The sequence below is a fragment of the Beta vulgaris genome, chromosome 8 (assembly GCF_026745355.1).
Source record: "Beta vulgaris subsp. vulgaris cultivar EL10 chromosome 8, EL10.2, whole genome shotgun sequence".
Classification (NCBI taxonomy): Eukaryota; Viridiplantae; Streptophyta; class Magnoliopsida; order Caryophyllales; family Amaranthaceae; genus Beta; species Beta vulgaris.
Window position 1 is genome coordinate 7,151,698 of NC_079209.1, and position 60,948 is coordinate 7,212,645.

The window sequence follows — 60,948 nt, forward strand, 5'->3', positions numbered from 1 at the left end:
CACAAATAAGCAAAAAGCTAACAGGAAAATATACACGCCTAATAAGATATCTATCTTTTATTATTTTGAAGGAATCACGTTTAATAAGATGGTTATCTTCTCGTCAAAAAAAAAAAAAAAAAAAATAGTTATCTAATGCCCGTAAAAATACAACTCGACTTCCGATTCCTGATAGAAGCAGGAGATGCTTAAAACTCCTATATATAATCCTAGTTTGCGGTACTGGGATCATAATTTGATTAACAACCAAAATTTCTTTTCAATTTCTTGAATCATTTCCTTTAGGTTTTCATAAGTTAATCATAGGTATGGGTGATCATAGGAGAACATACGTTCATATTCCAACAGAAGTAATCACAGATATCCTCGTAAGACTTCCCGTCAAATCTCTTCTACGCTTCAAGTGTGTTTCGAAATTGTGGCGATACATAATCAATTGCCAAGATTTTATTGAACACCATAAAAATCAAATTCTCAAATCAAACTCTAGTGGCACGGTCATCGTCCTCGGCCACTCCTCACTCCATACTTTCAATTTCCACGATCCTCAACTCCGTGCAACCAAACTTCATTCCCCCGTGCCAGAAGATCGTCTAGACGAATATCAACTATTAGGTTCGTGCAACGGCTTAATATGCTTAAAATCTTCATATTATATTGCTCTATACAATCCTGCCACTCGCGCATATAGAATTTTACCTAATCAAAATAGGAAATTATGTCTTAGATATACTGCTCCATGCTATAAGTTCGCGTATGATTGCATTGCCAAAGATTACAAGATACTGAGTTTTATCACATATTACGGGTTCTTAGATAACGAAGTAAGAAAGGAAACACAACTTTATAGCATGAAGAAGAATGCATGGGAGATCATTGAGAACCCACCTTGGAATTTTCACTACAGTCATTCCCGGAGTGTTACGAATAAAAATTCATTGCATTGGATAGACCAAAAATTTCTCGGGAGTCCGATTTTAATAAGAAGTTTTGATCTTTTTACTCGAAAATACGATGAGATAGAACTTCCTAGTGAAATCAACCCAAGTTACTCGAGATTGGCAGTTTTTCAAGGAGAATTGCATTTAGTAACAGATGATGTCTTCATATGGAAGATGAAGAATGATTGTATTATGGAGAAAATTTGGTCTTCAGTGAAGAATAATGATTTTGATCCTGAAATTTTACCTTCATCTTTTCATGTTATGCTTTGTCCTACACCATTCTTTAGCGAGGGAGAAATTCAAGCTACTAATCTAAAGAAAGAAGTAGAGAAGATATTCTGTTTTGATTTAGAGTCTAAAGAAAAATTCGAGGTCGAAATTGAAGGTTTGCCTAATGAACCTAAGGGATTTCATGCAGAATCATGGGCAGAATCTCTTGTACCTCTAGATTGAATAATTGAAGGCAATGCTGGATCAAACGAGAAAGTCAAAATGGAAAGTGAGTTGTTATAGTTCGTTGAGAAATGTTGCGGAGATTTAAGAACGACATGTGTAACACTCAAGTTTGGGATAATTTTAGAACTTGTTAAGTTAGATGATTTGATTTCCTTTGAGCATCAAATAGAATGTAAGTTGCATTTACGTTTATAGTACTTATTATCTCAAATAATTCTTTGTTACCCAACCTATGCTGAATTTTTATTTTTTTAGTTGACAAAAAAATGAACTGTTTAACCATTAACATACTGAAGTAACAATTTAACGAAAAATATTGTCAAAAAATACCATACTTTCAACACTTTTTTGAAATAAATACCTAGATTATATGAAATTTGATATAAATACTAATGTTGACTAATTTTTTTTTGAATCACAATCACTATCACTTAACGAAATCTTGCAAAAAAGGGTTAATTTTGCTCCATTTGTGGCACATAAAATTACCGTTTTGCCTTTCCTCCACCACCACCGCCTCTACCACATGCAACAACCACGTGGGATTTTGGTGGTAATGGTGGCGGAGGAGATGATTCGGAAAAAAATAGCAAAAGGTTGGTATTTATATAAAATTTAACCTAGTTATTTATTTCAAAAAAGTGCGCAAAATGTGGTATATATTAACAAAATTTTCTAACTATTTTATTATACTAGTTTCAGCAACTTACATGTGGTAATCCAATCTTATGCATTTGATCATCCGAAAGGATGCTTTAGGGTGACCCAATTCTTGAGATCCTCTCTAGTTATTTATTTATGATGTAAAAAAATAAATAAATGCAATCTTATGCATAAGGTTTCGAACATGTACGGCTTATTGTACAAATTGTCACCCAACCATAAAACTTCTGTTTGTAACAAAAATCGACTTCAAGTCCGATACCTTTGCCTTAAATCTTGATCTCAATCATTAATGGTAAAAACTGTTAATGATAAAATTTGACTCATTTCAAACTCTATCATGTGGTTATCACATTATGAATAACCGTAGTATTAGCGGTACTTATCTTTTTACTAACTATGAGCATATTCTCTATTTCTATCTTTTGTACAGTTGACTTACTCTTGTATTATCTTTAGTTATTTTTCTAATCTACTGCTACAGTGTTACTTGTGTACTATCAATGTTACGGCAAATATCCCGTCAAAAAAAAAAAAAAAAAAAAAAAAAAAAATGTTACGGCAAATATTAATGTGAAATATAACTTTTTCCATCTCTTAAAGACTTGCTAAATAATACAAGGGAATCTTATACTTTGTATCTCGATTGTTTTCAGCGCTGTAGCTTTCCCTCAAAAAATTGGTGCTCACCATAATTGAGAGAAGGAATCATGAATTTGGATTGAGCTTTTATTTATAGCATCCTATAGAGAAAAATAAACTAGTGAATTAAAAAATGGAAAATCAGAAAGAGAGATTGGGTTAAAGGGAGTCAGAGAGATCAGAGAGGGGCAGCTTTAGAGAAACAAGAGAAGTGGAAGTGGTAGTGGTAGTGTTAGTGGGAGCTTAATATATATATATATATATATATATATATATATGAGAATCTTTATAGTAGACTTGGTTGTACCATGCTCATGGTACACCCTGGGACATTTTTTGTAATTTATTGCAATTTAAGGTGTACACCCAACCCAAACTTTTCAGCCCATGTCATAATGTTTCAAATGGATATATAATTTTTCTGATTTCACTCTCCTCTTTTTCTTTACGTTTCTCTCTCCTCTATCACTATGTCTCGTTCTTCTTCATTTTTCCTCTCTGATAATTTTTAACCGCCATTTTTGCTTGGTTCCAGCTTCTTGCAAGCTCCTTTTGATGCTCATTTTCAAGCTCTTTGTTCATTTTAATTCAATTTCTTTAGTTGTTATATCTGAGCAAAGAATAATATTTTTGTGCACATATGAGCAAAATAAAATATGCTCATTTTAATATAATGAGCAAACATTTTAAAAAGATAATGATCAAATCATCAAATAACAGTGTACATTTTGACAAATAAACATATAAACTTGTTCATTTTGTGCGAATGAACAATAATTTTGGAGAATCAATTTTGCAACAAGTAACTGACACATATTTATTCAAAACTCTTATTGCTCATTTACATTATTTTTTGAACCATTGTAATATTCATTTATCAAGTTTCAAAAACAGAATAAGAACTAGCTCATTTTGTGCTAATAAACAGTAATTTTGGATAATGAATTTTGCAACTAGTAACTGACATCTATTGTCATTAACTCAACACTTGAGCAAAATTCTTCATGTCATTTACAGTATTTTGAATCACTGTAGATTAATTTAATAATTCCTAAACATAACAAGTAAATTCCAAAAAGAATAAAAAAAAAATTTACCTGAATTAGTTTCTGATTGCATGCCAATAGTAAGTATTTCACTGAATGAAGAAATTTGCAATTCTGTTGTTGATTCGCATGTTTGAATTGATTCCGCCATTAACAATGTTGTTAAAATCGAGATTCTAGTTTGAATCGAAAACAACTTTTAGAATCGAATCGTAAAATCGAATCGTAGAATCGTAAGATTCTACAAAAATATAATCAAGATATTGCACTCAATCTTTCATTGAATATGCTAAAATTAATAAAGTTAAAAAGATAGTATATATAATGGCATAACTAATAATTATCTCTTATTTCTTTGTTGTCATGATTTAAACTTGCGAGGTTTTCGCTAGTAACAGAAATGTATAGAATCGTCTAGAATCGCGAATCGAATCGTCTACCATATTTTGAATCGTAAAATCGCAAGATTTTAAGATTTGAATCGTGATTTTAATAACTTTGGCCATTAATGATTCGCACAAATGAGTTGAATCCGCCATTGTTGATTTGCAAAAATGAGCGAAATTAGCTTCTGAATCATCGCTAATACAAGTTATTGCTTTTAATAAAAAAAAATTTACAACTCTAATTCAGATGTTTGAGTTGAATCTGCCATGAATGATCTGCAAGGTTGTGTTGGTTCCTCCATTTTTTTTTTAAAGCTTTGGAAGGAAGAGGGAGAAATAACAATTAATACCCCAAAATTACCAGCTTGCCCCTTAACTTGCAATTAACTACGAAAATTCCCCTGGGTGTACCATGAGCATGGTACACCCGGGTGTACCATGAGTGGACTCATATATATATATATATATATATATATATATATATATGTATATATATATATATATATTATATATATATATAATATATATATATATATATATATATATGACGCAGTAGAAAACTATGGAGATTAGCAAGCACTAATCTCAAATTAAGAACGATCAGATTCACAAGCGATGAATCTGTAAAAACTCCGGAATCCACCAAAAAGAGTATAAACTGTGTGATATTATTAAAATTCAAAAACTGCCTCCAAACATTGACCTAATAATGTTTAAATACGTTAAACAAAATCCTAAAACGAAATTAAGGAAATAATTAAATTCGAAAATAATTAAAAAGCTGATTTCGGGCCTTAAATGGACCTGGATGGCCTAAAAAGCCTATACATCACAGCATAGCGGTGAGTTTGACTCGTTGGGCCGTTCTGCTTTCGAAAAGGTATCACAATAGTCAATCGAACTCCGTCGGCCCATTTTCCGCAAAACAGTTCAGGCTTTTTGTCGCAAATCCTTTTCGAACTTCTCCGCCAATCTGCCTACGTCAATATATATATATAATATAATATAATATAAAGCAGAGTATGAAAGCCGATTCATGAAATCACGACATTTTAGATGTCCTCATTGAACGTCGTTTGTCGCGTTCATTAAGTGTCATGTTATATTTTTTTTATATACAAATAGAGTTCTGAATTGATTAAAATACATATAGAGTTGAGTTCACAATGAAAAACTTAAATATAATAAATTGATTATAACTTTTATTATATAGTTCACAAAATTATAATTTTTGTACCATTGTAAAAAGTTTAAAAATTAATTTAAAATAAGATTCATATATACTATATTTAAAATTTTATATTAAAGTAACATATAAGAGAAAAGTTTGACTATACTAACGTATTAAAGTAACCTACTACAATTGAAATTAGTGATTCAATTAGAATAAGGATTAAATTATTAAAGTAACCTACTAGAATTGGAATTAGAAATTTTATCAGAATTAGGATTGTTATAAGAGATTCAATTAAAATTAGGGTTGTTCTAGAAAATCTATTCAGGTTAGAATTAGAATATTCAAAGTTATATATACTAGATTGTCCGCAGTCAATTTTGCACATTGAGTTTTTTTTCCTATATTTTATTTTCACTTAAGCTAATTACGTTAACAACATAATATAAATTTTCGAATTTTGACATCTTCATTGGACGTCATTTGTCGCGTTCATTAAGTGTCATGTCATATTTTTTTTTAATATATATATAGAGTTCTAAATTGATTAAATACAAATATATTGTAATATCCCGTCTTTAAGTATTAATAAACTTCGTAATCACCAAGTTAAATATAAATTAAATCTTCTTAAACTAACAAAACAAGAGTTAAAGGTAATAAAAAGTGTATTAACTTATTTCAAGTTTCTTATACTAAACCTAATTATAGACAATCGAACAACAAACTATATACTTGAACAATAAAATAAAAAACTAAATAAAACCAATATTTACAAAAGTACCCCTGGAGCTCTAGCCTACATCTTCTTCCTTCCTCCATTTTTCTTCTTTGGCAAATCCTTTAGAAGCATTCACACATGAAATCAAACACTTTAACTCTATATTACAATGCTCATGTCAGAATTCCTTTTCATTAGTCAATAAAGCTTGTTACAATATCTCACAAAATCTGGAAGAAGCTCCAAACTTTGAATTCTCAATCTTCCTTCATTAATGTAACTTGACCAAAGTTCATATGTTTTGATTTATAAATTGAACAGCAAAGCAATGGTAACCTCCAACAAGTTCTATAAATACCGATCGATTTCCAGGATTTGCCAACACCAAACAAAACCAAAAATCAGAATTTTTGGAGATAATATTAGCCAAAAATAAACCCACTTCTTTGCTTCCTCCTCTATTTTTGGGCGAGCTCCACCACACCACCACCACCTACTGCGTCTTCGTGTACCACGACACAGTCACGCAGCAGCCCGCCACCTAGCCACCGGACACTTCCGCCGACCACCAACGACCCACCCTCACGCACTCCTCTTATTCTTTCCCTACACCCACTTGCACTCCCTTCTCTCTCCTCGACCCACCTGCATGAACCTCTACCTCAAACGAACCACCCTGACATTTTCAAGCTTGCCGCTGCAGCCTCCATATCCGGCGACGTGCGTTTTGTCGCGTTTCCTCTTTCCTTGTCGCAAGGTATATAGAACTGTTAAAATATTGAAGGCCTTCCTCATTTCATCTATCTTTAGCATTTGATAACTATTAATTACTATGTTATTGTTAGAATAATAAGAACAATCTTTAATTATTTAGCATATAACTATACTATTGTTGTAATCACACTACTATATAAGCATTGTAATCATTCAAGAGAAATAACAACATTGTTAAGAATAATATTCGATACATATTTATATTTATATATCTTATATTATTTATGCACTATTAGCACTATATCCTAACAATGGTATCAAGAGCTAGAACGATCAAGAAGGCTCTAGCATGATTTCCGCAAAGTTAGAAATACTTCATAAAATACAATATTATCTACAAAAAAAAAAAAAAAAGAATAGCATTGACAAGCACAATAAACCAACAACAAGTTCCACTTTTCAACAGTAGCAATTACGAATATTGGAGCATTCGAATGAAGACTGTTTTACGTGCTTTTGGAGTATGGGAAGTTATTGAGTCAGGTATACCAACAACTACACCAAATGAAGGAGAATCTGCTGTAGGAGGAGTTGATTGCCAAAAAAAGGATGCGGAAGCATTAGCCAAAATTCACTTAGCTACTACAGACTCGGTATTTCCTCAAATAATGAATGCTACCTCAGCAAAAACAAGCATGGGATACCTTGAAAAGTGAATTTCAAGGAACCGGAAAAATGAAGGCTGTCAAATTACAATCTCTTCAACTTGAGTTTGATAATTTGAAGATGAAAAAATATGAATGTATAAAAGTCTGCAAGAGTGATAGAAATTGTGAATCAGTTAAAAGCCATGGGTGAAGATATAACTGATCAACTAGTTGTGCAGAAAATGTTATTAACTTTATCAAAAAAATTTAAATTAGTTGCACAAATAATTGAAGAGTCAAAAGATATTACAAAATTATCTCTTGTGGATTTTCTTGGTTCTCTACAAATACATGAACAGAGAATGAATATTAGGGATGATGAAACATCGTCAGAAGGTCTAGAGGGAGCTTTCAAGGCATAAACCCTCATCGTCGAAACCTCATAATAATTCAAGAGGAAATTTATTCAAGCACAAGAATTCATACAACAATAGAGAGAGAAATCAAAAAGGTAAATTTCCTCCTTGCAAAATTTGTAAAAATACAAATCATGAAGAAAAGAATTGTTGGCACAAGGAAAAACTGCAATGCAATTATTGCGAGAAATTTGGTCATACTGAAAATGTATGAAGATTTAAGAAACAACAAGCAAGCGTTTCAGAGACAATTGATGAAGAAGGTTATCTATTTTATGCTAATTAAAATAATAGTAACAAAAAGGATGATTAGCTTATAGATAGTGGATGCACAAATCATATGACAAAGCAATCTGCTATTTTCACCAACATTGACACATCTGTTAAAATCCCTATCAAAATGGGTAACGGATCAATGGTGAAGTCTGAAGGCAAAGGCACAATTGCTGTTTAGACAAAACTGGGGACAAGGTTTATTAAAGATGTTCTTTATGTCCCTAGCTTAAATCAAAATTTACTTAGTGTTCCTAAAATGATTCAAAATGGATATTTTGTCCATTTTAAGGATGAATCATGTGCAATATTGGACCCACAAAAAAATCAACTTGCTAATGTTAAAATGCAACAGAAATGTTTTCCTTTAAATTGGCAATATGAAGGGAAAGAAAAGGTAATGCAAGCTCAAGGAGATGAAGCTACATGGCTATGGCACAAACGCTTTGGTAATTGTAATTTTCAGAATCTAAAACTTCTTTCACAGAGAAATATGGTGAAGGGTATACCAGTTATGTCAAATATAATTGGTGTTTGCAGTGGTTGTCAATTGGGAAAATGACAAGACAACCATTTCCAAAAGGACTTGCACGAAGAGCGACAAAGAAATTACAGCTCGTACATACAGATGTATGTGGTCCAATGAGAACTCCTTCTCTTGATGATAACAGGTATTTCATCTTATTCATTGATGATTATTCTCGAATGACATGGGTACACTTCATGAAAGATCGTTCTGAGGTCTTTAAAACATTTAATAAATTCAAGAATTATGTTGAAAAAGAAAGTTCTTCACAAATCATGAAACGGCACAGAGTATACCTCATCAGAATTCAACAAATTTTGTGATGCGGAAGGTATACGTCATCAACTTACTGTTTCATACACACCACAACAAAATGGTGTGACTGAAAGAAAGAAAAGAACCGTAATGGAGATGGCAAGATCAATGCTCAAGGATAAGGCAATGCCTAACAAGTTTTGGGCAGAAGCAGTCTATACATCCGTGTATCTTCAACATCGACTCTCAACAAAAGCAATAGAAGGTCGAACACCAATTGAAGCATGACTGGATATAAACCATTTGTAAGTCATTTAAGGGTATTTGGATGCATATGTTATGCTCATATACCTGATCAAAAGCGTCACAAACTTGAGGATAAAGCTGAAAAGGGAATTTTCCTTGGCTATAGCTCTCAATCTAAAGAATACAGAGTATATAACCCATATACTCATAAAATTCAAGTTACAGGGATGTAGTGTTTGACGAAGGTGCGTCATGGAATTGGGAGCAAAATGACCTTGATAAAAGATATGTGACAACACCATCAGTACCACTAATATCTATTCCTGTTAATCAGACAGGTCAACGCTCGCAGGAGGAGATCGACAATAATGAATCTGATTCTCATGGATTTGAGTTTGGTAGCTCTACAGAATCACCTCCAAGAAGGACTCGAAGAATCTCTGACATATATGACACTACTGAAAGAATCCCAGATCTTGAACTTGAACAATGTGAATTTTGTTGTCTTACTACTCATGAACCAGTAAACTATGAGCAAGCTTCTCAATATGAAGAATGGAGAGCTGCTATGAAAGAAGAAATTCGCATGATTGAGAAAAATCAAACATGGGAATTGCAAGATACGCCACTAAACAAAGATGTCATTGGTGTAAAATGGATATTCAAGACAAAATTCAATCCAAATGGCTCAATTCAAAAGCACAAAGCCAGACAGGTATTAAAAGGATATTCACAACAATTCGACATTGATTATAATGAGACATTTGCTCCGGTGTCAAGATAAGATACAGTAAGAGTAATTCTTGCTCTAGCTGCACAGCGAAAATGGAAAATTTATCAACTTGATGTCAAGTCTGCTATTATTTTAAATGGATTTCTCGAGGAAGAGATCTATATTGAACAACCTCTAGGGTTTGTAGTGAAAGGAAAGGAAGATAAAGTACTGAACCTAAAGAAAGCTCTATATGGGCTCAAACAAGCTCCACGTGCTTGGTATAGTCGAATTGATGGTTACTTTATTCAACAAGGATTCAAGAGGAGTCCTAATGAAGCAACATTATACCTAAAAATGGATGGGACTAATGTCATAATCTTATCACTTTATGTGGATGATCTAATCATTACTGGGAACAATCCAACAATGATAGAAGCATTTAAGCAAGACATGATGAAGCAATTTGAAATGACTGATCTTGGTCTAATGAATTATTTTCTTGGTATGGAGATTGAACAAACCAAAGAAGGGATTTTCAGTCAAAAGAAATATGCACAAAACATCTTGAAAAAGTTTAAGATGGAAAATTGCAAACTGGTTTCCACTCCGTTAGCTTAGAATGAAAAGTTAAGCAAGGAAGATGATCTCGAAGATGCTGATGTTAAACAATACAAAAGCATAATTGGGAGTTTATTATATCTTACAACTACAAGACCATATATGATGTATGTTGTAAGCATGTTAGCAAGGTTTATGCAGAAACCAAGCCAAATACACTTACAAGCAATCAAGAGAGTTCTTTGCTATCTAAAAGGAACCTCATATTATGGAATATGGTACAAGCCCATTAAAAATTCTGAATTAATTGGATATTCAGACAGCGATTGGGCAGGATCCATAGATGTTATGAGAAGTACATCGGGATATATATTTTCACTGGGAAATGGAGTATTTTCTTGGCTAAGTCAAAAGCAAGATACCGTGGCTCAATCAACAGCGGAAGCAGAGTATATTGTCGTATTTGCTGCTGCAAATCAAACTATTTCGCTACGAAGAATTTTAGCAGAAATGGGACAAGAGCAAAAACAAGTAACGAAGATATATTATGATAGTAAATCTGCTATTGCTATTGCTAAGAATCCAGTACTACATCGAAAGACTAAATATATAGAAATAAAATATCAGTTTGTACGTGAAGTTAAAAGTGCAGGAAAGATCAGCTTAATTCATTGTGCCTTAGAAGAACAAATTGCTGACGTATTTACAAAAGCTCTTTCGAAAACAAGTTTCGAGTACTTGAGAGAAAAGCTTGGCGTTCAAAGGAAGTTCTTCAAGGAGGAGTTTTAAAATATTGAAGGCCTTCCTCATTTCATCTATCTTTAGCATTTGACAACTATTAATTACTATGTTATTGTTAGAATAATAAGAACAACCTTTAATTATTTAGCATATAACTATACTATTGTTGTAATCACACTACTATATAAGCATTGTAATCATTCAAGAGAAATAACAACATTATTAAGAATAATATTCAATACATATTTATATTTATATATCTTATATTATTTATGCACTATTAGCACTATATCCTAACAAGAACTTTGTTCTGTTACCTTTATTTGTCTCTTTCTTGTTGTCTATGTGGAACTAGTATTTGCTTTATATTTAAATGTTAATTAGTGGGCTCAATTATTATTTGAACCTGATTATTGATATTTAGACCCAAGTTTTAGAATATGAGAAACATACTAAGAAGTAATCTAGATAAGCTAATGCATCCTAAGGTCTAACTCTTATATCAGAAACCCATGTACAAACTTGTTAAAAGTAATCAACCTATATATATTACTATTCTAATTCTTCAACTCTAACGTTAGTCATAAAAACTTGATCTAATTTATAGTCATGTGAACAAGATAAATTAATTATTATAAAATTTAACTTACATAAGAAAACTCGTAACTTATATATATCCACTAAATCATGAGTAAGCATACTTTGGTAATATTCACAATAAGTTCTAATGTGAGTTAGATGTAAAAATAAAATAAAATAAAATGATTATTTTAAATGAGGGAGGTTATGATAATAATATGTCTTCATGTATTTTCTTAATAAGTAATGTAAGTAAAGACATTAAAAAAAATATAAGAGACATGTCTAAGGGTTAAGATAATTATTAATATTATTTAATTATTGGTTAGATAAAGGGAAAAGGCATATTACAAGTCTCCTCCGACTATCAAAGTTACTAAGCAGGAATTGAGGTAACATAACCTGCTAACACCCGCATTCCCTTTCTAAAATATATGTTTTATTTTGATCTTTATATAATGTTTATGTTAAATGTATGCTTTTATGGATTGCGGGATATGAAATTCTTTTGTAAACCTGATGTTTCAAGACGTTGCGTAATTTATGATGATTTGCTAAAGATTAAAGAATAAGATTTCCATGATGATTGTATAGTATAATGTATAGATAAAAAGAAGTGTAACATGATAAACAAAAGTGGAAGATGGTTCCTGGCAGTACGATGTTATGTTGGTCATGCACGTACCGTTCTATTCTATGACGAAAACGCCACCTTCTGGTTAGGGGCAAATGTCTCTGGTGGCACCACACTATGCATGGCTTTATGCAATCTTCTGGTTAAGGACGATGTCACTGGTGACTATTGCCCTATGATTATGATGATGACGATATCTGATGATGATGGGAGACGTCCCTATATGTTATACTCGCCAAGTTACCAATAAGATAATTATGATGACGATTATGATAAGAGGATAAGAATGAATTCATGTTTACATAAAATGTTTATGAAATCTTTTTACTTTATTCTCTCTCCTCCCTATTTTGCAACTAAAATGAATTGAAATGAATTTACGATGTTAGAGTAGTATGTTACTGGGCTTCGACTCATGACGTTTTGCTTTTCTGTTTTAGGTAATGATGGGGATGACGGAATGGCGTAGCAGTGAGGAATAACTACTCCGTACTTAAATTATGCAGATCACTCTTATTATTATGTATTCTAAGCTTAAGAACATTAGTATATGAACCTTAACTATGCTTCACTTAGTTATTTATGCATTTCTATGTTATGTTCTTTGACGAACTTATGTTGCCTTGTATTTTCCAAAAAGGAAAGTACGGCAGTAACGCACCGACTAAGTTAAGTCTTCCGCTGCTAATTAAGAGTTAATTTATGAATTAATATTTTTTTTTCTTCTTTTTGCCTTTTTAACTCGAGTTCGAGAATCGGGATCCCTTGATCCGCAAGTTTCAGAAACTTGTGGATGCTAAAAAGGAAAAGATGAAGACTGAAAGTCTGGAATGCTAACGTCTCGCGTTTTAAACAGCACTACTATGACCCCTATTTCCTTTCCGTAATCGAACCTTCCACAGAAAGCAGCTCACCATTGAACCTTGCTGAGCTAGTGTAGCTCAGTATCTTCCCTGGACAGTCAATAATTGTTCCTTCAGTTCCCCCCTTAGGGGGAATGAATATGCCTCCTTTCGTATATCTCCCATACCCAGCATTTCTTATGGTTTGGGCGATTATCATTCCACTCCTGCCGCACCTTTCATTCATGTTACGAGCAGAATTCCTCGGCTGACAGAAGGACGGGAACCTTCTTCCTAAGAATGAGATCGACGCTCACTTAGAGCGCGTCATATTCTACAGGATTAAACCTATAGGACTTAAAGAATTATGGGGATCCGTGTCGAAAAGCAAGACCCTTTTCGATTGTAAATTGGGTTAATGTTACAAGGCTTACAGGAAGACCTCCTAACCCTTCTTAATCTCTAAGGCGGTTTTGTCAACGAACGCGTCGGATTTACTAACAGAAGGACTTCTTCCACTTATTGATCTCATACAAACTACTCGCTTTCCCCTTAAAAGGAAGGTTACCAGCAAGAATACATTCCTCATTATATCTTATGCTTTTACCTTTTTTTATTCCAATTTTGCCAAAAAAAATGGGGTTAATTTTGGACCTTATTTTAATGGTCTTGATCTTCTTCTAAGCATAAGCAAAGGTAACTCACCCTTTCCTCTTTTCTGATTGATGGAGTTTTAATTACATTTAGCTTTAATTATGGATTTTCTTTCTTTTGAGCTTCTATCTTTATGGTGTACTATATACATTGTTTTGATGTCCATTTTATACTTGTTTCAAGAGTTTATATTAGTCCTCTTAGTATTGAAGTTTGTGATTTTTCGGCGATTAGTTAAAGTTGGTGTTGCTCCTTATACCCAAACCATAATTGGTGCCATCAAGGTCAATTTTGCCTTAAAGTTAGCATATATACATAGTGTAAAAGTCAAAATATTGACACACAATATTATGAAACAATTAAACTGTATGTCACCACTATAACATTTCTACAAATATCAAGTATCTTGTTACCATCAACTTTACAGTTTTTACTGATAGATATTTTCTTGATATATACTTTCAAAAATAACATCAACTTTCTACTTATAGACAACTTAATGTATATGTGTTATTTGTGTTTTAGGAGACGAAATAGTTTACATATATTGCAATTAATATGTCACATAAGATGTTAGACAAACAAATTTAAATGGTCAAAATTGTGCATTGATAAGTTTAGAAGTTAAGTAATTGAAATTCTTAAAGGACAAAGGAAATATAAATCGATAGGATATTTTGGAATTGGTAAGATGAATTTTCCTACCGAACCAAAACCTCTCACAGATCAACCCGGTAGGGTTACCAGGCTTAACACTATGAGAGTAAGGGGGATGGTAAGGGGAATCCCTACCCTCAGAGTGTCCCTAGTGGGAATTGAACCTCTCACCTCAAGGTTGAAAGGCACAATTCCAACCACTAGGCCAAGCTTAGCTTGGTAATATATATCTATAAGATGGTAAAGCATAAATTTGGATTGAATAATGAAATACTATTTTACCTTTATTTCTTTCTTATGGATAGATATAATTTTCAATCAGCAAAAACTATAAAATGATAATATTTTGAAACTATATCTTGAAAAATTCGACAATATTTTACATGATTATATTTTTTTTCAAATCTAATAAAGTGAGTTAAAAGGTATATAAGATGGTAAGCATAATAGAAAAGACAAAAAAAGACCCCTTATTTAAATGAGAATAAAGTGAGCGGAGTCAGAGTAGTAAAGTCTACTTTATATCTCTCTCCATTACTCATTCTTTACTTTATATCATACTCTCAACTCTAGAACACTAAAACCCTAACTGAATCGAATTCTCCCCCTTTTCAGTAATTATAAATGCTAGAGTTTACAATTGTATTACGTTTATCAACAAATTCATCGTATGATGAGATTATTAGTCATCATCAATTACTGTCATCATCGTCAAGATCATCGTAATGTTGATTATGTTTTCTGATTCTGCTTTATATGCCCGGGCCCTCATTCCAAAAGAAATTACTCTTGCATTTATCTAAGGAAGAATGGAAGCTAAGGGTAAAGTAGTGCATTATATTTGATAATTGACTTTAGTGGCCATATTAGCCAGAATGAGAATGGTTCAACCTGCTTGAGAAAGAGTTATATATATATATATATATATATATATATATATATATATATATATATATATATATATATATATTATATATATATATATATATATATATTATATATATATATATATATATATATATATATATATATATATATATATATATATATAGAGTGTGTTTCTCTTGAATATATCTCCAAAAGTGGCATTCTTTCTATTTATAATCGAACAGCCCAAATACACTAGTGAAAAGGATTCCTCCATTTGTATAATTTAGCAAAAGCAGCTAATATAGAAGACGAGATATTTTTAAGTACATTATTGAAAAGTTGATTTGTGAAAGTTGACTAGTTTGACCTAACATCGAACAATACTTATCTAGGATATCTTTTAATAGCTTGGCAACTCTCGAAGTGGCTTTCACAAAAACCATGGTACCATTTGTGAAAGTAAGAAAAGGAATTTTAACTCTAGAGTGGCCTAATTTTATCACTATGGATTTGCTACTAGTAGTGTTGGCTTGATAATGATGGCTAGGTAAAACTTCAGCACAAAGAATAAAAAATATAGGAAGACAAAGAATCCCCTCAATGAATTTCCCGAGAAGGTGTAAAAAATTCACCTAAAATACCGTTAATAACCAATGCTAAGAAAGAAACAATAGTGATGCACTGTTTAAACCAACTAATCCATTAATAGCAGAATTCTAGTTTTTTGGAAGTAGTGAAGATGAAACTCCACTCTAATCGATCATAGGCTTTGTCCATATTTCTATTATATAAATCAAGGGAGGAGGTGTGGTGTTCTCTTTTGAAGTGACTAAAATACCCTCTAACAATTTAAAACAATATTTTTTTTTTATAAAAAATTTAAAAATGAGAATCAATGAAACTTGTCTCTATTATATAAGTCAAGGGATGAGGTGTGGTGTCCTCTTTTGAAGTGACTAAAATACCCTCTAATAATTTAAAACAATATTTTTCTTTTTGTAAAAAATTAAAAAATGAGAATCAATGAAACTTGCCATATGAGTATGTCAAAAATGAAATATGCAATACCATTAATAGCTTGAAAAACTAGATTGAAACAATCAATTCATGAAATCAATTAGAATCTTCAACCCAAAAAAAGTTAGCAATATATCGTGATAATATAATATTTCAAATTTACAAAGTTCAAACTATATGGTTTACTAACATTTATAATTGTTAAAAACTATACTAAAGTCGCTGAAAAGAAAATTATTAAATTATTCACCAAATTTTACAGTGACGGTATTGAACAGTTAAAAATCATTCACCTTTAATTTAAAAAGATAATAACATCTACAAAAGAACCTCAATAATTTACATCACTATCAAAATAACTTTAGATAAAAAAAAGACATGTCCATTTATATATAACTATATAAGATTGTCGACGCACGCATCGAGTGCATATGCATCTAGTCTAATTTTAAAGCAAGTTGCTCTTCCATACCTTTCTTATTTTTAATTTCAAGGAATGAAAAACCTCACAAGCTAATAACACAATATTTTAGATAAGTCTTTGAGAAACAAAAGCTCTCCCCAGCGGATGGATAACTTTCCCAATAATAACTTTAAGACGATGACCTATAATTCTAGAAATGATTTGGTATATAGTAGAACAAAATAGGCAGAAAATGATTATGATTAGACGGAGCTTCAATTTATGGAACTAAGGGAGATAAATGTATGATTTATTTCTTGGAAAAATTGATTTAAACGTCCTAATTATAGGCATCTTGACAAAAACAGTCCCAACTTCAATTTAATATTGACTGGTCCTAATTTTGAGGGGTGTTTACAAAAGCGGTCCAGGTTAACCAGTAACCGATTTAAAATGTTAAATTCTTTTTAGCTTTTTTTTTTTTTTTTTTTTGCTATTTTAATTATTTATCTCCTCTTTCTCTCTCTTCTCTCCTTCCTCCCCTTCCCCCTCCTCCTCTTCCTTCTCCCCTGCCATCCACCCCTCCCTTGCCACCTCCCCTCCCCCTCCCCTACGGCCCCCTGCCACATATGACATACCTTAATTCCCACCCCACAGCCCCCTTTCCCTCCTCTATATATCTCCCAATATTCTACTACATAGCACCTGAAAAGGAACAAATCAATATAAAAGCGACCCCGCTTATTCCTGCCGCATTGAAAAGCCTATGTCTGATGATCACTACCCATGATTCCATGAACAAGTGGCTCCTAAAATGTTCATCAAACCACAAGACATGAACAAGAATGAATACTTGGCCTTCAACCAGAAAATTCTCAGTATTGAGTTTCTCCAAATCAACATATGCAAAATGCAAATAATCTACCATGCTTTTTAACTTTAGCATGAAGATAAAGATGTGCCTACTCCACATTACCTTCTGCCTAAGAAAACCAAGTCTCTTTTAGGAGAAACCCCATCACTATATCTGAAATCTCACTGGAGAGAAATTGTGACAACACACTACCAAAACCCAAATCTCCACTTAAATCAAAATTAGCACCCTTATTTCTCCAATTGCTTCCCATTTTGCTACTGCAGTATCTCTAACATGAAACATCAATTATAAAGCTAATTCAGGTTAAATGTTATTGCTACATCCATTTAGATTACTTAAATTCTATTTTATAAGCAAATAGTAATCAATGATTTATCCCTCCATGCAACTCCATAAGATAAAAATTATTATATAATATCACAGTCAGTCCAGCACTCAATCATACCCAATCAAGAAAAAGAAAAAGGGGTCTTATATATTCGGCACCTTTCTACACTAGCCAAATATCATTTCTGGAATAGCACAAGCTAGACGTATTTATATACACCTCATCTAATCTATATATTATAACAAACCATTGCATGAGGTGGTGGCGGGACAGGGGAGGTAGTTTTGGGGGCGGAGGAGGTGGTGGAAGGGAAAATATGGGGTTTCGGGGGTGGAGGGTGGTGGGGGGAAAGGGGTAGTGGGGTGGAAGTGAAGGGGGTGAGGCGTCAATGGAGGGGGAGGGACAATGGAGGAAAGAGAAGAAAAAAGATAGAAAAAAATAGCAAGTTAACTGCTACAGCAAGTAAGAAACCTGATGAGACTATTATTTTAAAACACCTCTTAAAGTTTGGACTGACTAATATTAAATTGAAGTTGTGACTGTTTTTGTCAGGGTGCACATATTTGGGACTATTTAAATCAAATTTTCCTTATTTCTTTTTAAAAAATTTCGAATGGAAAAAAGCTTTTAATCGCTCGGAAAATCGAATTACCAACCGAAGTCCAATACTTTTGATAAAAAAAAAAAGTGGGAATCAATCAGCCCAAGTGGTTTATCAGGAGCTAAATCGAAAGCTACATTTCTAATTTTTTTCCATCGTTATTTCAAAACAGAGGAAAGAGTTAACTTCTACTCATATTATAGTTTCAAGTAAAGAAAAATCCAAATAATAATCTAAACAAAGGAAATCGCTTAATAAATGCATTGGAGATACATTCTTTAATTACTTTTGGGTGGTTATTGAATTATCTTGAGCGTCTTTTATAGTAGTAATAATTAAATTGCGATTTCTTCTAATCGAGGCACATGCATGATAATAGTTTAGTGTTTGCATCACCAAGTTTAATATGATATCATTTGACTTCAATCTTCCAATAGTTTTCTTAGAAATTAAGAAGCTTAGCTTGTTTAGCTACTGTGGTCACGTAATCGTGTCTCCTCATTTAAAAAGCCCAATGATGAAACATACCACATTCTTAATTAGTCCAATCTAAAGGAGGAGCAATCCGAAAAAAGCCAAAACTATTTTAAAAGTATGAAAGTCTATTTTCCTATTTTAAAACCCTAATAATTAATTATATTTTGAGTTCATAAATAATAATTTGATCCCAATACTTTGAAAAAACCCAATTGATTATTCTTTGATGTTTAATTACTTTTTATTTAAAATAAATAAATATTTTCAAATATATTTTTATAATTGAAATAGAATTTAATCACGTAAAATTGATTTTCGGATTTAAAGGATAAAAGAAAATCAAAGCGCGTTTTATAAAAAGGTTGCCAAAGTGTGTTGGAAGCAAGGCGGTGCGCTTGACACACTAAGTGCGCCCAACACATAGGTTGAGGCTCGTCGGGCGCATTAATCTGTGTCTGACACATGGCTTTGTGCGTCACAAAGAGACTTGCGCATGGTGCACACCATGCGTGACGCGCAGTTTACTTTTCCATCTTTTTCCAATGTTTTACTACAAATATGTTGTTCTCGTAGGCATTAAAATACACTTATTACAACTTCAAACTTTACGAATATACTCGAACACTTACAAAACCTCTAACAAAAAACTTATACTTTGATAGTTTCAAATACAAACAAACACATTCAAACACACACATCCATACATTCATATTAATATTCAAGCTTCACGATTGCTCCCCCCGAAAGTTGTCATTCTCTCAGACCTAAGCCGTAAAGGTATACTCATGAGGGTCCTTGAATAAATCTATTATATTTTTGAATTGAAGTTACTAACTATTTCTTTAATGATGTAGATCTTTAATATAAAAACTGTTCTTTTTGTACATTTTCGACCTTTTATTTCTCTTCTTTATTTATTTCTCATACATATGAATGCTTATTATATGATTACCCTGTTATGATTTCATCACTTGCATGTTATTTTGTTAATCAAGGCCTTAAAAAAATTGTTCTAATAGTAATCAAATAATTTGAACAACCTGTTACGTTCCATGTAATTTGATTACCTAATAACATATCACTAAAAAATAGTCTTTTATATATTTCATGAACCAACCTAGACTAATCTATTTTTAGGGTGTATACAAAATATTCTCTGGTTATTCTTTTGCATACAAATTGACATGAAACGATATTAAGTAGAGCCAATAATGGGAAAATGTGGTTATTGACTGTATTCATACCCTCACCCCCGAACTCAATCTATGGTTCATCGACCATCTATAAAGGCATGATTGGGAAATCTACATTTGATAGTCTCTAATTTGCCCCTACGATTTCCCGATATCCAATTAGGTTTATAATTCTTCCTTTAAAGACTTGTTGGCGACTTCTTTCAATTCAAACAATATTCAGTAAAACCTTTACAATGAGGTAGTCAAATACACGCTCGTCCCCCATACGTGAAATAAAAACATGTCTACAACTAGGAATTTACTTTGAGAGGCTATAAGTTCAGGACAAGCATCCTTAATTAGTAAATTAGCTTGGATAACTTTGAGTTTGTCCTCTACCCTTCAAAGTTATCTAAAAATATTCTCAGGCCAATTCGAGTTTTTGACCAAAATTTTGCTGTCTTTACACTTTCTAGTGAGACAACACAAATAGGAGCCTTGAAACTTAGTACACCACGTTTTTTTTATTAAAATATCAAACTCTTTTCTAGTAGTCCACAATTTGTCAAATCTAGGGGGGCTTTTCCTTCACTTAATCAAATTTGAAGAGAGAGAAATTTTGCAATGATCATAGGTTGTAAAATTTTGATATTGGATTTTGGTATTTGGGTATAAGTTTAACCCATCTAAACTTGCAACTCCCTTATATAATCGTTATAGAATATTATTTGGGCTGTGTTTTTTTCCTGCATGTGAAAGGCTAACCAAGATGAGGAAGTTCAATACAATCAAGGAAGTTTAGAGATTATTCATGAAAGTAACCTAAAGAATCTAAACTCTGTACCTCCAAATTTATCTAAGTGAGAAATAAGTTCATTAAAATCACCCAATATAATGAATGGACTAGAAAGTGTTCATAATCAATTAATTTTTTCCAAAATTCAAGCTTATAAATGTGATTAGGAGGATCACATATAAAGATAAAAAAAAAACTACAATTCATTGGAATAATAAGCTCACTTTACAAACCATAAATCTACCAGCTTTTTTTATAATAGGTAAACTAAAAGGTTTATAGCATTGTCTTTCCACATCAACCAAATTCCACCTGCAAAACCAAAAGTCGGGAGTAATTCAAAATGTTGAAATCTACAATGCCTAATACAACTCTCCGAACGAGGAGATTAATTGCACCTTGGTTTCACAAAGCATCATACACATGAGCTTATTGTAATTACATAAATCCTTCACTTCCTCTATTACAAGATGCCTCTTGCAACCCCTAATATTCCAAAAACTGGTATTTCTAAAATAGTGTGTTGTGCATGCGCATATTAAGTTTTGATGATGAAAAATAATATCATATGTTCTACGGTTTTTTCACCAAGTACCCCCGAGTTTTCAGAAAATTCACCTGGTACCCCCCAAGTTTTCAAAATACACGGGGTACCCCTAAGTTACAAACTAATACACTCAAATACCCTTAATGACTAACGGCGTTAACCGCCGTTAGTCTTAATCCTAATTAACCGTTAATTTAACCCTAAACCCTAAAATCTAACTCCTAATTAAACCTTAATAGCTTCTAACCCTAACCCTAACCCTAACCCCCTTCCCCCACCCTCCCCCCACCCATGGCAGCCCCCACCTTAGCGGGCCCCCTCCCACAGCCGCTGCCCCCCTTCCCCAACCCCGTCGCCACCCCCTCCCCCAACCCCGTCGAATTTCGCACCCCACCCCCACCCCCCCCACCCCCATCCCACTCCCGATGAATTCTGCAGCTCCTCCCCCCACCCCTGACGAATTCCGCAGCCCCTCCCCACCCCCGACGAATTTCGCACCCCCTCCCCAACCCGATGAATTCCGCAACCCCCCCCCCCCCCCCCCATGAATTTCGAACCCCTCTCCTAACCCCTGTCAAATCCCGCCTAATCAGCTCTCCAGTTCGAAGATGAAGGTTGTTGATTATGGGCTCGTGAACGCTTTGGCCTGTTGAATTTCGAGTTCGTGACGGAGGATGGGGGAGGGGGAGGGGTGAGATTTCGAGGGATGCGGTGGTTGCGGGAGTGGGGGAGGGAGGGTGGGGGTTGCGGTGGTTGTGGGGAGTGAGGGAGGGAGGGTGGGGGGTGGTGGGGGTGGGGGGTTGCGGTGGGGGTTGTGGCTGCAGGGGTAGGGTGGGTGGATGGGAGGGGGTGGTGGTAGTGGGGTTAGGGTTAGGGTTTGAGGGTTAGGGTTAGGTTAATTAGGCCTAATTAGGGTTTAGTTAGGTTGATTAGGCCTAATTAGGGTTTAATGGGGTTAATGACTAACGGCAGTTAACGTCATTAGTCATTAAGGTCATTTAAGGGTACCCCGTGTATTAGTTTGAAACTTAGGGGTACCCTGTGAATTTTGAAAACTTGGAGGGTACCAGGTGAATTTTTTGAAAACTCGAGGGTACTTGGTGAAAAAACCGTATGTTCTATTATGAAAGTGTGTAGCAGATGGTTGAAAAAGGAATGAATAAATGAAGACTTTGAAGAAATGAAGAATCAAGATTAAAGTCCAAGTTTATATTCCTAAGTTTAGTTACTTTATGCAAAGAGTAATGTACTTGAACTAGGTGATATATTATGTGCCGAAAAAATAGTAATATAAAGTTAGGATAATTAATATTTTCTTAGAGTTAAGGAAATATATAATTATGTTAATTTTATATAACTATATAAAAGGAAAAAGATATTTGAAAAGCAAGTTTATTAAAAATAATAAAGTTTTAATAAAAATGTTTTATAAAATAATTTTTCATTAAAACGTAATTTTGAAATAATCGAGTATAAAATTGTTTTTGATAAAAAAAAAATAAGGTTTTCGATAATAGTTTTTAGAAAAAAGAATTTTCGAAATAAAACAAAGAGTATGAGATAAAAAGAAAGTCCATTGGTTATCAAAGATATAGTCTCATATAGATAAGCATTGATTTAAGGAAAATTCATTTTTTTAGAATTGAAGATAAAGATGAAAAGGGATAAAGTTTGTTTTTCTAAAAAGGAAAGTTTTATCCCTTAAATTAAGGAGTAGATGATAAATATTTTTTGAAGGATTTTCGATCAATCCTTATCCCTTAAATTAAGGAGTAAAAGATAAATATATTTTGAAGGATTTTCGTCCACACCATGTACTATAAAAGCATTTATAATTCATTCTCATAACTCACATTTTCAGAGAAAATAATCGGATCGATATTAAGAGCTGAAAACAGTTTTCTAAGGCACAAAGTATAGCACTGTTTGAGTCAGTTTAAGTAACTATATTCAACGATTGTAATTGTCCTCGAAATTGCTTGAATAAGAAGCACATAGTTGAGGATCATTTTCTTTCTGGAATCTTACAACTATAGAGAGTGTCAACACTTAGAGTTAAGTGTTGGGGGGTTACTACTAGGGTTAGTAGTGAGAGAATTCCTATTGTATCAAGAGGTTGATATTTTAGGATTTAAAGAAATAAAAGAGTTTTTGTTTCTTGTACGTGGACGTAGATCTCAGAGGTGATATTGAATCACGTTATATCTTGAGTTTGAATATTGATTTAATATAGTATTAGTTTTAATTTTCGCAAAAACTCAAAACCGGAATTTACGAGCGTTTCACACAGTGTCTAGCACTGTGCCATAACCTAAGTTTTGCGAAAATCAATTAGATTTCGTCACTCAATTCAAACCCCCCCCCCCCTCTTGAGTGTCACCTTGTGTTCCAACATAGTGGACAAGTGGGAGACAATACCCTTAGCACCAATAAATTAAAAGTCTTAGCAGGAAAATTCTTCTTGCGAGAGAGAGAGAATTCAGACCAAAAGAATGAGATCTAGCAACATGCTCGGCCTAGCCTACGCACATTTTTGCTTGCTCAACTATGGCGAGAAGCTTGTCTTGCCTATTACTCCCTCCGTTTCAGAAGACTCTTGACACTTATTAGGACACATAGTTTTAGATGTTAAGTTGTCGTTTGGTTATTCATTGGTAATTTATTAAAAGGTAGATGTGATAGGAGTTAAAGGTAGTAAAAAAAACTAGTATTACTTTATTTGATGGAGAGAGTGTGTGGGCCAATAATGATTAGAGTTGGTAAGCAATAGGAGTAATATTTGATTTGGAGGATAGAGAGTGTGGATTAATGGTTAAAAAGTAGAAGGATTAAAATAATAATGGGTCATATCGAAAAACAAAAGTATAAAGAGTATTATAGGACCGATAGAAAAAGAAAAGTATATTTTAGGATGAAGGGAGTAACATTTTTTAGAAATTTAGTAAGCTACTTTTTCTTAGGATCGGATTTCCTAACGTCCTCACCTTAAATTCTCTTTGAGGAGGATATAACAATGAGTAATTATCAATTACATGCATGATCATCACAACCACATAATGAACATCCATTAGAGAAATTTTCATACCATATAAAGTAACCATAGGATACACCACCAACATGTAATATCTCAACATACTCAAGCAATTGTTTAATTAGTTATACATCAACTCTAATACAAACACGCGCAGAACGGATTTTATATCTTAACAATAATGACCTAAATCCATTCTTATGAGAGAACCTACATTATTAGCAGTAAGCATGTTAGCAACAAAATCAAAGTTTATAAGTTCAACAAGGAATCTAGGTATCTTTACTCAAATATCCACGCATTTCATCTCCTCAACATAGGGATAAAAAATGAACTCCCCAAGGATATAAATAACAATAAATAGCTCCCTCTGACCATGCCAAGGTCTTTCAGATTAGACCAAGAACAAATCACCTAGGTTGGAAAACCTCATTAAAACCCAGTTGTTACCCATTTTAAGATAATCAACATCACCCTTACAGAACTTCCAGTTTTCTTTAGTCCCAGAAATAATGGTTCTCATATCAATAAGATCAGCCAACATCTTATCTACAAGACATGACTTAGACAAATATTTTATATCTTTTTTGACATGAGGTAACTCATCTAAAACAATAGTTTCAAGAATGGAAGGTGGACCAGGAGTGTCATTCACAGAAAATTTACAGGATCATTTGAAGAAACATTGTGAACATGCAATAATAGGGAGGACTTGCTCTTTTTTTAAGAGACGATGAACTAATATTGGGACCACATTTCCTCACATAACCCTCAAGAATAACATCTTGAAGAACTTAGGGTTTCTGAGGGAATGAAGTTCAGGGTGGTTTTGGGCTAAAATTTCTCTCTTGCTTGTTCCATTTTTATTTAGATGTTATACTTTCCTAGAACAGCATGTTTCAAAATAGATGTTACACTTTTTTTTTCTTTTCCAAAATGGAAAGTTTTATGCTGCAAAATTACTAACTTACCCTTATTTATAAAAATTAACCAAAATTAAACCAACTTAATTTAACCTTATTATATACTAATCTAAATTAATTAAACCTCATCTCCCTCTTCCACCACTCCTTTCCCACCCATCTCAGCCGCCCAACTCCTTCCCCCACCAACACAGCATCCCCGCCCACGCAAAACCCCCCACCACCCCGACCCACGAAAACCCCCTCCCACCACCCTAGCCTGCAGCCCCCTCCCCCACCCCTTCATATCCCAACGACGCTGCAAAACCACCACAACCTCCGACAATGACGCAACAAAACCACACAAAACCACACAAAACCACGACGCCGCAAATCCATGCCATCTTCTTCGTGTTGCAGAACCGAAAGAACTGTGAAATGTTGGTCGGAGGTTGAAGATTCAAAAACGTCACCACTTAAATGCAGATTCGAAGGTAGTTGCAGATCCAAAAAAGTCGGTCGAAGGTTTGAGATTCGAAGGTGTTAGCGACATCGGTCAGGGAGCTGCGGGATTCGAAGGGGTGGGGGAGAGGGGGATGCGGACTGAGGGTGGTGGGAGAGGGGTTTGCATTGGTGGTGGTGGTGGTGGTGGTGGGAGTTCACGTGGGCGAGGGTGGGGGAAGGAGGCTATTGCGGTGGTGGGGAGGGGCTGCGGTGGTGGGGAGGGGGCTGTAGGGTGGGGGAAGGGGTTGGGCTGCTGGGGTGGTGGGGGAGGGGTGGTCCTACTTCCTTTAATCTCCATTCTTACCTTGCTTAATCTTCAATTAAAATTTTACTTAGGTAAGTGTGTTTTTCAAAAGTGTAACATCTAAATAAAAACGGAGGAAGTATATATACTAATATATTAGCAGGCGTTCCTAAACAAGGAACGGTGCCACGTGGCGCTCTCCCTAAGCGCTTTCTACTCCATGTAATCCACATACAGTAAAAAAAAAAAATTACATAGCATGAGATTTGATCCCGTGACTTCAAGTTATATACTAACGTCTTAACTAAAATTAATTTCAGAGCTTATTTTTTTTAATCAAGTCCTTAATAGAGGAGGGATCACACCTTCTTATTTAAATGAGAATAAAGTGAGCTGAGTCATAGTAGTGTAAAGTCTACTTTGTACGCGCGGAAAAATGATCATACTATCATCCCTCTCTCCTTTACTCATTCTTTACATTATACCACACTCCCTAAATTTTCTAGCACTTAAACCCTAATTGATCAAAATCTCTGTAATCAAGGGCTACGGTTCTCAATTTTGCCACTTTTTATCAACAAATTCATCGAATGATTATTAATGATCGTCAATTATATTATCATAATCGTAATTTAGGTTCTGTTTTCTGATTCGGCTTTCAATGTCATCGGTAGGTACAACTCCGACGACGCCGCATTATCACTTTGATAATTTACCTTTGAAGCGCAAACTGGAAGATTTCGATTCCACTTTAACTCGAATTCGCAAGAATTCGAGTTCCAATTGCAAGGGAAAATCGGTAATTGATCATGAATTTGAATCACCGACTTTTGAAAATAGTGGAAATCATTTCCTACGAGGTGAATCAAGCAATTCAAATTATGAGTCTACGATTTTTCCGCTGCAATTCTTTGTTAGGATGATATCTGGTGGAAAAACCCTAGTTTTACGCGCGAATTTGGATGATACAGTGGAGATGGTTCACCAGAAAATTCACAAGATTACAGGAATTCCAGTGATGGAGCAAGGGCTGATATATAGAGGGAAACAGTTGCAGTGGGAGCAGACATTGAAGCAGTGTGGAATTCAGAATGATGCAGGGCTTCAATTGGTGGGGAGAATGCGTAGCACCAGTGATCCTCGAGCTTGGACGGTAATTACCGAATTAGTTTCGAGTATTTGTAGGATTTGTAGGAAAGAATTACCCTTTGTTGATCCTCGTATTGTTAAGATTAAGTTGGAACAGTTTATGGAACTACCACTTGATAAAGGAACTGACACTCCTTTTATATCCAATAATAACAAAAAAGTGATGAAGAGTAAAGAGGAAAGAATACCTAACAGTAGTGATGATGAAGAAGATGAGGATCATAAGAAGAATAAGAGTGATTATTGTAAGATTTTTATGGATGCTTGTGCTCCTCATAGTTTAGTCATGCTTTATGTGTCGAAGGAGAAGCGAAATCAGGAGTGTGCGGATGAATGTATCAGGTGTTTTCTGAATTTCGTGAATGATTTTAATGGGAATTGTAGTGAGAGGGCTTATTGTGCTACGACCGTATTGGAATTCTGTAAATTGCTTAGGATGATGGTGCCAGAAGATGACTTGTTGTATATACATTGCAGGAGCAGTCTTGGGTCAATGCTGGCAAACGTCGAAGTGGGGCATAAGCATTACAGAGTGTGCGGTCGTGATGGGTCTGAAAGGGAGATCGTGGTTGCTATTGGAGACGTGTTTCTTTTTTTGAAGGAAGTAGAGCAGAGGATATTTAAGGACTTGGTGTTGACTGTTGAATCTGATAGCAGCATTGGGCCTTTGAAACGAGATGTGTGTGATTTCTCTGCTTTTTTGCAGCCTGTGTTGTGCTTCATTGGGAGGGAACTTACTGCAGCAGCAAATTCACGAAAGGCTAAAGGAAGAACTAGGCCTTTGGCTCAGGAGGTTGATCTTCTCTTTTCACTATTCACTGAGTTGATTTGTTGGATTGATGAATGTCTTAAGAAACTGGAGCGATGCCTGGCCGTAAAGAAGGAAAATGATGTGATTAATCAAAGTGGTTGGGCTCAGTGTCTTGCTATTCTAAAAGAATTGCATAGCATTTCTCTTCTTTATCCAGGTTCAGAAGATCGGTTTTGGACCATAATGAGACAGAATAAGACAGCTGTCAGCGGCCTTATTGTTAGATATGCTAAGCGTGCGGATGACAATAGTTGGCTGCTGAAGCATAAGGATATCCTGGATTTTGAATCAAGGAGGCACTTAGCAATGTTGCTGTTCCCGGAGGTGAGAGAAGATTATGAGGAATTACACGAGATGTTAATTGACAGGTCCAGTTTGCTGGCCGAATCCTTTGAGTATATATCTAATGCACCGATATCTTCACTGCATGCTGGTCTCTTTATGGAATTCAAAAATGAAGAAGCTACGGGTCCGGGCGTTTTGAGGGAGTGGTTTTGCTTAGTATGCCAAGCAATTTTTGATCCAAAAAATGCCCTTTTTGTTGCTTGCCCTTTGGACCGTCGAAGGTTCTTCCCTAGTCCAGGCAAGTAGTTCATAGTCTTGTGTGCCTTCAACTTCAATGCTATGATCCCTTTTTAACATGTAAGTAATGACAACCCATTGAATTTGATACGGTTGACATTCCACTATCAGGATATTTTTTGTGGTATCATCAATGGAATTCGTAATGGAACTTCAATAATCAAATTTTTGGGAGATTTACATTCCATTGTTTGATATCATGTGAACCCATACTATTATTGGAGTAGCTAGTTAGACATCGTTGAAACCAGAGGAAATATTGAGTTGTTCATCATTCCAGACACAAAATATATTATGCAGTCAGAGCTGGGTGATATCCCTTCTCCGCTGTGTGCCTGCGTGTCTTTAGCTATAGGCATAAGTATCACCATGCAGCAAAAACAGAGAACTTGCTTTTTGCTAAAAAATATTGAGAAGTCAAGCTTGTCTTTCATATTAACCTGTTTATTCATCTTACTGTTTATGCAAAGTATATATGTCTTGCTTTAAGGTGTGCAAAGGAACGCATCATATGTTTACATCATTATGTGAAGTCCTGCAAGCCTTTTTTTCACACTTCTTTGTTTTCTTGGGAAATTTCTGGAATCTATATGATCTGTTTCTTAGCTTTCCTCTTAATTTGCTATGCAGCATCTAAGATACATCCCCTACATCTTCGGTACTTCCAATTTTCGGGTAGGGTGATTGCTTTGGCCATGATGCATAAGATTCAAGTTGGTGTTGTTCTGGATCGTGTCTTTTTCTTGCAGTTGGCTGGAAGAAAAGTTTCCATGGAAGATATACGGGAGGCAGATCCATGTATATATAATAGCTGCAAACAAATATTGGAGATGGATGCTGAATTTGTGGATTCTGATGGTTTAGGATTGACTTTTAGTACTGAAGTCGAAGAGCTAGGAACAAGGAAGGTTGTGGAACTATGTCCTGGAGGGACAGGCATTGTGTTGAACAGTAAGAACAGGCAGAAATATGTCGACCTGATTGTTCAGCATCATTTTGTCACATCTGTTGCTGAACAAGTGTCCTGTTTTGCTCAAGGTTTTGCTGACATTCTTGCTGAAGGAAAACTTCGAGAAACCTTTTTTGAAAGTTTAGAGCTGGAAGACCTCGATTCGATGTTGCTTGGAAGTGGAAGTGATGTATGTGTCGAAGATTGGAAGTTACATACTGACTATCATGGCTATAAAAAGTCCGATCCTCAGATGGTTTGGTTTTGGGAGGTATGTGGAAGCAGTATGTTTGTCATGTTGTGTTGTTTTTCCTCTTTTCATGTAGAAGTGGTCAATTATTTATGCGTTTGTGTGAATTTAAGAAGCAACCAGGTCTTTAGCTTTTTATACTATTTTCTCCTTGAAACTCTGCTGTTTATTTCCTTCCTTCGTTTTCTTTTCTTTTTTCCATCGTTTCTTGGACTGAGTAGTGGTGTGATAGTGGAGTTTGGTTATGCTGATATCCTAGTTATGTATGCTACGAAGGGCCAAGATCACAATTCAAAGCAGGGCAGTCTTTCCTTTTCATGTTGTTGACAATTTGGTTAGCCTTAGAGCTTTTTTTCAGGGAAGTAAATTCCCCCTGTTATAGGTTCTGGAATTAAAGCCACATCCCAAAATTCCTTTTTCACTCTCCTCACTCTTGTCCTTCTTCCTCTTCCTATTCCAACCACGGGAGGACGTAGTGGCGCCATCGTTGAGCATAAGTGGCAGCAAAAATGGGGAAGGAGAGAAATAAGAGATGAATGAACATATAGAACTTCCTTACCCTCAAAATGCCCTCTGTGGACACAACCATAAGTATAGTTTCTGCCAGATTGACCAGAGCCAAACCGTTGGGAGAGAGAGAAAAGAGGAGTTACTCGAAGATGGATCATAATCTTGGAGAAAGTTGGCCACCTGTGCTGTCATCAGTGTTGAACAAGGTACAATCATGTTAAGAGTTGGATACTTGGATCTTTCTCTGGCTTAAAGAGAGGAAGTCTATGGCCATATTTTTAAAAAAGGGTTTTTCTACATTATACCCTTGTTTTCTTCAGAATCTACGTTGTACCCAAGCCTTTTCAAAATTCGACACTATGACCTTCAATTAACAAATAAATTTAACACACCATGCCCTGCGGCTAAGTAAACGTTATCAATTTCATTTACCTTCTATAATATAGTGAAATTAATTTAACTTGTACATAATTTAACTCCTAGAAGAAATATAAGTCAGATTACTTTTACTAAATTACAGAAAGTAAACGAAATTACTGATGCATAGTTAATGGCTAGGGCATTGTAAAAGGTAAGTTCAAGGGTATAAAAGGTAAGTTTAAGGGTACTTTGTGGAATTTTGAAAAGGTTGGGGTACAACATAGAAACTTAAGAAACACAAGAGTATGATATAGAAAACATCACTGGTCTGGGAAATTGTAAGCACTGGTGTTAATATTCAAGAATCAAAAGCCTTATGTTGGGATTGTAAGCAGGGAAAAGTGATGAAGAGGGGACAGTGTCAATGCGTTGAAAGTGGTGGAAGGGTATCAGTGTCTTTGGTAGTGGTGGTGGTGGGACAGTACAGGGAACTGTCAAGAGGATAGAATGATTAATTACCAGAAGGGCGGACTTGGGGGAGTTTGAGAAATGTGTTTTCTCATTTTTAGGAGAACAAAGTACTTCGACTGAATCATTAATTTTAGTTCATTTGTCTCCTGGATCTCCCCTTATTCCAGACACCTCCTTGGTAGAGTTGCCTCCCTCCGGATATAAGTTTTTGTAAATGTATTGTTATGCTATATGGTTTTAAAACTAGTTGTTAATCTCAACTTGTCCAAGTGAGGCTGCCTACATCTGGACAATATACGCCTGTGGTGCTTCCAGACGAATCTTTCTGCGTTCTTATATTCCTTTCACATTAGAGATCTTCATCCATGACAAATTTTGGAGGTTTCTTTTCTGGCATATACCCAGGAAAATGGATAATGCTTGTGTGAGTTAACGTGAAGACATTGAATTTTTGGTGATTTGTGGTACAAATATCAAGGTTGCTAGGAAATAAGTTGTGATGTATACTATACAATATCCTTTAGATTATTTGCACTGCAAATATGAAGGGAGCATGGTAATACTTCCTCTGTTTTTTTTCAATTGCAACATTTGCCTTTATGGTGAGTCTATTAAAATAATCAAATGTTGCAACTAGAAAAAAACGGAGATAGTATTTCAATATCTAGTTTAAGTCTTATAAATTTCTTGATATTATGTGTCATTGCTGGCTGTTTTCTTTGTGCATTACATGCAATGTTGATGTATGATTGATTTTATTTACCACTACTAGATGAAGTTTAATCAGGTGTTTTACTTTTTTCAGCAAGTTCTAGAACTAGGATCTACTAAAACTAGGTCTTGTATTCTATAAGTTTGAGAAATAGGTCCCACTGAGTAATATTGATATTCTAGCTATGAAATTTTTGACCCTGGAGTTTGATAGGGAATTTTTTTCATGTGTTCAGTATGCTCAAAATCACTAGTTTTATTGAGATGTAGTATATCAATATTTAGTAGCGTACTACAGAATTGGGATAATTGCTGACAAATTTTAGTGAAACCCTTTTTTAATTGGTTTTTAGAATCTGAAAGAGATTAAACAACCTAGGGCCTCTTTAACCACCCCACCCACATATTTGCCCTTGTCCGGTAACCTATGCTTAATCCTTGTTCTTTTTCACCTACGATGCACTTATCTGAATTTAATTGAACTTATCTGAACATATTGAAACTGATTTTAGTTTGTGTATTGAACTTGGGTACCTGCCTAACCTTATCTGACTAAAGTTCACCTAAAATTAGTTTCTTAATAGTGAGAAGAACAAAGCTGAAATCTAACGTAATGAATTGCAAAGAAACTTTACATTTGCTGTCTACTAAAGAAACTGTGACCTCTGTAAAACTTTGCAGGTGGTTGGACAATTAAACGCTGAGCAAAAAAAGACACTTCTTTTCTTTTGGACATCAGTGAAGTATCTTCCTGTGGAAGGTTTTCGCGGTTTGGCATCTCGTTTGCAAATCGACAAATGCTTGGAGTCTCAAGATCACTTACCCTCATCCCATACATGCTTTTACCGTATTTGTATCCCAGAGTATCCATCAAAGGCTGTCATGCGAGAACGTCTCCTTGTGGTCACTCAAGAACATGTAAGCTGCAGCTTTGGTACTTGGTGATTTTGATGTTATAAGCTAGCTGTGGACATTGGTATATGCACATAAAAAAAGAAGGCTTTAATTTAGAGTTTGTACAGATTTATTAGTTAGTTTCTGACTTGCAAGTTCGTTCCATAGAAATGGTGCTTTTGCCTTTGGCAAAGTTCGGAAGTAATTATGTCCATTCACCAGGAAAGAATGTATTGTAAAGAGTTCACTTAGTCGAAAATTGCTGCTCCAAAATTTCTTATCTGCGTCTTTTAAGCAAAATTTTCTGTCTCAGACAGTCTAATTCTCAAACCATCTATTACTATTAGTTACAAAAAAGCAAATATATATGCAGTTTAGCAAAATACGTAAAAAGTTATCATATATCAGAAGAATAGGTAACTTTTTTTAAGTATTTTACTTGATATAGTTCGATTGCTAATCACCCAATTGGATGGTGGACTAGTGTCTACCATTAGAATGGTAGATACTAGACATAAGCCAAAACGTAGCCAAAAACATAAACATGTGAAACTAATGTACATCAATTGTTCTTCAATGGATATGTGAAATTAATGTACATCAACTATTTTCCAATGAACATCGATCTCAACGATTCTTCTTTGTTGATCTTTATCTTTATGTTTTTTAGTTTGTTTATTGCAAATATTTCTTTGTTCATTATGTTTTCTTTGTCTGTTCATTAGGTTGAGTGGTTGTTCATCAGATATTTCTTCTTATGTTCATATTTTTTTCTTGTTGTTCATTGCTGATTCAGATGTTCATTAAGTCTCGTGTGTTGTTCTTCTCTTCTACTTTCATCTTCATGTTGCTTAGTCTGTTCATTGAGAATGTTGTTTTGTTCATTGTATTGTAATGTGAAACAACATCGTATAAAATGGTGTGCACCATCGAGTCTACCATCTAATTTGCGGTAATCATGTTGTGCTTCTATAGTTGCTTTCTTCTCTACAACAATTTCGTATTTTGTGGAACAATGGTTTGAAATTATGGGCTTGAAAATCAGGAACAGATTGCAAATTAAAGTTTTTTTCAATTCATGTTATTGTGATTGATTGTGTAGGAGAATCCGTCACTTACTTGGCTTCCCAGTTTCTTAGTGTCCGTTTTGTACCACTATCAATTTTGGTTTTTGAATTTATGATTGTAAAGTCAAATGATGTATATTGTATGATGAACTTAGAGTAGTTATATTTGTGATAGTTTTTCAATATTTTTGGTTTTAGTTTTCTTATATAGACTATCTATGAAACTTTATTGCGACACGTAGTGGACTCTTAGCTCAAAACGTCTTGGGTGGACCAACTTCACAATGATTTATTGATCATCCAAATTGACTTTATCACACAAACGAAGCTCTCACTTCTTATTTAACTTTCTTTTGGCTACTCCATCATCTTCATGTGGCCTGAAATCTTGTTCATTATCTGTCAGTTTTAAGTTTTCAGTATTATATTAAGATAAAAGTTTTTGAAAATCTGAAGCAATTATTTAGAGTTTTGTTGCTTTTGGCCGGTTTTTCAAACTTAACTAGTTATTAGGTCCGGGCTATGCTCCGGGTAAGGAAAATTTTCATTATTAATATTATACTTGGAGATAATAACGCTAAATATCACTTGGTCTAGTGGTTAAGAGTTTAGTATATAAACTTCAAGACACTAGATCGAACCTTATATTATGCAATCTTTAATTTTTTTTTTTATTGTATGCGAACTACATGGAGTGCCTTTAGGAAGAGCGCCACGTGACACTGTTCCTTGTTTAGGAACGCCTTTTAATATACTAGTATAGATTTGATCTGCATAGCTGTAAAAATAAGATTAATAATAGTTTATTATACAACTTATATCACACACTTCTTAAAAATTTGGAAATCAACAAATGAAAACGAGTAGTGATACCAAAAAAGATTTACATAAGTTATGAGGAAGCATTTAAAATTTCCAAGCTAGTGATGCACAAAAACATGGTATGAACTTTTACAGAGAAAATTCATACTAGTAATCTCAAAAATATAATAGAATTATTATTCCATAACCAAATCCAAGTACAGTATCAAACTCTCAAATACCTCCTCTCTGTGCTGTAGCAAGACATCCATAAACATGGGCATATCTTAACCAAATAGCTTTGATATATAAATTCATCCATAACCAAACCCAAAGCTTTTTTTTTCCCTCAATAATAATAATAATAGAATACTAGTGGAAATGATAATCATAGTGAATTAAAAAGAACAAAAAAACATTTTGATCAAGTTCAAGCATCAGACTTCTCAACTGGAACCTCAGTGCTAGTTTCCTCAGCTGCAACTGCTGGTTCTTCAGTTGGCTTCACTTCCTCCACCTTACTAGCCTCCTCAGCTGGTGCTGCAGCAGCTTCTGTTGGGGCCGCTTCGCTGGTCTCTTCGACTACAGCCTTCTTCTCTTCTATGGCTGGTGGGGCAGCCTCCTCTTCCTTCTTCTCCACCACTGGCTCTGCCTCAACCTGAGGCGCGGCTTCCTTTTCTGGCGCGGCTTCTACTGCTGGAGCCTCAGTTTCTACTGGGGCTTCAACAGCTACTTCAGTGGCTTCTGCAGCTACTTCTGCAGGTGTTTCCTCAGCTGCTGGAGCCTCAGTTACAGCTGCTGGAGCTTCAGCTTCCACTGTTTCGGTGGCTGGCGCCTCAGCCTTGATCACCTCAATTGGTGCCTGAGTCTCAGGCAATGGTGTGCTTTGTGCTACCTGCAGGATAGCATATTACCAAATCTTAATTGTTAGCACTTTGCTACATATATATAAGACCTTTTAAAACTTGTATATATATATATATATATATCCCAAAAGACCATGTTATTAAATGATCAAGCATATGGATTATTGATCTTATAAAATGTTGAACTGTCACATTAATAGTAACTATAATTTTGTAAATAATATGTCTGTAGCAGGTGTACAACATAATTATGTACTCTATATATTGGTAAATATACAATCGAAACATGATATGAACAAAAGAAAACATTGATCTAACTATATGTTTTCAGTAACATGTTCCCTACCCCTCTCATAAGAGCATGTTGTGTCCAATTATATGTTATCTTATAATTATAAATATGATGAAAGGGAAAAAAAAAATGTGTGAAATATATGTTCTAACTATATGTGTTTCAATGATCTTGAAGATCAAGGCAGATCGTCATGGAATTTCTTACATCAGATCAAATTGATTGTACGGATCATCATCACACACACACTTTGGTGTTGATCTGTATTGTAGTATATCCAAGTATATGAGAAAACAAACATAAAGAACCTATGAACTTTTTTCTTTTTTGACAATAAGAAACTATGAACTTAACCTAAGATCAAATCTTTTAACATGAAATTTATAAAACCTACCTAATAAGTTCTAATCATCAAACTATATATAAATATGTACAGATCCATAAAAATACTCCTTCTATCTCAAAAATACAAGCATGTTAACTTAGCATAGGGACGACCAAAAAAAATACTGAATATATTATTTTAGCTCTGAAACAGAGGGAGTAACAAAGATAAACCGCAAAACAAAGGATTAAAATCTATCTTTGTGAAGCACAAAAGTTTTAGGAGATGTACCTCAGTGGCCATTTGTGGAAATAAATATGGAATGAACTAAAATTGGTGAATAGAAGAAATAATTGAGAGCTTAGTGAGAAAAATATGCTATAGAAGAGTGAGTTGATGAGATGATCAAATGACTTAGAGCACTATATATAGTAGTGTTATTAGCAATTTAATTGAATAGATTAATAGGATTAGGGAGAAGTTAAGGCAATAGAAGTGGACCCACTACTAGCAAAAGAAAAGAATCTTAGCAAATTGACACCTCAAATCACTGACATATACAAATGGGCACTAGCTTGTCTAGTTGTAAATGTATTTTTTCCCTCCCATTTACTCCCTCCGTTTCATATTAATCTACACACTTTGACATTTTACACTATTCATAAATTGTACTTTGATCCTCGTTTGTGATTTATATGTGAATAAAAACATACTAATGTGGGATCTTGTTAGATTCGTCTTAGTATGTATTTTATTAATATGTACTTTTTATAATTTTTACAAATACAAAAATAAAGATATATGTCCTCAAAGTTTTATATTGACATGCGTGAAAAGTGTAAGTGTGTAGATTAAAATGAAACGGGGGGAGTAATTTACAAAATTATATATCTTATATTATAATTTAGATAATTATATCTTCTTTTTTTTTTTTCTTTATCTATATGTTATAGGCTTTATTTTAATTATTAGGTGTTAAATGAAATCTATCCTTTTTTGTTTTTAAGAGTAGGGTTGGCCTTGCTGTACTATATTTAAGCATACAAATGTGAGCTATCATGCTTTCATGTTCTTCTATTTCTACTTATCGTTTTCGGTTTAGTCTTTTTCCTTGGCCTACCCGAAGTATATTGCCCAAATTTCAGCTCCTTACGCAAAATAGTAGTTGAAATGATAGATGTTTATTAATGCATGTTATATATACTTTTTGGACATGATTATTTTCATGGACATAGAGAATACCATACCATTGATCTATTCTTTGTAATATATATATAACTAAGATAAGCAATGGAATGCATCAATATTTCATATTCTTTGTAAGGTAAAACCAGATGACTTCAATATAATATGCTTACTAATATATATATCATCAACATATATCAAAGAAGTTATTAAATTTTATGAACTAAAAAAAATTCAAAATATTAAAGATATTGATGCCATTATTATTTGATACGAGAAGCAACAACTTATTAGGACAGCAGGCCAATAAAATTATTGAATTCCAAGTGAAAAGCCTGAGGATTTTTTTTTATCGGAAAAAGAAAACTAGGAACGGCTATGAACAAAGGACCTATAAAAGCATCCTTACGGATTATTGGGAGAAAGAATGGGGCTAGAGAAAGAAAGCCAATATATAGCAAAACGATGAAGACTCGTATCCTTGGTGCGTCATGAATTCTACTCCTTGGTTAGCCTCTCTAAAACAATAATTGATGGACATCTTTAAATTTTAACCTGCATCCCAAGTAAACAAGTCAATTTCCCAACGGATTTTCCAAATATTTTTGAGGAATTGGTACTACCGAATAAATGCCTGCAGGGTTTAATGTTTTTTAGACTCGTTGTATGTTTTCTCTACTTGAAAAAATAAGTTCGAGATCCAATAAGTTCAGATCAAGTCCAATACAACACTCAAAATAAATTCCAATAAGGATCATTCATATCCAATAAGTTCAGTTTTTTCAGATGAGGAGGACTCTTATATTATCTTAAAAAAATGTCTTACTATTTAATATTTTCAATGCTATAAAAATTATACAAATCTTCGCTTAAATTCATTATAATTATAAAAATAGGTATATATATATGCAGTATTCTAATCATAAGTTTATTTGGTAGCAGTAATTTTTTCTTTTTATGATTCAAGCTAATTAAGTAATTCATCCGGCCTATTTTGATTGACGAGCAAAATTAAACGCAGGACTGATAGAATAATTATTGAAGAGTTGTTACCGGTAGTCTGGTACTATACAGATACTATACATGCATGTATGTCTGTTCCATGCACATGTTAGACAGAATCTTTCATGTTTGCTTGACACAATCAGTGAATTCAGCTTAGCACCAAAAAAAGAGCGATCAGTACTGATTGGGGTAAAATAACAGATGCTGGTAACGTACGGAATCACAGTTCCCTGACCTTATTAGGTGACCAAATATTCTACATTACATTAATTCTGATTTAGAGGATACTAATCAATTCAATACCCACATATCACATATATGTCACATATACGAATCCCCCTCTCCTTTTTTTTACTTTATACTACTTTTGTGGTTCATATGGATCAAAAACAAACATATGACATATATGTATTATATTCATCAGCCCGTCTCTAGAGACTGACTGGTCACACATTTAAATCACAAAGCGATGTATGTATATATGTAATTAGTAATCTTATATATGCCTTATGAATAATTACATTTGTTAGTGACTCCAAATATGTAACATCAATCTTGCAATGTGATCAATTTAGTAATGCTTATTAATAACTCTATATTGCACTTGTCAATATTCTCATTAATAATAATTGTCAATAACCCACGTTATATCATCAACTATTGTGTAGTTTGTTCATTGCATCGTATTTATATATACTTCCTAAGAAATAAAAATTTATGGGTAATGCAAATTTTTGGGAAGTTATACTTCCCAACTTCAACCAAACGAGCCTAAGTTTGTTGTCTTATGTGCTGCTAAGCTTTGTAACAGACCTATAAGACCCAAGATTATTAATCCTTAAGCTAATTATCTTTCTTAATAAAATAAAAATTAAGAGAAAGCTCAATTGCTGTACTGAAAAAGGAAGCAAATTAACAGCTTGGGTATGTCGGCCGTTGCCCAAGGTAGGACCCAAAAGTGAATCACTAATCAGTATACTACTAAATTTAATAATCAAGATGAAGCCCCAAATACCTACGTTAATTATCCTAATATTAGTAAAAATTGGAAATTATGGTTAAAGATAGGTTTGAAAATTGTATTACCGAGTGGCCATCATACCTCCTTATAAACTGAAAAAAAAGGGGCAAAAAAGTTTCTTTAGGATATTACTACATGCACTTGTTAAATTTTGTTATGATAAAAAATAATAAACAATATATCATAAATAAAAGCTGCCAAAACTATATTTATAATGAAGCACAATCAAAAGTAATTTATACAAATATATTAAAATGCGTGCATAAGCAAGAAAATGTGACACGTGGCCCACGTAATCCATGTACAATAAAAAAAAGTTAGAAATTACATAGTATAAGATTTGATGTCGAGATTTCAAGTACATATACTAAAGCCTTAACCACTCGACTAAATTGTATTTATTGTTATTATCATAAAGTATTACATTAATAAATGAATTTTTTTCTAACCCATGACATAACCCGGACCTAATAACTAGTTCTATAATTTAAATATAGACTATAATCTCTAATTTAACAATGATTTTCCTTTAAGTCGACTCCTATATCTTGTATCCTTAGTTTGGTATAACTTTGATCACAACTCATCATCAATATTATGACCGAATATCTTTCACATTGTTTGTCTTCACAATATAGGAGTACAAATGATGAGATCTCCCCATGTTTAACCCTATACATGCGAAATTGCGCGCATTACTCTTACAAGAGATAAGCGACACCGATTTCTATATAAAAAAAGACGCAATAATTTACTGTAAGAACTAAGAATAGAGGAAATCCACTTATGTCCCAAAAACAAAAGAATAGGTTAAATATTTGCGATTGAAATTAAGCTATATGAAGACCAAAAAATCTACAACAACAAATGTTTGCAAAATTAGGATCAAATCACGGAAATTGACCACCTCGATATCAAAGATGTTTTCATGGAATTTGAATTGAGAGAGTGAAGGGCCTAGCTAGTTACTCCACTCATTAATAATTTAGAAAAAACTAATGTCTTATCTTTCATAGATTATTAGTCTGACAATTGCGAATCGGATGCTAGAAAATAGAGAGCCGAAAGGATAAGGGGATTTCTACTCCCAAATAATGTACTTAGTAAGAGATTAAGGTTATATTTGGGAATATAAGTTGAAATAGAATTAAAACTGATAATGTAGTTGAAAGGAGGTGAACGGCTAAGATAGATGAAAATTTCAGCACCTTAAATTGAGATGCTATATTTGGTAGCAACTCAATTTCAGTCAATTTTTGAACTGGAATTCTATTTAAACTCTTACCCCAAACACGATTATTTATCTTAGGTGACTTAAAGTTTTGACACCTAATTATTTAAGGTGAAACAGAGCCTAAGATTCAAACTCAAATCCTTAAATATCTAAAATAAGTGTATTGTCAAGGAATCTATATTAACTAGTATTTTGGCCCGGACAATGCCTCGGGTTAGTTACAATTATAACACATATATTTTTATTTTAAAATTTCATCGTATTTGATTCTATTAGCTTTTCGTGATATCCTATCTAGTACGAGATTGGAAAGTGGTCGTTATGGCATAATAAGTTGTTCAAAAAAAAAACTTCTAGATAAAATAATAATTTCAATGAAATTAGTGAATTATATTACTTAATAAAAGGGTTAAAGATAAAGAAAAGTTTATCTACATGTTTTTATAATTATATATATAAGAATTCATGGTTGAATTCTCAAAAATCATTTCATAGGTCATGTATTTGAATCCTAGTAACTACATATTGTTAATCTTTTAATCGAGATTAGAAACGTCTGTCTTAGAAGCTTGAGAATAGTGCCACACGGCGCCGTTCATTTGATAGGAACGTCTTTCAATATCTTTACTAGTTTTTAGGTCCGGGTTGTACCCCGGGTCATTATAATATTCTTTTATTAGCATTTTACTTTATAAATAGATTACCAATTATTACTTGGTTTGGTGGTTAAGACTCTAGTGTATAAGTTTGAGGTTAAGGGATCAAATCCTATGAGATGCATTTTCTATTTTTTTTTATGCTTGTTTACATAAAATTCTAAGGAATAGCGCCACGTGGTATAGTTCGTTGCTTAGGAATTGAACACCTTTTAATATATTAGTACTAGCTTTTTATGCACGCGATGCGTGCGATGACATTTTTAGGCGTAATTATTTCTAAGTACTCCCTCTGTTTCAAATTATAAAGCATTTTAGCTAAAAGAATTTGTTTCATAATATAAGGCATTCTACAATACCAATGTAAGATTAAATGCAACTTTATATTATCGGGATAAGCTTATAGGTTATTTTGTATTATCAATACAATATTTAATGCCAATTCTTATTACCCATACAAATCTAACTAAAATTAACTAAATTCTTAATCTATGTGCAAAAACCTTAAACGACTTATATTTTGAAACGGAGGGAGTAGTAAACAAAAAAGCAAATGCAATTTAGTATTTAAGTTCACATCCATTTTGTGAATAAGCTTATTTGAAATACAATCAAATAGTATTTAAAAACACTTTAATAAATAAGTATAAGTATTGAAATTGCATTTGTAACTACTTTTTTGTTGACATTAACTAATTTTCTTGAAAATCCACGCACACTCATCAGCCCAGTCAACTTCAAATATGTAATCAACGGTGTGGAACTGATTAATATCCATGGTGTTACTTGGTGGATGTAAAAACCATGAGTATTCTTTGAATCCGAAAACTTTCATAACTTTGTTGAAAACTGCTGCTCTTCCATTAGGCTGCAATTAATAGACATATTATTTTGTAGTTGTAAAACGATACGTAAAAAAAGTTTGGAGTACTTGACAAACCTGTTGAAGTAGTGATTTGATTTCAGTCGGAGTACACCGCAACATGTGTTGAGTTAGGTCGTTCATCAATGTTACTCCCATTTTACCACTCTTGTCAGAAATAATGAGTCGAAGCATTAATCTGTCAACGGAAAAACACAATTAATAGAGATTTGTGAATATTTGTAATATATGTAGATTAATGTTATAAAGTTTATACCTTGGAATAGTTGCAGCATTTGTTAGATTGCACCGTACACATTTATAGGCCGTTTGGGTGATGACAATTTTTCTTAGACAACGATTACATGCTTCGTAAATCATCTCATCAGGTTGTGACTCAATACGCCTCACATGAGCGACTAATCGACAATAATGAACCTATCATAGAAAACAACAAATATTCGTTATTTTGTTTTGTATTGATAATTCCACTAATAAACAAATTGAAAAGGTTTATAGTTATTTACACTCGTTATAGTAGGTAATTTAGATATCCGAGTACGAATGGCATTATAAACTGCAATTGATGAATGCATTGCAAATGGACATGAGCGGAAAGCCACAACCCGTTTCTGTGCCAGTTTCTCGGTGTCATACCTGAATTATAGTATGTGAAAATCAATTTGATATACATAATAAAGGTGCGTATACATTTTTTTTGATTAGTTGATTGGTGTGAAACTGAATGTTGCATACCATGCAGATAATAAACTGGTAAATTTGTTCTCTGTATTTAAGTATATCCTGCTGTAATAGCCGGTCGTAAGATATACCCCTGTTGACATAAATGATTCCAAAAATTAATCTTGGTCAACCATATACATATACAAATTTAAAAGCAATATCTTTGTTGTATGAAAAGGGATGTTATTCATACCGTGGTAATTTTTAGATGAAGCCCACATGCGACAACAATTGAATGTTGTTTCCCATAGTCAAATGGTCCATCTCCGAAGACATGAACATAATCATTCCAAACAGTTAATTTGATAATGATCCACCTGGAGAGAATAAAGTTAAAAAAGCAATGCACTATAATAATAAATTGTGATATTAAATAAAGAATGTGCACGTACGTGTTATCCATTATTGCAACATCTCTTTTGAAAGAGTTGTTTCCAACCTGTTGAATCGGTGATACATCAAGGAGTATTCCAACGACATCTGAGAAACATTCACCATGCATTAAATATGTGTTTTCGTAGTGACAACATGTATATGTTTGGAAATAAATAGACTTTACCGAATAATTTGTCACTGCAATCAACATGACGCCATATATGAGATAACGGCACCCTCTTGCAAAAAAAAGTGGGCATTGCAAGGTCATCTTCATCTTCAAGAATGACATAAGATGCATCAGTCAATAACATCTGTCTGGAATCGTCAACAATGTCATTTGTGTAGTCAGCAGGCACTATCTGTACAGATTGGAGCACATAGATGTAGCCTGTTTGAAATCTCCAGAAATCTCTCAATATGAGGGGACAATACAGTACACTGTATGCCATCACCCTATAAAAGCAATAATGATAATAATTATTATGGGTGTAATAATGGAAAGAAAATTTCCCAATATAATAAGAGTTATTTATAATATTTACCTCACTATCCACAAAAAGCATTTTCCAAATTTGTTTGCAAGCTCCACGATGTGTGAAGGTGAAGATTCAAAATTATGAACCAATCGTGCTCGCACATCATAATTTTCGTACTCCGCAAGGAAATAAATGAGCAAATGGTGTACAATGATATTCCATCCTAACAATTACCACAATTACATACAAATATATATAAAACATCACTTTCAATTGATACTGTTAAATCTAAAACATCGCGTGCATTAAAACCATGTGTAAACTGCATACTATCAGAAAGTATAATTCATAACATTTATTATATTTCGTTCAAATATGGTAATAAGTAATATATAAATGTAAGATACACTATGTAGGGAGTAACAAAACTTCCTTGTACACGATATTTTTTGTGAACACTCCTTCCTTTCCTCTAATCTTTCCATTGTCGACAGTAATCTTTGTCGTGTTCTTGGAAATTCCACGCGAAAGTGCAACATACAACTGCCCATGGCTAAATACATGATCAGGAAGATATATCCCAACATGTGGGATGGTTTGCCCTTGGACTTGTTTATAGTTAAACCAAAACTCAACTTTACAGGGAATTGCTTTCTGACCATCTCAAAAGGTAACCTAATATCTTCAGCAGTTTTCAACGGAATTCTTGGCAAAAAGACCCTGTTTCCCCTTGCATGTCCAGTTAAAATCTCAGCATCGATGAAATGATCCTTTAGCGAATGGCAAAGTAGTCGTGTTCCATTACAAAGACCATTTTTAGGATCGATATTCCTGAGAAGCATTAGAGGAACGCCAGGTTTCAGTTTGAGCACATGTGGAGGCAGTCCTGACGCGACAATTGAATTTAGGAACTCTTGTTGATACAGGTTTCTTGTATCATCAGGCACTGAATCAAATGAGTAGTATGTTCGTCCTTCTCCGAGAAATCGTTCGATAACCTTGTCATTGATTCTATCAGCATTTTCGTTCAATGGAGTGATGATTGCTCTTTCAACCATAAAATTTCCATCACCGATGTGTTCATTTAGATTGGGGAAAATTTGATCAATCAACCCATCAATCGAGGTATCAGCAACAGTAGGGATAACCATGTTACTCGGCAATTTTATCATATCATCTGAAATGGTAGGTTCATCGCCATTTCCAATAGAGAGTAAGAAATTAGCGAATCCATTGTCATGTCTAGATCTCATGTTTTCTCTCAATTGCAGAACCGAAATATGGTTCCATAGTGGAGACCTTATCAAGGATGCATCAATCATTTGAGCTCTTGTTCCATTTCTCACAACAGGTAGAACTTGCCTGAAATCCCCAAAACACAATTATTTTTCCCCCAAATGGCAAGTCATTTCCCATTAAATCCTTAAGTGAACGATCAACTGCTTCAAACTGATACCTATGTGTCATTGGTGCCTCATCCCATATAATAACTGAAGAATGTTTTAAAAGAATGCCGGTTTTTGAACCCTTTGTAAAGGTGCATGACGATGAGCTATCTGGTTTTAATGGTAGTTGAAAAGTTGAGTGTGAAGTTCTCCCTTGGTGCAACAATGTGGCAGCAATTCCAGAAGTTGCTGTTGGGATAGCTATCTCACCTCTACCTTTTATAGTAGCTAATATAGCTCGATACAGATATGTTTTTCCAGTACCACCGGGACCATCAACAAAGAAAGCACCACCATTTTTTAAAGTGATAGCATTCATCACTGTGTCATATGCATGTCGTTGATCAGCATTCAACTTACCTATGCACTCGGTATCCTCAGTAGGAACTAGCACTGAGAAATACTCCTCCATCACTTCAGATAACTCGTCAATATTTTCAACAGATTCTGGTAAATTTGGCAATTCATTGTAGTCTGATATTGTTTTCCTGAGCGGTCGTAATAAGCGATCCAAGTCTTTAAGAAGCTTGTAAGTTAGAATTTCATTGTTGTTTGTCGTTGTCGAAGACGGATAATCCTCAACCAAGTGTGGGAAGAATCATCCCAAGTGCACGTAACCCAGATGGTTGACAATATATTAAGATAGTTGCAAATAATCGTCTCAGTGCCGACGGCATTCTTACCTGACATGCTTCTCTAAGACATTGACGTATGCTTTCATCATTCTCAATAAGACCTAAGGACTCAGCTGCAGCTCTAAAGGTAGGGTGGGGTATCCCATTGACAGTCCTTAAATGATCATATGATTGGGGCCCTTTGACATGGTTTAGTAACATTCTTAGGTAAAACCTTTCAACATCCAGAGGCGAAGCTACATACAATCGACCAATTACTCTCTGCATGGTTTTCCTTCGGCGCCACTCTCGCGTGGAATTAATCCATCTATATTTTTCTGGAAATTCTCTATATAAGTAATTTCTGGCTTCAGGATCTACTGAATTCATCTTGAAAAACTCAGTCAACATTGTTTTGGAGTTCCTTGGGTCAGCCAAAATGCTTTCGATAGGCTGGTTTCCTTCGAATCTAACTTGGTGCATGTTTGGCAAGTGAACTTGCAGACGGGTTCATCCGAGTCATTGGAAATTTGTAAAATTTCCACATAGCTTCAGGTGCACAAATCCATCTTGCATCAACGAACTGTGCAATCTCATCCCCTTTATGAACTTCCATGGAAACTCTATCAGAACCCTTATGGATGTATTTGTATAAATATTTGACACACTTAATGCTGCTGCATATCTCTACATTAATGTGACAATCATACTTATTCAACAACCATGGGTTATATGGAATACCCACCGATTATCTACAGTTACTCGTGAATTCTCACGTAACGGTACAGGTGGAGCATCTTGACGCCGACGGTAGATGGGATATGAGTCATTTCCTTGCTTTGTACAATTAGAGAATGACTTAGGAAATCCCTTCTTACAACTCCCTTGTTTCATGCATGGTGAACGTGGATTCTGGACACCACATGGGTTGTGAATCATGTGTTTAAGAATCCTTTTATGGAGCTCTGGTTCTTGTTGTTGGTCAGGAATTTCTGCTCTCACTATTTTATCGTAATCATCAGGAGTGGCAAGCTTGTCACTTTGGTCAAGAATTAGTAACATATGAACATGTGGAAGCCCTCGTTTTTGGAATTCAATCACATATACATAAGCAACTACCTTCCCGAGAACATTCCTTTCTAACACATCCTTTTTTAACTCCTCGAGTCTGGCATGAAATACCCTTGTTAGCAAGTCTGGACGATCATGAGGTTGTTGGCCAGGTAGTAATTCTGCTACTATTTCTGACCACGACGGATTGCACGTCATAGTAAGGAATATGTCTGGCTTGCCAAATTTGTGCACCAAAGCCATTGCATCTTGGTATCGTTGATGCATATCTCGCGGACTCCCAACAAATGATGATGGAAGTATAGTTCTTCGTCCAACATTTTCTACATGTAGGTAAGAAAGTGCATAAAATAAGGTTCAAATAATGTAGGTGTCTATATTAAAGTAGATAATTACCGATATGATGTGAAATCATACCTGTATTGTGTTCTCCGGCATTGTATGAATCCTCTAGTCCCTTGTACAAATCTGCACGAATTGTGTCTTGGTTGAGTGCAACCCATCTCAAATTGGATGCTTGCATCTTTACACAGTTGTCCACAGCAAATTGTTGAGTTAACCGGCCAGCTCTTAAGACTATAGAATCATAACATTCTCTCATCTATTTCAAGTATAAATTGGTGAAGCAGTTAGAATAAATATAGATTAACATTGAGGATGGAGAATGGTTGTGATATTGTATGTACCTGAAACATATACGAATAAAATTCTCGGCATGTTATCTTCTTGCCAGTTAAAGATCTGGTGTTTAAATCCCAACCGTAAGAGCCGTAAGGAAATAATAGAGGATATTGTAGTGGATCGTAATAGCCTGCGTCTCTTTAATAGACATGAGTCGTCCAGTGACGGACTCTACCATGACATCCCTTTCTTTCAGGTTGGCAATATCATCACCTCCGACAACAACTGCTGCAACTTGAGAGGCTGAAGGCATTGAATAATTATGTTGGTTAGGAGGTTGCTCTTTTATGACAAACTTGCATTGTTGTATGTCATCTCGTTGAGCAAGATGTCGGAGAGTATGGACAAAAGGATTATGCTCGTTCAAAATATTTTTAATCCTATCAATGATATCCACTCTTAACGTTGCATTTTCTGCCATTCGATGCTCATTTTCATGCTCGGTATCATATATGTACATTTGAAGGAATCGAGGACGATCATTTGAGTTCAAAGGTAATAATCACCAATACGATGATAAATTGAACCGTGAGCACGATATGTGTACACACCTTGACGTGCGTCGGCTAATTCATCATCTATAACTACTCCCATTGAAGTAAATGCGAAAACATGATTATACTTTCGAATGTTCAGTCTGAAATGTTCCCCATCCTCTCCTTGATCAGAATAGAGGCCTAGTAGAGCAGATGACAAAGGGAATTCAGGTAATCTGACCTTCCCGCTCAAGCAACATAATTCTGATGATTCACAACTAAAAAGTCGTGCTTGACAGTGTGGACATGTTGTCATTGGAGGTAGACTGAATATGGGAACCCCATTACTCTCTTGGTAATCCCTTGCACAATTGTGATATCCACGTCGCCCGACCTTCCAAATCCTTATTCCAGAAGTTGCCGCTCCTGGCGTGTTATTGACATTGGAAGTGCTACTTTCACCAACACAGAAGTGTCGAGTCGGCATGTTACTTTCAGTTGCAATCCCAGAATTATTGTTGGCATTAATGTCAAACAATAATTGCACTGCGTAAGAGATCGTATAAATTAATTGAGTAACGAAAGTTTAGGCAAATGTTTATGTCTAGTTTAGATACATACGATTATGTCTTCCATGATCATGTGTGACATGACTTTGGTGATTAGTGATGTCTACCATAGGCATCCTTATATTTGAAGAGGTAGGTACATCACGTTGATTCACAGTCTGACATTGTCTTTCAGTGGTGGGTGAGTCAAATTGAATGTGCAAAGGTGTTACCGTATCATCTTCTCGTCTAGCTCGCCTTCTTGCATTTTCAGAATCTCTTTGTTCAGGGGTCATTGAATTTCTTCGTATCCTTTTATTTTCCATCCATCTAATCCTACGTTCTTGAGTAATTTGCAACTCGAAGTCGTCCATTCTAAAATCTATATCGTATAAGACGTAATATTTTTAGTATAGTCTAAACATAAGAGTAGACATGAAGTACTACTTTTTAAAAAAGAGATTAACTTGAACTAATTTGCCATCTTTCATGGCTAGAAGAAGATCACATCCTAGAAACAAACAGAAAGTAAGCTATTATTACACGTTAACCCATAAATCGAGATTGAATTCTCTTCAACTATTATCAATTTATCATCCATATTAGAAATTATAAAAAAAAACTACCCTATAAAAAAATTTAAAATATCTCTATTGTCATTTTCCTTTCACTTTGTCCTTCATCCTAACTTAAAATCTACATAAAGAGACAACCCAAAATTAAAGCCTAAATTCTAATCAACCTCCATCCTCAATAAATTCAAGCCTTTAAATCTTAATTGACAAAGTCCATAACCGACATTATCTTTAGGGTCTGTTCTCCCCAGCTTATTTTCAGTTCAGTTTAGTTCAGCTCCAATCAGTTCAGTTCACTTCAGCTCCATTATTTTATAACCATTTTGTTAAATATTATTAAGTTTGTATCTTAGTTCTTTTTTAGGCATAACTATTATTATGAAGTAGTAAACAAACATTTTTAGGCATAACTATTATTATTATTAGTATTATTATTAGTAGTAGTAGTAGTATTATTATTAGTATTATTATTATTATTTATTATTAGTATTATTATTATTTATTATTATTATTATTATTATTATTATTATTATTATTATTATTATTGTTATTATTATTATTATTATTATTATATAAAATAAATTGGAAAAAATAGAACGAAAATTACCAAAAACATTATTGTGGTCGAGCGTTGCTTTTTTCCTTCAAGGTCATCGACCAGATTAAGTACTTGTTAAGCCTTAAAATAAATTGGAGCCATTAATGTAGTAATTAAACATTAAAAATTTGGGAGAATGGGAGCTATTAATTGGATGACTTCTTGTAGATGACTTCTGTTATAGGGATAAGAAGAGGAATTAATGGGTTTAATACTTTCATTAAAGAATAGAACTACACGCTTATTGTTGTTATGGACAGCTTTTTAATTTTTCCAAAAAGCAAAATTTATTACTGTAGGTTAAGCGGATTCGAACCGCTTACCTGATGTTCATTATGTACGCGGTCTTACCACTACTCTAAACGCTTCCTTTTGTCAATAAAATCAATACAACAATATATATTTGGGGCCCCTGCTTTTTAGGGGCCCTAGGCAGTCGCCGTTATTGCATGGGCCAAGAACCGCCCCTGAGTTTGTATGTAAGTTCATTTTTAGGCATAACTATTATTATGAAGTAGTAAACAAACATTTTAGGCATAACTATTATTATTATTATTATTATTATTATTATATTATTATTATTCGTCTTCAATTATTATTATTATTATTAAATTAAGTACATTAGAATTTTTGAATTAAGTACTACTAACTATTATATACTACTAATTTTATCTTGTATGTGCAAAACAACTAACATATATTTAGTACTACTAACTATTATATACTACTAATTTCATCTTGTACGTGCAAAACAGCTAACATATATTAAGTACTACTAACTATTATAAAAAAAAAATCTAGATTGATCAAGGGATCATTCAGAAAGAGTTGAATGAAAGCACATAAGTATCCTTCTCTACATAAGTGATGTATATGCCAAAAAAATCTACATAAGTTATGAATATCATTCAAGGTCACAGGATCACTTGGAAGCTTGACTAACTAAATATAAAAAGTCACCTATTATGTTAGACTATCTCAGTATTAAAACATCTCTATTTTGATATTAGGTAAGTACATTTGGCTTCCACTGACAGCAAGTTGCTAAGGGTTGTCCTCCACTGTCTTATTCCTTTGGTAAGCATGAATTTATTAGCTTACCCAAAACTTACCCACTATTAGCTTTCCTTCTAGGTAGGCGTAAAAAGTAATTTACCCACTATTAGCTTTCCTTCTAGGTAGGCCTAAACATCTCTATTAATTTATTAGCTTACCACAAAACTTACCACACCATACATACATCCATCTCTATCACAATTCACCGACTCCCAACTCAACAAATACAACAACAAAAAAGAACTCTTCTTTCTTCTCCTTTCCTACCCTCACCTTACCCACCCTCATCACTCTCACTTCTAGTAACTTTCCACCATTTTCATTCACCTCTCATTTTCTCTCTCCTCTTTCTTTTTAATTCATGTGGAAGTCGTACCCAATCTCACAAGCTCAGCAATGGGCTCTACGTTACGGGCCGGCCCGATTCCCAACCCAAAGAATGCCCACCAACAATGGTTGCTCGTGCCGTACCCTACACTGGTGGCGACATCAAGAAATCCGGCGAACTTGGCAAGATGTTCGACGTCACCACCACCACTACCCAGCTCATCAAATCAACTATTTCAAGTATTAAGCATGCAACAGTAGATTTAAACTGAAGGAAAGGTAATTCGCCAGAAAATGTAATGTTTGTTTTAATCCGAAAATTATAAATCAATGTTTCCAAAATATAATCCGAATAGTATAAAATTTTCCCCCTTGCCTAACATATAAATTATGATTTCACAAACTTAAATTTGTAATTTTCTGTCAGAGTTTGAAATTGGATTTTTTTCGAAATTAAAATGAAAATGAATTAAAGTTAAATTGTATAAAAGACTTTTTTTTTTCTGAAAATGGTGCTTAATTTCACTATTTTTTTTAAAAATCTAGAATTTTATAATTTTGTACTTAATTTCACTATTTTTTTCTGAAAATGAAATTAAAATGAAAATGAAAATGAATTAGAGTTAAATGGTATAAAATCTAGAATTTTATACTTTTATCACGTACTCAAAAATTACACTTTTATAATGAAAATTATACTTTTATCATGAATATTTTATTTTCTGAAATCTAGAAATTAAATCAAACTCATAAATATATTTTAAATCTAGAAAATTATACTTTTAACATGAAATGACAAAAATCGGTGTATTTTTTTTTGAAATAACAAAAATCGTTATTTTTTTTTTGAAATAATAAAAATCGTTAATTTCAGTGATTTAACATGTTTTTTGGTTTTTGAAATAACAAAAATCTATACTTTTATCTTGGTGCTTAAGTTCACTGTTAATGTAATTTTTTATCCGAAATTTGATTTTTGCAAAAGTCGTTGGCGAATTTTTTTTTATTATCACCCTTTTATCTTGGTGCTTAATTTCACTGTTAATGTAATTTCACTGTTAGTAATAATTACGCCTAAAATTGCTATTGTTTTTTCAACTAACTTGAAATAAATTGCAAGATTGAAAGAATTGTGTACCTTTTTGGAAGATTGAAAATGGTCGATGGTCAAATGTGTGATATTCCCGGTGAAATTTTATGTTTTTTTTGCAGATTGTTGTGTATATCGTGTATAGGTATTGAATTTTGCGAGTTTTTTAGAACAATTGTAAGGGTTGATTGTGAATTTTTTTTATGTATTGAGACTACTGTAAGTGATTTGTGAGTTTTTTAGAATAGTGATTTGTATGTTAATTTTTATTTTTTTTGTAAAGTTCAGTGATTTGTGAATTTCTTCTAACGTGATTTTCTCATTTATTTCCTGATATAAGTGATTTGTGAGTGATTTAAGTGATTTGCTTAATTTTTGTAAAGTTTTATTTGCTACTCCTCTAATACCCGTGGCTTTGTTTGAGGTAATATTGAATTGTAATATTGAAAGGGAAGGGGGGGCAAATTCGTCAGTTCAAAAAAGGACACCACACCTCCCCCCTTCCCTTATGTAATAGAGATAGATTTAGATATATATTAATAGGTGTTCCGACGAAAGTCTATGAGCCACTTGGCACCTCCTCTAAGGTGCTAATGCAAATGCTATATTTCAACGTCAAACCTCTCAACTAAAAAAGTAACGTTGTGTAGTTATAAGGTATCAAACTCATGACCTATGAAATGGAAAGTGGGAGCTTAAACCATGAATCCAAAATTACATCAATGTTTACTATTTCAAAATAAAATAGAATAATGTCTTATAGTTAATATCTTATTAAAAGACTTATTATACAAGTAGTTGAATCCCTAACATTTTAACAACAATAACAAGAGACTAATGTAGACATAAACTTTTAGTTCGGCCAATTTTTCTTAGAAAGTTAAGCTACTATTTTCATCTCCAAACTTTTAAGAGTTTATTTTTCAAAATACTGTGCAATTATTTATCATGTCATAACATCTATTTTTCCTCGACAAAAAATAATAACTGGGGAATAGCCTGGAGTACTCACTAGTTAAGTATTAATATGTGTAAAATACTGAAGATAACATAACTATTAAAATACTCGAAACGTATATTCTTTCTGAGCTATCATCAAACAGCAGATTTTAACATTTAGGAACCGCCCTTTCCAAAGCTGAATCTTAGTGTGGGCCCTCTAACCCCATATGCTTCCTAATCAGCACACTACTGATCTGATATGCCACGTCTGATCCTATTCATACTTTTCTCCCTTTCTCCTTAACTCATTTATGACCTTTTCTTCCCACCATCATCTTCATCCTTGAACAAAATTGAACGGCTACAAACTTCCTTCATTTAATGGAAATACTCATTTCGGATAATGCACAACATTAATCAACGACTCGTATGCTGATAGGCTGATAGCTGATATATTGCACGATAGCAATTAGCAATGACAATGTCTATATATGTATTTCACAACTAGTTATTAGGCCCGTGCTATGCCCCGGGTAAGAAAAATATTTGTTTATTAATATAATATTTTATGATAAAAACACTAAATACAACTTAACATAGTGGTTAAAATTTTAGTATATGTATTTGAGGTCTCGAGATCAAACCCGTGAACTGAAACTCCATAGGGAGAGCACCACGTGGCACAGTTTCTTGTTTTCGCACGCCTTTTAATATATTTGTATAGATGTGTATATATGTATTTCATTAGAAAAAATTCATGTCATTAGATAAGATAGCAAATATATTCGAAACGGGTAGTTTTCTTTGTAAGTTTCTGTTACTACTTGATATTATATGTATTATAATAATATAAGGTGATTGAAGTTTGTGATTAAAAATGAGTACATGAGGAATGAATAAGTATTAACATGAACATTAAAAAAAACAAGTATTACCATCAATATTGAAATTAATGAAATTTCTTCAAAAAAAAATTACTATAAAGTAGTTATTGGACCTGAACGATACATCAAGTCATTTTTTGAGATGGGAAATTGAAGTATTGTTTGAGGGTTGACAATTGACATTTTGTCACACGTAGCTAGTATTCTTATTTTCGCTCAATGGTTAGATCAATGCCCTCGTTTTTTAATTTTCCTATCATGGAAACAAAGAGGAACTAATAGTTGAATCATATCATATTTGCATATAAATTATTGTAACTTCACTCTTGAAGTTTCATAAAAACATCATAATATCATGTTTTTATTTTATAAGAGAAACAATAAGATCTCTACCTTCTTCATATTCTAAATATTGTAGATATAAATTTTAATCTTACTGTTAAATTTATCTTTTTTTCTTATATTATTTTGTAATCTGAAAAGGTTCTGATGAATTTATTGATAAGTTTTCTTAGAAGTAAATGAGTATCATTGCTTCTTTTTTTTTTTTTTGAGGGAAAATGTGTATATTTTGTGGGTTCAAATCCTATTATAATGTTTCATTTAATTTTTCTCTAACATTTAATTAAGATGTATGAGGAGACTCGAGACTTTTTTTCTATCTTTTGCTACTTTTCTAGGAGAATGACATGTTAGAGACAAAGTAGAGCCATATCAGCTATGACTGTCTTGTTAGAGATGAAGGGGTGTCACATCACCATGTGAGATGGGGTGACACGTGATGGCGTACAATAGTTTTCCACTCGTTTCAATACTAATATTTATTGATTCATTTCCTATAACCACCATTTTATCGTCAACCAAACAAGTCTTAATAGTTATTTAAATTGAGGTTTAAAAACCGGTAGAGTCATGCTACATCGGTTTTTATAGATCCCATAATAATAAATAACAATATTCAGACTGATTTGAGTCGTAGCTGGATGAACTCAACCAAACAAGTCGTAACAGTTATTTAAATTAAGGTTAAAATCGATTGGCTCATGCTACACCGATTTTTATAGATTCCATATTAACTGACACTAACTAGACCAATTTGAGTCGAAGCTAGATGATCAACTCGGAATATCACAAATTCACAACCCACTAGCCACCTCCATCAAGTTACCTTATATTAGTGTTACTATTATTGACTCTACAGTCTATATGATCATAATGTAGATCTCGATGCATAGTGAACTCATAATTTTGGAGGTAACCAAATGATGCATCTAAGAATATGTATGTCAGCCACTGATAAGGTACGTACGCTGCCAATTTCATGTCATCCAATTTGTACCAAGACAGGAACAACTTCTCCCTAAAAAAAAGGCATGAACAGCTAATTTTTTTCTCTTTCTAATTTGACAGGCATGCCTAATTTTTCTCTTTAAAGTTTAGGGCGGTGAAGAGTGGGCCCTCGTAAAAGGTATTACACCCGTTGTAGCATATGATTGAGGCCACTAGCTGCTAGTGTATCAAGAAGAGAATTAACATAATCACAAACCTTAATTACACGAAGAAATCAAAACCACATGCAAGCAGCACTATAGATATTCCATTATACTATGTCTCACTTACAATATTAGTATAAGTTAACAGCAGATTAAGTTATGTTTCACTTAGAATATTAATACAAGTTAATTACATATTAAGTTATGTAGATCTCGCTATTCTTTTGTGATACAAAGAGGATTTTCAAAGGACTCTCCCAACAATGTATCCACAATATCAAATTCAATATATTCCTTCTATTTTATTATTCAAGGTATAAACGGTTTTTTAAAATTAAGACCTCAAATTCTTGTGATTATAACATGGTTGATTAAAGTTATTACAATTATACTATTAACTACTAACTAATTAGCCTCATCTTAAACTTACTTTTACATTAATATATCTTATAAATTTTGTCATCACATCTTCAGAATAATTAGTAGTCAAATTTTACTTAAATTAATGTACAGTTCGGGCGATGTCTCGAGTTTTTACTTTAATAATGCTTTTAGGTTTTGAGCTTATATTTATTTCAAACTAATTTGTTGCATATATTTATGCTCCAAGCTATATTGTGTGTGTGGACGGGGAGGGAGTAAAGAGCATATCTAATAGTTAGTTGAGTTGGTAAGATTTTAACTTATTTACAATTAACTTAAAAATCGCAGATTCGAATCTTTTTATACAAAATTACGGTACATTTTATTCTTTGTTAAGTATATGCCATGACATATTTCTAGTGAATGAAGGGTTCCACATGATGACATATACTTTCATAGAAATACCTTTTATCACTATAGATATTGCATATAGGAGGAAGGGGGAGGGTAATGCATTAGGATAAAGATTATTATGGGAATGCCGCATGCCATGGCCATGTGTATATATACACTTTAACCTAAGACACCATACATCACGTATGGCTGTTTATGTTTGGTTGATCATTGATGGAGGATATTATTTGTGCCATATGCAGATATACTCTATGTCCCCATTCAAATGGTTTTTGCCCCCCACAAAATGTAATAATTTAGGCTTTGAGGAGATATGGAACCATGGTATATTTCTATGGGGCATACCCACTAAACTCAGGGACAGCTAGAGCTTTACAGTAGCCATGTAGATTATAATTTCCTATATAAAATAAACTATTGGGTCGCACGGACCATTGTAAGTTCACTAATTCTTCGAATAGGACTTCGCATTTTGATAAGTAATATATAAAGCACTTTGTTGTGGAGTTAGTTTAACAAAGAATTCTAGACATAGTTGTGGAGGGGCCAATTTACCAATAAAGCAAGATACAACATTGATTATCATTGATTTTCTTCAAAGCTATGTTGAGGCTTGCAGGGGTCATGGCCCTCTTACGTCCCAACATAGCCTCGCCACTGATATATAAGTAATAGAAAAGGTAAAAAAAAATTTGGCCCACTGTGCATTCCTTGGTAAGAAAAATGATTCTACTAGATCAGTACATCTCGCAGGTTAGCCAACCCAACTATACAAGGCAACACTCGAGAATAGGGGATATAAGGAAATCCCTACTCCCAAGCACAAATAGGTAGTGAGGTTTTGAAACTTGTGAATGTCATAAGGTGAGTTTCCACCACCTCCACTAAGCAAGCTTGGTTATGAATTTCGTTCACTAAATTGTATCAATTCAAGTATAACCATAAGAGCTCGATTAGTGTACGGATAAACTACATAACATGGACTACGAGTCTACAATACTTTTGTTAACCCTATTAATGCAGTATCAGTATTATGGCACACAACATAAAGTAACTGTTACGATATCTATGTAAATAATATCTTTTAGGCAGTTTTGATATTGTATAGTTGGTTTCCTATTTTGTTGGGATACACATTACTTTGTATATTAACCTACTGTGATCAATGAGAAGGGCAAGGCAAATATTTCAACCCAATTCCAAGGTTAACATGGTATCAGCCTAGGTCTTCTTTCGATCCTTTCATGGCTGGCGACGGCGCCGTTCCGCCTCCTCCACCACCAAAAATTGATCCGACGTCTCCTTATTATCTCGGCCCATAGGATAGGCCCGGAGACTTTCTCACCCCAAACCGCCTTCATGCGGATAATTATGATGATTGGGCGGCCGATATTCAAACGACCCTTGAAGCCCGACGGAAATTTTGTTTCATTGATGGAAGTATCACCTCACCTTCACCACCATGTACAGCCGCAGATTGGGCGGCGCTTCAGGCCATGCTTCTCTCATGGCTCACTAATACTATCACACCTGAGGTAAAGCTTTCCATCCCTAAATTTAAAGAACCTCGTCGTCTTTGGGACACTCTTAAGGCTCGTTATGCAGTGGCTAATGGATCTCGCATCAATCAATTATATGCATCTATTGCTAAATGCAAACAGAAAAAATCTATGACTATTACTACCTATTATTCTCACCTTCATGTTTTGTGGGAAGAATTACATCGTCATGAACCTCTTATTGCTTGTTCCTGTTGTTCAAAGTGTGACACTGGTAGTCGTCACGCATGGCGTCGTGAAGATCGCCAAGTCCATCAATTTTTAATGGGGCTCTATTCTCCATTTTATTCTCAAACTCGTGCCTCTATTCTGGCTCTTGAAACGTTGCCGTCCCTTGATCGTGTCTACCAAATGCTTATTCAAGATGAACGGGTTCGACTAGCTTCTCAGCCTATTGATCCATTACCCTCAGAGGCTGTGGGATTTTCGGTTCGTTCTGACCCACCTCGTGGTCGTGGTCGCGGGGATCGTCCCGATCGCTCGCACTTGGTTTGCACTCACTGCAAGAAGGCGGGTCACGATGTGGCTACCTGTTTCGAGCTCATCGGATACCCTTCACACTGGCATGACGCTGCTGGTCGTGGCCACGGCAGGTCTGCAGGCCGTGGTCGCGGCACACCTGCTCAAGCTAATGTAGCTGCTTCTCTTGGCAGCCCGTCTGAGTCTTCTTCAAGCAGTGCTGGCCCTCCGTCTACTCTTTTCTCGGCTGACCAGTGGAAGGTCCTTGCGGGAATGTTTGGTAATGTAAAAATTCCCGAGAACCGCTTGACTGGTAAGTTTGATAATTCTTCTTGGATTCTTGATATCGGGGCTTCTCATCATGTCACGGGAGATCATTTTTGGCTATTTGATGTGCATACTATTCTTGATTGTCCTGTTGGGCTCCCCAACGGTAGCTCAGTTATTGCCACTCAAGCAGGCTCGGTGCGGTTGTCCAGTACTATTGTTCTTACCCATGTGCTTTATGTGCCACATCTTTGTTGCAACTTGCTCTCTATCTCTCAATTGTGTGATAATTTGCGTTGTACTGTCCAATTTGATTCTCATATGTGTTTTATTCAGGACCCATCGATGGAGCTGATTGGAACGGGAGTTAAGCGGGACGGACTTTATTACTTTGGCAGTATGGACTCTATTCAGCATGTTTCTGTTTCTGGTGAAGCATCTATTTTGGACTTATGGCATCGTCGCATGGGAAATCCTTCTGAGAAAGTTGTAAAGTTGCTTCCTCCTGTCAGTCATTTTAAGAGTCGTTTTGATAAAGCTTGTGACATTTGTTTCTATGCCAAACATTCTAGGGATAAGTTTCCTATTAGTGTCACGAAAACTACTCGTATTTTTGAGAAAGTTCATTGTGATTTGTGGGGCCCTTACAGACATGCCTCTTCTTGTGGTGCTCGTTATTTTTTGACTATTGTTGATGATTTTTCACGTGCTGTGTGGCTTTATTTACTAGTTGATAAAACTGAGGTTTTTAGCATGTTCATGTCCTTTATTGCTATGGCTGACAGACAATATTCCCAAACCATTAAAATTGTGCAAAGTGATAATGGCACGGAGTTTAACTGTCTTCGTGATTACTTTGATGCTACGGGCATTCTTTTCCAAACTTCTTGTGTCCATACCTCTCAACAAAATGGTAAGGTTGAGCGTAAACACCGTCATATCTTGAATGTAGGGCGTGCTTTGCGTTTTCAATCTCACCTTCCTATTTATTTTTGGAGGGAATGTGTTCTTGCTGCTGCCCATCTCATTAATCGCACCCCTACTCCTTTACTTAACAACAAAACTCCCTTTGAATGTCTTATGGGCAATGCTCCTTCTTATGATGCTATTAAGGTGTTTGGGTCCCTTTGCTTTGCTCATAATCATAACACACATGGTGACAAATTTGCTAAAAGGAGTCGGAAGTGTATTTTTGTGGGTTATCCTTTTGGTAAAAAAGGGTGGCGTCTTTTTGATCTTGACACTAAGGATTTTTTTGTTTCTCGAGATGTCAAATTTTTTGAGGATGTTTACCCTTTTCTTACACCGGAGAGTGTTGATATTGTTCCTGAAAATATTGTTGAAATTGTTCTCGATGTGGATGATGATTTTGCTGTGGTTGATCCTCCTGACTCACCTTCTGTTACTCCACAAAATATCTCCCCTTCCTTTCCTCCTTCTGATATGGCCCACTCTCCACAGAATAATGCCCAGCCCTCCACTTCCCAAAATACTTTGGACCACTCACCTAATAGTCCTCACAAAGCCTACTCTCCTCTCACAACACCCGCCTCTCCGCCTACTTCTCTCGCTGGGTCCGCACCTCACTCTCCTGGGCCAGCGCTTCACTCTCCTGGGCCCGCTCCCTCCAACAGCCCCTCCCACTCTTCTTCTCTACCAAACAGCGCCCCAACTGGGCCTCCTTCTTCGGACTCCAGCTCCACTTCATTTACTGCCCCATCTGGGCCACCGCTCCCTAGGCCGCCTGTATTAGCTTCCACTGATGATTTGTCCACGCTTGGGCGTGGTTTGCGGACTAAAACTCCGTCTGTTCCGCTCCACGATTATGTTAGTCATACTGTCTCTGTACAAAGTCCTCCCCCCGCTGTCTCCAGTTCTCATCACCCATCAGGTACTCCTTATCCCATTGCACATTATATCAATTGTGATAGTTTTTCTGCAAATTATCGTGCTTTTATTGCTACTCTTACTTCTTCTCACGAGCCCAGGTCTTTTAAGGAGGCCATGAGAGATGAGAATTGGCGTCGTTCTATGCAGGATGAAATTGCGGCCCTTGAAAGCAATGGTACTTGGACTATGGAATATCTTCCACCTGGTAAACGTGCCTTAGGTAGTCAGTGGGTCTACCGCAACAAGTATGACTCCAATGGTTTACTTGATCGGCGCAAATCTCATTTGGTTGTTCTTGGCAATCATCAACGTGAAGGGATTGATTACACTGAGACG

At 34.4% G+C, this 60,948-nt stretch overlaps 6 protein-coding genes, 1 long non-coding RNA gene and 1 pseudogene across 7 annotated transcripts; 3 read left to right on the forward strand and 5 right to left on the reverse strand.

Annotated features, from left to right (window-relative positions):
• The first annotated feature begins 851 nt into the window (after positions 1-851).
• Positions 852-1,397, forward strand: LOC104900913 (uncharacterized). The gene has a single exon (XM_010688443.1). The coding sequence runs from the start codon at positions 852-854 to the stop codon at positions 1,395-1,397; it is 546 nt and encodes a 181-aa protein (XP_010686745.1).
• A 25,270-nt stretch (positions 1,398-26,667) lies between these two features.
• LOC104900889 (E3 ubiquitin-protein ligase UPL5) lies at positions 26,668-33,257 on the forward strand. The gene is made up of 3 exons (XM_010688418.4): positions 26,668-28,804; positions 29,434-30,023; positions 32,736-33,257. Exons 1-3 carry the CDS (start codon positions 26,923-26,925, stop codon positions 32,997-32,999), a joined length of 2,736 nt encoding a protein of 911 aa, XP_010686720.1. The 5' UTR covers positions 26,668-26,922; the 3' UTR covers positions 33,000-33,257.
• Positions 33,258-34,988: 1,731 nt separating this feature from the next.
• LOC104900890 (uncharacterized) lies at positions 34,989-36,747 on the reverse strand. Its single transcript, XM_010688420.3, has 2 exons — positions 36,591-36,747; positions 34,989-35,711 (listed from the first exon to the last, which is right to left on the reverse strand). The coding sequence occupies exons 1-2, from the start codon at positions 36,600-36,602 to the stop codon at positions 35,247-35,249; spliced, it is 477 nt and encodes a 158-aa protein (XP_010686722.1). The 5' UTR covers positions 36,603-36,747; the 3' UTR covers positions 34,989-35,246.
• Positions 36,748-42,006: 5,259 nt separating this feature from the next.
• Positions 42,007-43,833, reverse strand: LOC125492580 (replication protein A 70 kDa DNA-binding subunit B-like). Its single transcript, XM_057391400.1, has 8 exons — positions 43,566-43,833; positions 43,399-43,486; positions 43,226-43,323; positions 43,019-43,097; positions 42,790-42,919; positions 42,540-42,700; positions 42,341-42,461; positions 42,007-42,268 (listed from the first exon to the last, which is right to left on the reverse strand). Exons 1-8 carry the CDS (start codon positions 43,831-43,833, stop codon positions 42,089-42,091), a joined length of 1,125 nt encoding a protein of 374 aa, XP_057247383.1. The 3' UTR covers positions 42,007-42,088.
• A 435-nt stretch (positions 43,834-44,268) lies between these two features.
• On the reverse strand, positions 44,269-45,153 carry LOC125492669 (uncharacterized; annotated as a pseudogene).
• Positions 45,154-46,388: 1,235 nt separating this feature from the next.
• Positions 46,389-47,420, reverse strand: LOC125492917 (uncharacterized). The gene is made up of 2 exons (XM_057391401.1): positions 46,696-47,420; positions 46,389-46,606 (listed from the first exon to the last, which is right to left on the reverse strand). Exons 1-2 carry the CDS (start codon positions 47,255-47,257, stop codon positions 46,389-46,391), a joined length of 780 nt encoding a protein of 259 aa, XP_057247384.1. The 5' UTR covers positions 47,258-47,420.
• Positions 47,370-48,092, reverse strand: LOC130589813 (uncharacterized). Its single transcript, XM_057391402.1, has 2 exons — positions 47,751-48,092; positions 47,370-47,591 (listed from the first exon to the last, which is right to left on the reverse strand). Exons 1-2 carry the CDS (start codon positions 48,090-48,092, stop codon positions 47,370-47,372), a joined length of 564 nt encoding a protein of 187 aa, XP_057247385.1.
• Positions 48,093-51,195: 3,103 nt separating this feature from the next.
• On the forward strand, positions 51,196-52,680 carry LOC130589678 (uncharacterized). The gene is made up of 2 exons (XR_008967305.1): positions 51,196-51,530; positions 52,464-52,680. It is a non-coding gene; the product is annotated as an uncharacterized LOC130589678 (long non-coding RNA).
• Positions 52,681-60,948: the final 8,268 nt, after the last annotated feature.

What these genes read in the sequence shown, in the direction of transcription:
- LOC104900913 (XM_010688443.1), top strand. Translation starts at nt 852, where the DNA reads ATGAAGAAGAATGCATGGGAGATCATTGAGAACCCACCTTGGAATTTT.
- LOC104900889 (XM_010688418.4), top strand. Translation starts at nt 26,923, where the DNA reads ATGTCATCGGTAGGTACAACTCCGACGACGCCGCATTATCACTTTGAT. An exon ending in AAGGTTCTTCCCTAGTCCAG is followed by an intron (nt 28,805 to 29,433) that starts GCAAGTAGTTCA and finishes TTTGCTATGCAG; the next exon opens with CATCTAAGATACATCCCCTA. An exon ending in AGATGGTTTGGTTTTGGGAG is followed by an intron (nt 30,024 to 32,735) that starts GTATGTGGAAGC and finishes AAAACTTTGCAG; the next exon opens with GTGGTTGGACAATTAAACGC.
- LOC125492580 (XM_057391400.1), bottom strand. Translation starts at nt 43,833, where the DNA reads ATGGCATACAGTGTACTGTATTGTCCCCTCATATTGAGAGATTTCTGG. An exon ending in GTTGCAATAATGGATAACAC is followed by an intron (nt 43,324 to 43,398) that starts GTACGTGCACAT and finishes TATTCTCTCCAG; the next exon opens with GTGGATCATTATCAAATTAA. An exon ending in AATTACCTACTATAACGAGT is followed by an intron (nt 42,701 to 42,789) that starts GTAAATAACTAT and finishes TTTCTATGATAG; the next exon opens with GTTCATTATTGTCGATTAGT.
- LOC125492917 (XM_057391401.1), bottom strand. Translation starts at nt 47,257, where the DNA reads ATGCATCAACGATACCAAGATGCAATGGCTTTGGTGCACAAATTTGGC. An exon ending in TGCTCCACCTGTACCGTTAC is followed by an intron (nt 46,607 to 46,695) that starts GTGAGAATTCAC and finishes ACATTAATGTAG; the next exon opens with AGATATGCAGCAGCATTAAG.
- LOC130589813 (XM_057391402.1), bottom strand. Translation starts at nt 48,092, where the DNA reads ATGGCAGAAAATGCAACGTTAAGAGTGGATATCATTGATAGGATTAAA. An exon ending in ATTTCCTTACGGCTCTTACG is followed by an intron (nt 47,592 to 47,750) that starts GTTGGGATTTAA and finishes TACTTGAAATAG; the next exon opens with ATGAGAGAATGTTATGATTC.